At 34.1% G+C, this 71,870-nt stretch overlaps 5 protein-coding genes across 7 annotated transcripts; 4 read left to right on the top strand and 1 right to left on the bottom strand.

Annotated features, from left to right (window-relative positions):
• The first annotated feature begins 4,662 nt into the window (after window positions 1–4,662).
• Window positions 4,663–5,362, top strand: LOC110105389. The gene is made up of 3 exons (XM_020834866.2): window positions 4,663–4,891; window positions 4,981–5,144; window positions 5,219–5,362. Exons 1-3 carry the CDS (start codon window positions 4,729–4,731, stop codon window positions 5,360–5,362), a joined length of 471 nt encoding a protein of 156 aa, XP_020690525.1. The 5' UTR covers window positions 4,663–4,728.
• A 20,720-nt stretch (window positions 5,363–26,082) lies between these two features.
• LOC110105393 (protein PHOTOSYSTEM I ASSEMBLY 2, chloroplastic) lies at window positions 26,083–27,308 on the top strand. Its single transcript, XM_020834874.2, has 4 exons — window positions 26,083–26,327; window positions 26,762–26,821; window positions 26,922–26,968; window positions 27,069–27,308. Exons 1-4 carry the CDS (start codon window positions 26,205–26,207, stop codon window positions 27,154–27,156), a joined length of 318 nt encoding a protein of 105 aa, XP_020690533.1. The 5' UTR covers window positions 26,083–26,204; the 3' UTR covers window positions 27,157–27,308.
• Window positions 27,309–29,659: 2,351 nt separating this feature from the next.
• LOC110105394 (protein MAINTENANCE OF PSII UNDER HIGH LIGHT 1) lies at window positions 29,660–41,128 on the top strand. Its single transcript, XM_020834875.2, has 3 exons — window positions 29,660–29,912; window positions 39,405–39,539; window positions 40,480–41,128. The coding sequence occupies exons 1-3, from the start codon at window positions 29,736–29,738 to the stop codon at window positions 40,921–40,923; spliced, it is 756 nt and encodes a 251-aa protein (XP_020690534.1). The 5' UTR covers window positions 29,660–29,735; the 3' UTR covers window positions 40,924–41,128.
• Window positions 41,129–42,441: 1,313 nt separating this feature from the next.
• On the top strand, window positions 42,442–43,797 carry LOC110105390. The gene is made up of 2 exons (XM_020834868.2): window positions 42,442–42,873; window positions 42,992–43,797. Exons 1-2 carry the CDS (start codon window positions 42,651–42,653, stop codon window positions 43,516–43,518), a joined length of 750 nt encoding a protein of 249 aa, XP_020690527.2. The 5' UTR covers window positions 42,442–42,650; the 3' UTR covers window positions 43,519–43,797.
• Window positions 43,798–47,751: 3,954 nt separating this feature from the next.
• LOC110105391 (uncharacterized protein At4g06598) lies at window positions 47,752–70,726 on the bottom strand. 3 transcript variants are annotated; one of them, XM_020834869.2, is made up of 6 exons: window positions 70,569–70,726; window positions 70,345–70,499; window positions 69,509–70,249; window positions 60,608–60,683; window positions 60,337–60,463; window positions 47,752–48,057 (listed from the first exon to the last, which is right to left on the bottom strand). In XM_020834869.2, the coding sequence occupies exons 3-6, from the start codon at window positions 70,222–70,224 to the stop codon at window positions 47,861–47,863; spliced, it is 1,116 nt and encodes a 371-aa protein (XP_020690528.1). In that variant the 5' UTR covers window positions 70,225–70,249; window positions 70,345–70,499; window positions 70,569–70,726; the 3' UTR covers window positions 47,752–47,860. The 3 variants fall into 3 exon arrangements, with proteins under 3 accessions (XP_020690528.1, XP_020690529.1, XP_028548106.1); XM_020834870.2 differs by having other exon boundaries at window positions 69,509–70,245; XM_028692273.1 differs by having other exon boundaries at window positions 69,509–70,245; window positions 70,345–70,481; window positions 70,569–70,718.
• Window positions 70,727–71,870: the final 1,144 nt, after the last annotated feature.

The raw sequence follows: 71,870 nt of genomic DNA, 5'->3' as shown, positions 1-71,870 counted from the left end.
TTTATTGTTTGCTGGATGGTCCGTGCTGGACGACTTGGACGCTGGAAGCTTCGACGGTGAACTGAGCCCGCCTTTAGCTTGGAACTTTTAGTTCTTAGTTTGTTTTTCATTTGTTTTTTGTTGTTTCTGATTGGAGGGGTATTTTCCTGTACTGTTTCATTTGGTTTTTAATATATATTTTAACTTTTGATAAAAAAAAATCAATATTTTTTTTATTTTGAAAGTGAGAAAATTTAATGGCAAATTCACTCATCATATATGTAATGCTTGAAACTTAAAAAAATGATGGAAACCTAAACTCTCTACCAAGAAATTAAAATGGGATACAAAACTATTTAATTTTCATGTACTATCATAACATATTTTAGGAAAAAATAAAATATTTAAAATTTAAATTAACTATATGAAAAAAACATATTATTCTAATGAAAATTACATTATAAAATATTTATTTTAAAGTTTTTTTTGGAAAATTATTTTAAAGTAAATAACTCTATTTTTTAAGTTTATGAGAGATTAGAATTTGGATAAATTAATAAAATTATTACGTGCGGAGTCCAGATACATTCGGACTCCAATGAGATTTTGTCACGTTATTTATATATGATATGTTGTAATTTCATTGGAGTTCATATATGGAGAAATTATTCTGTGCGGAGTGCGAACGTTGCTATGTCCAGACTCTAATAAAATCGTGACACCTGGATTGTACACTTAGATATTCATTTCTATTCGCATTTAGTTTTTCCCTTCTAGCCCGACCGACCCGGCCCAGAAATTTCATGTTAAAATATTAGGGTTTAGGATTGTCGCTTTTTTTAGATGAAATACTGCGAAAAATTCTGTACACTTTGGCTTATCCTCATTTGAAAATAATCGACCAAGGTGTATTGCTATGTACAGAAAAAAACTATCATCATCGGATTTTCCTCCAAAACATTGTTCATCTTTATCGACTTTTCCTCTTCCAAATCAATCATCATCTTCATCTGTTTTTCCTCTTCTGAATCAGTCTTCTTTTTCATTGGATTTTCCTCGTTTCTTCTTTCTCAACGGCTATGAAAAATTTCTTGCTCTAAAATTTTAAAAAATACGGAATTTTTGAGGTATTTCATTTTAAAAAAGAACGTCAATCCTAAACCCTAATATTTGAACAAGAAATTTATGGATCGGATCAGTCGGGCTGGCAAGAAAAAAAAAACTAAATGCGGGCGACCGGCGGACTTGGGTGCGCGACGGACGCGGGCAGGGCGGGATATAAAAAATCATTCCAAACAAAACCAAAATCTCTATCATCCATTAATAACGCATTGGATATATTGCAAGCATATCCTTTTTCCTGCATTTGAATAAGTTTGTAAGCTTTGAAACTTCAGAGAGCTCATTCTCTCTCATCCCTTCAGTAAATAAATGTGCTCTTAGGGTTAAAATGCTCACATAAAGGAGCTATGCCAAGAGAAAACATGTATTATAGTGATCCCTCAAGAAGAAAATATGTTGATTTATAATTACAAATGATAAAGAGCGTCATATTGTTTGAAATGTGGTACAAATTCTTCTTTGGCAAAGAAAAGTTGTGAGGATAATTAATCTTTGAGAAAAGTGTTAGGAAGTGCGAAAGTGTTCCAAGTACTCTATGGTGAAGAAAGTATTTAACATAGATGAGAGTTTTCAAAAGGAAGGATGAAGTTTTTAATTAGCAATGGGAGGGATGTAATAAACACTTTGTCTTTGAGAGTTAGAATAATTTTCAAGATGATTTTTAATAAAGTCTTAAAATAGGTTTAATTGTTTTTATTTTAGAAATACATTTCAATCCAAAAACTTGATCAACTTTAATTTTATTTTTTTAATTATATATTTTATATGTTAATTTTGTAGGTAGAGCCGTAGAGGTAGACCTAAATAGGCTTGGTTAGAAAATATTAGAAATGATCTTTTTTTGTTAGATTTAAACGAGAATTTGACTTTTAACATGACACAGTGGAGAAAAAGGATTCATGTAGCTGACCCCACGTAGTGGGACAAAGGCTTGATGTTGTTGTTATTGTTATTGTAGTAAAACCTTTGAAATTATTTAAAATCTTAAAATCCTTAGGCTTAGAAATTTTAGCTATTGAATGGGATAAATCTTATGCAATGTCGCCAACTATTGGGATATTGCAAGACCCGTTATAGCATGTGTTTTCAATAAGGATCAAGGATGATGTTATAATTTTATAAAAAGAATGAAGATTATAATCTCTATTATATATCAATAACACATTAGATATAATTGAAAACATATCATTTTTTTTCCTTTCAATCATATTATAAGAGCCTAAATTTTAAATAATGATATAATATATTGTCCCTTCAGTAAATCATGTGTTCATAGGCTCAAAATGCTCATATAAAGGAGCTCAACTAAGGGAAATAACAAATTATTAGGTCATGCAGTGTGGTCGAGATTAAATACAAATAAAGAAGATTAAAGTTGAAAAATGGTCTCAATTTGAGTTTAAGAAGCTCTATATGAGCTTAAGTGAGGCTCACTAAGTTTTTTTATTTCTCTAGAGTAGCCTTAATGAAAAATCTAATCCTACAAACATGAATTATAGGGACTAATTTCCTTAATGAATCTTGGTGATAAGAATAAGAGTAGTAGGGGCATGGTGAACACACTATTTCAAGATGGAAACTTCATAATTTGGTGTCAAATAGACGGCAAATTATTACATCCGGTCACTGGACGTGGAGATAGGTCCGGATATTAATAAAATATTATTTTAAATTAAGCGCGTCAAAAGCGCAGGTAAAGCGCAGATAAAACGCAGTCAAAAGCGTAATCAAAAGCGCAAGTAAAGTGCAGTCAAAGCGCACCTAAAGCACAGTCAAAAGCGTATGTGACGTGAAATGTTTTTATTGGATGTCCGAACCTATTCTACGCGTCCGGTGATCGGATGTAATAATTTGCCCAAATAGACACCATTAGATTTATAAATTTAAGAATAGGCCTTTCAAAAATGTAGTTGTAATTAGAGTTTAAGTGATGAGAAAATTATAATGTCTAATTTGATATACATCTTGGTTCTCCATACTAACTTCAAGAGTAATAAAGCTTTCAAGTTGACATCTTTTCCTATAGAATCCAACAAAAAGCCGTCCCAAACGAAGCCTAAGTCTCATATTCTAAGTAAGATTGAGCAAAAGGATGTTAGCAAAATTTTCAATGTTACTAAGGATACACATGACTTGAACTCGTTGATAATAATATAGACAACAATAATATCAACATAAGTATTTTATTATAGAAGCCGATCATTTTTTGAGAAGCACAAAATAGGAATTTATGAAGAGGAAGAATCATGTGCTTCAAACTTAATAAGATTTTTAAAGATAAAATGATGTGCAGCTTCGTTATTTTAAGCAGTCTTTTAGTACAAAAATTTTTAATTGAAAAAAAATTTTACTAAAAAATTACCTTAGAAAAATAATAATAAAGTTGTTCCAAATAAAATCTTAATCACTTAAAAATTGTGGTTATTATTCGTATTATCAAATATTTTAATTGCATCTTTTTTTAGTAAATTTGTACATGAAGAATCCGATAAATGATGAACATATTTTTTAAGAAATTCAAAAGATAAATTTTAAATCATTTTTTACAACACGAAAAAAATTTGTAATTACATTATTTAAAAAAAAAAGGTTTTATTTTTGTTCAAAATTCATGCCAAATGCATTCGAAGGAAATCACGTGCGCGTGCTTACTCTAATAGAACTTTACAAAACTTTTAAAGACAGTGAATAAAAATGAAATTCCAACTAAAAAAATGCAAAAATGAAAAAGAAAAAAAAAAGTTTTGGGGTATTGTTGAGATTCATGATTGCGATTTATGAAAAAGATAAAGAGTTCTTTCTTTATCGCATAGGCAAAGGTGCATTCCTTCCCCCATTGATGCTGTTTCTCTTTAAAGGAATTTTCTACAAAGACGAGTGTCTTTTTCTTCCTATATTTTCACCGATGTTATGTGTATTGCTTAGAAAGTTTTGTTGTTGTGGTGGTGGTGGTGGCGGTGAAGTATTATTAACGGTGGAGTGTATAATGATTAAGGATATGAACAAATAAGGGTCGAGCTAAATTCTACACTTTTACTTATAAATTTGTCTTCCTGAAAATTAACAATGGTTCCGCCCATGATCATGAGACTATTTAGTTCAATTTTAAATATTTGAGGGAGTAAAATGAACATTTAATAGAGTTGATTATCATTTTGATCATTCATAAAGAGTTAAGAGATCATTTTAATTCTTTTGATTAATAATATTTGATTCTAGCCCTTTTTTTCTTTTTTTGGGAAATTTGAAGTAAATTCCTAATTTCAATGATCCAAAAGAAAGAGTTGTACAAACAGGGGCGGAACCCCCTTATGGTGGAGAAATTATTCTGTACGTAATCCGAACGTGTTCAGATGCTGCTTATTTACTGCTTATTTGTTGCGTATTTTTTTATACAAAATTTTTTTGTGCCAAAAAATAACAAATAAATAATACTCACTAAATACTCACTAAATACACAATAAATACGCAAAAAATACGTAGAAAAAATTAAATACACAAAAAATACGCAACAAATAAGCAGTAAGTACGCAGCATCCGAACGTGTTCGGATTAAGTACACAATAATTTCTCCACCCACGATTTACATTTTACAAGCCTCGCATCTCCAGTTCGGCTAGAAATCCAATGCTCCGCTCTTCTGTAGCTTCTCCTTCCGCACCGTATTCCTTCCTCTCATGCCGCTGGAGCTTCTTGCCGAAGCCCGCAGCTTCCGTTCGTAACTTCTCCGGAACGCTTTCCGACCACTCCTGTTCTCTGAGTTATCTTGCACCTCCTATTTGTGCTACTGGTAGATATTTTTCCTTCCTGTTCTACATTTTCTCCCCCGATTGCGTTCAATCTATTCTCGCTGTTGCCTTCCTGACCTTTACTGATTAGGGTATCGGGCCATCGCCAAAGCTGTCGGGGAAGATGTCGAAGAGGAAAAAGAGGTGGGTGGTTTGAACTTCATAGAAGTGGGCTACATTACTGGCGTGCACGGGCTTAAAGGGGAGTTGCGAGTGAAACCCAATACAGGTTTTCCAGAGCTTAGGTTTTGCAAGGTGCCCGCGTTTCCAATATAACCGTTACTCCATTTCTTATTTTGTTTCTTATCAGTGGATTTATGCTCCTGCAGCCTGGGAGAAGGTGGCTTAAAGCACGAATTTTAGGCAAGGAAACAATTTCTGAAATGGAGCTTACTAGGGGCAGAAGCCATCCAGGACAGAAGTGTTGGATTTTTTTTTTTTGCTTAAAACCCGCATTGGGGCCTACGCGTTAATATAAAAAAACCGGTTACAAAATCCTTAGAAGGATCCTCCAGCTCGCTACTGCTCAAAAGAACTACAAGAAACTGGAAAATAAAACCTAAGAGCCGATGGTTCCTTTTTCTAATAATACAAAAAAGACATAAAGTAAAACTCGGGCTGCAAGTAAACAGCACCCAAAAAAGGAAGAGCTGATTGGTCCAGTTCAGCTCATTCTTCCAGCAAAAAAATTGGAGAAAATTGAAAGCAAAAGGAGAAAAACTAACCCAAAAATCCTTGCGGTCAATGAAGCTACGTGAAGTAATCCTGCAAGGAAATCTCAGAAAAAGCGAATTAAATAAATAGATACGAATTATGCAATTATAACCAAAGAGGTGGTTCGAGTCAGTAATCATAATAATGAAAACAAGATAAAAAACTTCCTGATGGCCGCCAAAATATAAGTAAAAGCCCTGCCAGCTAAAACAATCTCCAGGTGATCCTTCAGAGCAACCATAATGTTATGCATATAAAAACCATAAAAGCTCATAGTATTCGGAGCAGAAACATTAACAAGAGACAGAAAAGGTCCTACCAGCACACAGAAGACCAAATTCACACATCATATATGTAATGCTTGAAACTTAAAAAAAAAATGATGGAAACCTGAACTCCCTACCAAGAAATTAAAATGGGATACATAACTATTTAATTTTCATGTACTATCATAACATATTTTAGGAAAAAATAAAATATTTAAAATTTAAATTAACTATATGAAAAAAAAAACATATTATTCTAATGAAAATTACATTATAAAATATTTATTTTAAAGTTTTTTTTTTTGGAAAATTATTTTAAAGTAAATAACTATATTTTTTAAGTTTATGAGAGATTAGAATTTGGATAAATTAATAAAATTATTACGTGCGGAGTCCAGATACATTCGGATTCCAATGAGATTTTGTCACGTCATTTATATATGATATGTTGTAATCTCATTGGAGTCCAAATATGGAGAAATTATTCTGTGCGGAGTGCGGACGTTGCTGTGTTCGGACTCTAATAAAATCGTGACACCTAGATTGTACACTTAGATATTCATTTCTATTTCGCATTTAATTTTTCCCTTCTAGCCCGACCGACCCGGCCCTGAAATTTCATGTTCAAATATTAGGGTTTAGGATTGGCACTTTTTTTAGATAAAATACTGCGAAAAATTCTGTACACTTTGGCTTATCCTCGTTTGAAAATAATCGATCAAGGTGTATTGCTATGTACATAAAAAAACTATCATCATCGGATTTTCCTCCAAAACATTGTTCATCTTTATCGACTTTTCCTCTTCCAAACCATTCTTCATCTTCATCTATTTTTACTCCTCTAAATCAGTCTTCTTCTTCATTGGATTTTCCTCGTTTCTTTTTTCTCAACAGCTATGAAAAATTTCTTACACTAAAATTTTAAAAAATACGGAATTTTTGAGGTATTTCATTTTAAAAAAGAACTTCAATCCTAAACCCTAATATTTGAACAGAAAATTTATGGATCGGATCAGTCGGGCTGGCAAGAAAAAAAAACTAAATGTGAAATAGAAATGATTATCCTCGTTTATAATCGAGGTGTCGTAATTTTATTAGAGTCAAAATAAAGTATTACTTCTAGACTCCACACAAAATAATTTCTCTTAAATATGAGCTATATACAAAACTCCACACGTAATAATTTCTAAATATTTGGCAGCATGTGAGCTGATGTATAAACATTTAAATGAAGTAATCAATAAAGGAGCCTGGTGGCACTTTTTATTTCTATAGCATACCCTATTCTGAAAATTATTCCATTTATTCTAATTTCTAATGAAGTGACTTGGGTGGAATGGAATAAAGCAGAGGGACAAAATTTATGACAGATATTTTGTCATATTTGCTACTAAGACGATTCTCTTAAAGTTATCATGCACAATATATAAAATTAAAATCTAATATTTGATTAAAACTTATAATAAATATTAATATATTTTATAGTTATATTAAAAAGCAAATTATAAAATATTAAAGTTATTTAAATTAATTTTTGAAGATATTTAAATTCATAATCTTTTATTTGAAAATAAAAGACAAAAAAAATTGAATACTTATTAAAGGCAAAATAAAAAATTTAAAAAATATGTGCATTGAGGATATGTTTGGAATAACTTTCTAGCTTCTATATTTTTCAGACAGTAATTATAATTTTTTTGGCTTACCGTTTCATTTAGTTTTATCATCTATTTTTAGAAATTTCACTATCCCTACAACAACTTCATAATCACTTTTTAAATGCAGCCGTCACAAATAAATCCTAAGTATAGAACACTCGTACTATTGGTATAAAAATCATATAGACAATTAAAGTTTTTATAAACACATGACTAATATTATTAAAAAAATTTTGATCATAACATATAAGACCAGATTTCATAATCATTTGATTTTTTTAGATAAGTGCAATATATAAGAAAAATCAAAATTTATATCATATTTTTAAAATTTATTTTATTCCAAAATTAAAATTTTAATCATAATAATGTAAGTTAAATTTTATTAATATTATTGTTGCGTCTTGAAAAATTTGCGACGGTAAAGATATAAAATTTAGCATCCTAACTTTATACGAAAATCCAGCACATAAACAAAAAAAACAGAGGTTGCAACATTCATATGAAACATCATAATTTTGAGGTATGAGAGAGTTTAAAGACTAAGGAGAAAGATGAGTGAAAGATCTGTACAAATTCTCCATTATTTTCAAGTTGTTTATATTACTCCTAACCATTATTATTATTATTATTATTATTATTTGATGATAATTCTGTTATCATGTTATTATTAGAAGATAATAATAATATTAAGCTACTTAAATTATAACATATTAAAATATGTTATATTTAATATTAATACTTGCAAACCTGAAAGAAATATGCCATATTTAAACTGAATTTTGCTTTTCCTTAACAACCATAAATGAGGTCCATTTTCATATTTTAAAATTTATCATTTTGATCCACTCATCAAATTCAAATTCAGCCAAAAATTAATTAAAAAAAATTAGCAATCATAATTTCAAATTTAATTAAAATATCTCTTCACATAATGCCTAAAGTTTGAGGAGATCATCATCATAATATGTGAGACTGATCGGTGATTCTCTCATCTTTATTTATTGAGAATGGCATGATTACAATAGAAGAAATCTCATCATGCTTCTCTTATAAATAATCCATATCTTTATCATCCTTCATTACATGGAAAAATTATTAGGTGCGGAGTGCAGACGGGGTGAGAACCGTCTGCACAGACACAGAGTACCGAGCGGTACCCAGCGGTACCGAGTGGTACCGAACGGTACCGAACACTGTTTTATACTAGTGTGCAGACGGTTCTCCCGTCCGCACTTCGTACCTAATAATTTCTCCATTACATGACAGCTATAATTTTTTTGGTACTGAAGATCGAGAGACCTTTCGTTGGATTTGCGGCTTGTCTATCATCTCGCCCACTATGACTACTGCACTTGAAATATTCCACCAAGAACTTCTATTTTTTTATAATTTATAGAATCTAAGCTTTGCTTGGTTTATTTCTGAGTAATGAAGGAAGGCATGCCAATCTGAAAATGTCAAACAAGCATCTTCTGTTTTTTGCAATTTTAGGATTGTAATATGAGAAGGAGCATGAAATGATTTTGGGAGAATTTAAAGATAAAATATTTGTATTGTATATAATTATATTAGATTTTTTTAAACTTTAAGCCGGACCTGAGTCAGCCCAAAAAACTGTTAGTTTTCTGTGGAATATGAATATACGGATTTTATTTTGGAAAAAATATATGAATATATGATTGTGTTGATCAATCAGGTTGTACTATCGACTCAAATATCAATTAAATCGATCGAGCTTGTCAGGGGGTTACAAAGGGGCAATATTCCCCCTGCTTGCTCCCGATTCTTTTTTTTTTTTTCATTTCACATACAAGCATCATAGTGCTATATGCTAAGCGCTACAACATTCCAAGTTTGGCCGGGAGACAGAGACCACAACATTGCATTATAAGCTGCAGGCATTGGGAGTTGGACTAATCAATTTTCTTTCTATTCTTCGTGCTTTCTTGAAGAGTTGCGTCCCAGCTTGATAAGATAAAAGTATGTCTCTTTGTCAATTTTAAGAGAAGAAGTGTGAGAGAAGTAAAGAGAAATAAGAGAGTGTGAGAAGTGAAATCAGTATAATTTCTCTCCATTTTCATAATGAATTTCTTAGTGTGATGAAGCCCGTGATTTTTTTCCAGTTTCAAGTATTTTTCACAATAAATTCTTATGTACTCTCGTTTTTTATTATTATTTTTTCTTGTATGTTTTTGTTTAGGGTTTTATACTTCCCCAACAAAAACTATCAAAGATTTGATGAAATAGGGTAGATTGATAAAAAAAAAAAGTTTTTACTGTAGAAGAATTGCATATATGTGGTATGATTTGTAACTAATTGAAAATTCTAATGAGTGGTTTAATATCTAATATGAGTGGATGAATGGTGCTCTTCAAAATTTGATATTGATCGCTCAGAAAATATTGTGATAAATGAACGACAAATGTCATAGTGTAATAAAAAGTTAAACCGAGATGTAAAAAAAAAAGATAGTGGGTGAAAAAATGCACTTGAATGTGCACTCACTGAATTGAAATTTCTCTTTAGTATTGATTAATGATTAATGTGACTTTCTATTTGATGGTGTTAATCTTTTTTGAGTTTTTAAGTAAGTTTTGACTTCGTTTGAGACAGATTTCTTATTGCTTCTTAAAGCAGCTTTGTAATACAAAATTTTTATTTTTTTTATTAAAAAATAGCTTTAAGAAGCAATAAAAAAATCATCTTAAATGAAGTCTTAATCATAAACTTAATCACATGTATATGCTAAGCTTGTTCAAATTTAGCTTAGAAAATAGCTTTTGAGATTAAGCTCAATTAGATAAGATGATAAATTTGAACTAATTTCAATTTCAATTATGATAAGCTCAAAAATTAATGCTTAATATATTTAAAATTATTAGTAATTAATTAAGGAGCTTAATTATAAACGTATAAAAATAGTCTTGCATTTTATTCCAATTATGTCTCTCTCTCAATTTCTCAATATCTATATGATAACTAATTTTTAGAAGTCAGACTTAGCTCAATGATTATACTCAATTTTAATAATATATAAATTTTAAAATTTATATTTTTAAATAATAATTAGTTTTTTTTATTATTTTAAATACTTTATGAGTGGAAAAAAATCAAAATATCCTTTATATAAACTAAAGAAAACAAATAAAATGAAATGCATATGACTTATTCTTTTGAACAAAAAATAGTTTTTCTTTCACTAAAAAAATTTAAAATAAATACATTTCAAAATAAAACTTATTCTTGTTTTAAGACTTTAAAAAATAATTATATCTCTTATTTTGATTTAATAATATGTATCTGAATGTGATCATAAATGTTAACTTATAACTTAAAATTTTTAAAACATTTTTTTAACTTAAAATTTTTAAAACATGTTTCAATAGAATTAATCGTCTGTTTTAAACAATTTAATGTGCTTAAAAAGCATAAAAATTATTTCATAATAAAAAAAATAAAGCCTAATACATCACATAAAAATAAAATTCAAAGCTACAATCTCTTAACAAAATATTAATAAATCACATGAACAAAGTAATAGAAAAAAAAAAATTAAAGAAAAGCTTACAGACACTTTATTTAACAAGCCCATTTGATTGAAAAAATGGCAGCTCATTAGTGCCTCATTGAATGGCTCCAATCAATAAAAGCCATGGTTTCTTTTCCTCCTAATGATGAAGCTCAAGTAGGAGGGGGGGATCAAACACCATTAGAAATTGTTCCCCTTAGTGAGCTTTTTCTTTCTTCTTTCTGTAGAATGACATGACAAAACCATGGCTTCTCTTCAACTTGATAGAACCCTTCTTATGCTGATAAATGCTAAAAGTTCTATAGATGATGTGACTGCAATGCTCAAGTGCAAAGCTGAGTCATGATCTAAATATGTAGGCGACGCCATTTTTAACATCCCTAGCTACAACAATCATCACCCTCCATTTGCCCAGCTAGCTACAACTATCATCGCTAGTTGGAGAGAATTTGACAACTACCATGGCACCAAAATAATGCTTACTTTTTAACCCAGGCTTAGTTTGGACGGCTTTCTTATTGCTTCATAAAATAATTTTTTAGTACACAATCATTAAAAAATTATTTTAAGAAGCAATAAAAAAACAGTCCCAAACGAAGCCAATATCAGTTACAAAATTTAATTTTTGTGTGAGAAAAGGTGAGAAGAGCTAATAAAAAAAATTATATACTTAATAACATGCATATTACATGTAGTTATTATAGATTTTTTCTATGAACGGTGGTTACGACCAATTCCCTTTTTTATTGCACCACTATTGTAGCTAGCACTCAAAAGCTTATTTTAAGTTTTGTTATATGAGGAAATATTTATGATGATAGCTAAAAAATTTATTATTATAAATTAAAGAAAAAATTTATATGATGAGATCAATTAAAAGAAGCTTAAGTACACCTCAAGAAAACTAATAAACAAATATGAACAAATTTTTAAAACTCTATTATAGGAAAAATTATTACGTGCTCTCATCGGATTCCATCCAGAGATGAATCAGAATGCGTCATGTCATTAATTATTATGTACTGATGTTGTGTACCCGAGTGACGTAGCGCATCCTGATTCATATCTGGACAGTCTGGTGATCGCACGTAATAATTTCTCTTGTGATAGAGGCCTAAACACCGACCACCTGGCCAGGACACACCAGACTTAAAATTATATTTTATAAACTTTCATTAAAATTAATGAATATTCAACGGTCCACTAAGATGAAACCACTCATGATTAACAGTACTATCTTTACAAGATGAAGAATAACTCGAGCGATATGATCCTAAGTACAAAAGCTTTGATGTTAAATGTATAATATAATAAATTTTCAAATCATTATGCAAATCCCCTACTTGCCTTTCTTTTTTAGCCTTTTTAGTAAGAGTGGGAAATGCACTTAAACAATGATAAGCGGCGATGAATAAAATAATTAAAGCCTGCATTGTGCATACAATAGTCCATCAATTGCAATGGCTTTCCCAAAGTAATTCATATTAAACTTCTACATATGGTTAGTTAGTTGACCTAAATCTTCAGAAAATATAAAAAAGTATTCTCATTTTTTTTTAAAACGGAGGTATCTACTCGCTGCCACTCTAAAGTGAGCATTTGACAGCGTACTTAATTCATCTACGGAACCTAACGAGGCCATCCATCGACATCGAGCCCACACTTGATTTGCCCCACTGAAGAGCCGAGGCCATAGTATAGAGAGGTTTTGAACCCGAGATGGAGGATTCTCAACCGTGCTCGCCCACCAACCACCCTAAGCCTCGGTGGTGCATTCTCATGTTTGGAGCCGTTCAAATTTTTTATGTAACTAGCTCCGTTTTTGAAATTATTTGTAAATATCTTATTATATACGGACTTTACAGTTAATAAAATTTTTAAATATATAAAATTAACATATATTTTGAGCCAATAATGAGTTGTAAATGATGGAATAAAGTTATATTTGTGTTTGATTTATTAAAAAAATGAGCTCAAACTATTCTATATACATATTTTTTGACAGCCCTAGAGACATTTAGATCTACCAAAGTTATATTACAGGTGAATATAGTAAGTCTGTAGGAATCTAAAGAGAGGAATGATATATAACCTGAGTTGTTGTCCTGACTTGGCCCCTGACACAAACAAAATTAGAGGGGACCAGAGAGTAAAGAATGGAGAGAGGAGTGATTAGTGAGATCTTCTCCATAGTGAGAGTCATCATATTCATGAACTTCACTGGACCATAAAGAACAATGGCTCTTTTTGCTCGTGCATTAGTCTTTTCACCTCTGTTATGCACTATTCCTTCTGCTCATACATGGCCAGCGTTTTATTTCTATAATCTTGGCAACCATTCTCTCTCTAAGTATCTATATATCTATCTCTCTACGGAATTCTGAAGCCTTCATTGGCTCTCTCTCTCTCTTTCTCTCTTTCTTTTCCCGTTGAAGGACAAAAACCGGCACTGGTGGGATGAATGATAGGGAGAGACAGAAGCATGTGTGATGGTGGGGATCGAAGTATTAAAAGAAAAAGCTCTCAAACAGCAATTAGATACAAAAACTGTAGGAAGAGACAAGAATATCTGAATCCTTAGCAATTTAGCATGCGGGTATCGTTGGGTAAGTATTCACCACTATGAAAGCCACTAGTTGTAGAAATAATCAGATGAAAATTAACACAAAGCAGGATAAAAAGGTTCCATTCGCATACAACTTTGGACGCAAATTATTAAAAAAAAAAAAAAACAATTTCAAGTTTGCAAGATAAACAGTGTTAGTTCTGTGTGAAATCTGATTGTGTTTTTCGCACCCGGATTTTTTTTTTTCTCTTTGTACCATGGCCCGGAGATGTGCACCCGAGCGTCTGCAGGTACCGTGTACTCGAGCACCTTGGACTAGATTCAGCTTTGCAACGCTTCTAGTTTGAGCATCGCAGCAAGGCAGACTGGACAGTTTTATTTTCTTATTTTTTTCAAGGGTGACGTCCCTTAGTGTTATTAACTTTAATTTCTCTTGTATTTTATGAGTGAAAATGATGTAAGAGAGAAGAGAATCAAGGAAAGAGCGAGAGAGAAGAAAGATGCATACTTATTTCTTCCCATTTTCATAGTGAATTTTTTTGTGTGGGGTGGCTCCATGATTTTTTCCCAATTTCATTTTTTCCATGTTAAAAATCCTAGTATCTTTTACTTTCCGCTGCTTTTATTTTGTTATTTATTTCATCATGTGATTTTACTTCAATCCCCAACAAATAGAATAGCTGATAATCAGCCAGCAGAAAACCTTTTTAAATGGTGCAAGAATGCTCAAACTTTCTGATCAGCAGAGTAGCAGACTACAACTTAAAGTGATTTGCTTACTAATCTTTCATGGATCAATAGAATCCATATCATCAAAGGAAGGTATTAACCTTAGAAGAAAGGTCACTGAACTATGGAAATCTTTGTTGGTGATTATGTAATGAGTCATCAACAGTATCCATATCATCAAAGAAACTGCACTCTATTTTTTTCACTTGTTTCTTATAATTTAGGAGTGTTAAAACGGGTCAACGGATCTAATTCAGCTTTCACCCAAAATTGATTTGACCCAACAAACTTAACCTTTTCTATAAACGGATCAAAAATTTGAACTCAAACCTATTCTGCTAGCAACTTGAATCTGACTGAATTATCCATTTTAATTTAAAAATATACATTTTTATTCATTTATTAATGATTTATTTTTGATTAGTTGATAAAAAATAAGAAGATTTTATAAATACATTAAGAAAAATAATAAACATATTATTTTTGGGTCAAAATAGTGTCGGAGGTTCAACTCAAACCCAATATATTTAATAAATGGTCAAAAACTTGACCTGAACTTAGCTCATTTACTAAACAGGTTAATTTAAACTCAAATTTGTCGGAGGTTAATAGATGATTTATTAACACCCGTATCTTATATACCTTAAAATTAGTTTATATCATAATTTTGAAACACAGAAAATCTTAAAATTATTTCTAATTGGAATTAAGGTTTCGATAATTAGGATGACTTTTTTACTATTTTTTAAAGCAGCTTTTTAGTACCAAATTAATTTATTTAACTAAAAAATTATTTTAAAAAGTAATAAAATAGCCATCCCAAAAGAATTTTTTTTAATTTAATGGTTCGTTGAGGTGGCCTAACTTCTTTTTAAAATTTGAAAACAGTCCTCATTTATATGAAGAATATACAAATGAAATCATAACCTTGCCTGTATTGTACGACTTTGATTTCGTTTGGGACGACTTTATTATTATTTTTTAAATTAATTTTTAGTACACAATTTTTTTAACTAAAAATTTTGTTCCAAAAAAAAGTCTCCCATACGAAGCCTTTATCAGCATATGAGCCGACTTACATGAAGCAGCGGGCAATTCTATACAAGGATAAGAGTACGAATATATATATATATATATATAACGTAAAAAATAAAAAAATATAACTCCGATTAAAATCTCTAAACCTGGCGTCCGCTGGTCTGTTGCCATGGGGGCATTCAGTCACACGGCCTGTTGCCCGAAGAATTATTCTATGCATAGTGCGGAGGGCGCCCGGAGATCAATAAAAATATGCCACGTCACTTCATTGGTGGGTATCCAGCTCGATACCCTCACTCGATAGTCGATACCGTTGAGTACCCAGTACTTAATTTGACCGTTCTCTCGTTCGATCTCCGTACATAATAAAAGCTCCGCCCCATGCTCTCTCTGGTCCCATGATCCCATCCCCCCCTTCCTCTTCACGCTCTTTGCAAGAAAGGAGGAAATTCTGCAGCATCCTTGCACCTTCCTTGCCGATAAGGAAAAAACTAAATAAAACTCATTTAAGTTGCTTTTCCCCCAAAATATGCTGAGAGAAGGAAATGCTATATCTCTTAATTATAGGAAAATTTGAAACAATAATTTTGGAAATAATGAATTACAATGCAACAGGCACATAAAAATAATAGACTAATTGTTTTGGCGACACAAATTAAACATATTGATTTTGGAATAATTAGTTTACTGCAGAATTCAAGAAAGATATAAAATAAGAGATAGACAATGTAATAAGAGAAACTGTCATGACTTAGAAAAAAAAAATTGTCAAGACAACTTCAAAGTTCTTGATTTGCATTGAGAATAGAGCTATATTAATATAAATCCAAAGACTTTGAAATCTTTCATGAAACAAAATACATCATCATAACCTTACATGATTTTCCCCCATAAAATTTTCAGCTTTGTATGATCTTTCAAGTACATCGTTAGATGAACGATTGATTAATAGTGATACTTATTAAAGGCTATCTTCCTAACTCTAAAATGAAACTTCTTGTTGTGTTGGAATATTCGTGATGAAAGATAAAGGATTTAGTGGCATTAGTATTGTTGACTATTATTGATACTATAACTGATGATGTAATAGATTGAGATAAGATGAATTATAGAATAATAAATTGATACAAATAATTAGTGTAAACATTAATGCATATATTTTTGTATATGATTTATAGCATTTTTTTTTTTATCTTGCATTTGATTTCAGCTGTAAGATTTTAGTTACTTGTTGGGTTATTTGCTCATTACGTAATTTTACATATTTTCAGAAAAGTATAAAGATCCTATGATATGAGGCTCTGAACAAGACAAAAATGCAATAATATTTCTTTCTAATGTTCATTAATAAGCTCTAGTTTAATGATTAAAATGAAAGACGGCTTTAATTCTTTCAATATAGATCTTGGAATTTGACAAAATATTATCATAGCAATATTAATTAAAGGAGTTGAAATATAACTAGAGCTTATGAGAGAAATAAAAATGTATATTTTTTATTTATAATTAGTTGATTTGAGTTTATTTTTTGTAGCATGCTCTCTCTCTCTCTTCGAATGATATAGAAATATCGAGGATAATATTTTTCAAAGATAGAGATTATAATAACTCAAATATGTGAAATAATTGATAGAAAGGTCGCATACCTCTCTGTACTCGGTTGCTGTGACGGTGTCCTTCGTAGGTCCACATTTATTTCAAACAATCTCCTTTCACTTATTTGTTTGATTCAAAACAAGAATGTGATATGATGATGAAAATTATTTTTATTAGAATATTACTTTATGCTGAGCTGGAAATTCCAAAAACAGCCTTTACATGTATTTACATTTGTATCCAATTATCTCTTATATAAAGCTCGGCTCTGCCTTCAGAATAGGCAGAACGAAATATTTCCCTTTCTCCGTATATTTCTTCCCTTTCTTGTTTTCTACATGGTATCAGAGCAGAGAACGCCGATGAGCGAGAGCCGGAGGTGGAAGCCGCAATAGAGTATAAGCCATTCTTACATGCCCTTGAAGTAAAATTTGATGAGTCTTGAGAGAAGATTATAAGAAATAGAAGGTAAATGTAAAATTTGAGAGAGTAGCAGCTTACGAGACGGGGTTGGTAAAATTTGAGAGAGTAGCAGCTTACGAGACGGGGTTGGAAGAATGCCCGTGCTTGAGTGGGCAATGTGTATCGTTCTTCCATCCCCTATAGTGACCGTGTCTAATCCCTGGTAGGTGGTGGCAGTCGTAAGATTATCAGCTTCGTTTGTCATGTGCGAAGAAGCACCTGAGTCAAGAAACCACTGATCAGATGCCGTTGATTCAGTGTTGGCTAGCAGAGCGTTATTGTTTCTTGATTGCGGTGGTTGCGAATTGTAGTTTGTGTTTAGCCAGTGCCAACACACGTCCTCCGAAAGCCCGCGTTTATGACAAATCTAGCACGAGACATTAGATTGTTGATTCAATCTAATGTTCGGATTGGCATTTTGGGAAGGACGTCCGGAGCCGCGGCGACCGCAACCACGGCACGTATACAGCGCCGTTTGTACATCTGTTTGAGAAGAAACGCGAGTGGCATCATTCTGAACATGGATTTCTTCACTCATTAGCAGTGCATAAAGAGTATCAAGACTTATCGGATTTAACATGGTTCTGATCGACGTTTTGAACGGTTGATACTGAGGTGGAAGACCATTCAAGATGTAAAAAATGGTGTCTTCAGCGTCCACGGTGCAGCCGGCGGAGGCGATTTGATCCACGATTTTCTTGATTTCGGTTAGGTATTGGGTCATAGAGAGATTTTTCATGGAGAAGTTGTGCAGCTCATTCTTGATCTGGATTACCTTAGATCGGCTTGAGGATTGAAACATAAGTTCAAGAACATTCCAGATTTCTGAGGTGAGATCTAGATGGATGATATAGGGAAGAACGGAAGCCGATATAGTCGAGTAGATCGCGACAGCTAGATTGCGATCGGTAATGTGAGATTGAGGTGAAGTGGGAGCCGATTCCAGATACTGTTGGAAGCCGTTTGCACGGAAGAGCTTCAAGATTTGGCTTCTCCAAATAGGATAGTTGTCTGTAGACAACTGATTTGGAACAAGCGTTTTCAGAATCGAGACCACAAATTTGAGGGATGGAGAGATTACGGGTTGATCGTCGAGATGCCCTTGAGTTATGCCGGATTGAGAGAGAGGAAGGAGATTGTCCGCCATGGAAGAAGGTCTCAGGAGTGCAGGCTGTCTGATACCATGATCCGCTTCCCGCTCATGCTCAAGATCTGAAAAGACTCCTCAGATATCTTAAAGGAACACTGGATTTCGGATTACCCATCTCCAAATCCAATCTCAGCCTTCAAACCTTTTCCGATGCCGACTGGGCGGGAGATCCGGCTACCCGACGCTCCACATCGGGTTACTGTACATTCCTCGGAGACACCTTGATTTCTTGGACAGTAAAGAAACAAACTACAGTCACCCGATCTTCAACTGAGGCAGAATACTGAGCATTGGCAACAGCTACGACAGACACCGTGTGGATCAAGAGGCTCCTGCATGACTTCCAGATTGTGCATGATAAGCGTATAAATCTGTTGTGCGACAACACATCTGCAATAGCACTTGCTCTAAATCCTGTGTTTCACGCTAGAACGAAACACATTGAAATAGATCATCGGTTTGTTCGCAGTCATATTCAAGACAATCACATTAAACTTCTTCCTATAAGCACTCTTGATCAAACAGCCGACATTCTTACTAAGCCGTTATCTACGCCTCGTTTCAAATTACTTCGCAGCAAGCTTACCATATCTCAGATAGGCTAAGCTTGAGGGGGGCTATTAGAATATTACTTTATGCTGAGCTGGAAATTCCAAAAACAGCCTTCACATGTATTTACATTTGTATCCAATTATCTCTTATATAAAGCTCTGCTCTGCCTTCAGAAGAGGCAGAACGGAATATTTCCCTTTCTCCGTATATTTCTTCCCTTTCTTGTTTTCTACAATTTTCTTAAATAGAACAAGCTTGCAAGTCCATAAAAAACAGATGAAGGAAACATCTCGCCCAACTGATTTCATTTCCTCCAAAAGACGATCTTTGTCAACCTCTCAATGTCAACTTATGAGTAGGACTACATCATCTTCTCAATTGACACCAAGCTCTCAACATACACAAAAAAATAATATTTAATTGTTTATTGAAGAACTAACTCATTACCTCACTGAGAGCACGACCGATGCGAGAAAGATGTTTCAGAACAGAGCACGTTGGAAGAAAACGCGAGGAGAGGAGTTCGCGCTGGAAGAAATGTGAGGAGAAAGAAGAGAGTTCGAGGCAAGATGAATTTCACTTAGAGAGAGACGATGTTCCGGAATACAGCATGCGAGAAGAGAGGCTTCAGCAGGAAGAAGACGTGTGAGCTTTACGAGAGACGTGGTATGTATGTAAATCCCCTTATATTTCTTTTTGGAGACACGACGTAAATCAACAAAGAAAATTCCATCTGTATCTCATGAAGCCACTCATCCTATCACCCCATTAAAATAAGCATTAACTGATCCAATAGAATTCAATATAGAGAACAATGCCAAGTAAACATTTATAGAGGTCAGAGCAGACTAAACTCACACAAACACCAATTCTGGAAGAAAACCATAATATGAAACATAGAGGATTTTGCTTAGATAGTAGAAAATTTAGTGCCAACACATTCACATAATAACATCCAACTCAAAATCAAAACAATTCTTTCATAAAACTTTAAGAAATCTGAAACTAAGCTCTTCACTCATGTCCCAAAGATAGGAAAGGCAAGATTTTTTTTTTTTGAAAATATAAATCTGTACAAAAATCTCAATAAGTTCCAATTTCGCTTCAGAGCAAACTCTTAAGAAGTATTAATTCTCTGGACAATTCTTCAGACAAGAAATCCATCCCATAGGAAATTTGCCTTTGAGGGAATGAAACATAAGCTCAACTTCTTATTTCAAATTTAATAACTATCCATCTTCTCTCAATAAGATGAATATAAGCCCTTTCTCATTCTCAAATTCTCAAGCAAGAAATTAATTCCACGAGAAATCTATAACAATGTAAAATCATCCTGCCGCTTCAGGTCATCTCAAGAATATATAGATAAAAGCCCTTCTCTACTTAGCAGATAAAAAAAAAAATCAATAAGCTTACTCACATTTCTTACCAAGCCGAGAATGGAAAAACATATGGGGATGTAGGTTTAGAAGGAGATGGAAAGAAAGATGAAGAAGAAAAATGATAAGATGAAGGAAGAAGGAGAAGGAGAAGAAAAAGGGGAAGAGTTTACCTGCTCCAAGGAAGAAGGAGGCGTCGGGTTCAGCCTAGGCACGCGAAGCCGAGAATAGAGGAGGCGTCGGGTGCAGCTCTGAAGGTCGGACGGGCTTGGAGGTGTCGGGCTCGATCTCTAGGCGATGGAAAGGGAGCGGGAAGCAGGGGCTGCGGCTTAGCTGGGGTCGTGCGAATGGAGGAATCGGGGAGCTGCCGTCGGGTTCGGTCCTGGACCGTGCGAAGCCGGGAGGGAAAGAGCTTCGGCTCCTCCTGCGTTTTGCGAACCCAGGACTAGAGAAGGAAGGGAGAGGGCGGCTGCTTCGAATGCCAGAGAGAGACCGAGAGTGAGAGGGAGATATCTGGGGTTGGGGTCTTTGGCTTCGGCCTGGCTTCATGCGAGTCTCCCAGAGACGGGGAGAGGAGGGCGAATGTGTGGAGGCGAGAGCCAGAGCCCGAGCGGCTTGCTGCTAGGGTTTTTAGTCAATGACAAACTTCGGGCTTTAAGGCCAATACCGACCGTGGATTGCATTTCCTGATCTAGTACTAAGTTCAAATGGGTTTAGAAAGTCAATGAAATCTTCATTGGGATTAGTCTGAGCCAATTTAGCAAGAATCAAGTTCAAATCAAACCCAATTCGACTCAACTCGAGTCAATTTAAGTTCGACTCGACTTGACCAAAATTAGTTCAATAAAATAATACAAAATTAAATCAAACTAAAATTAATGTTGATTCAAATCGAATGAGGCCCGACGAGGCTCGATCAATTCAATCAAGCGCGTCCGATGGCAAATCGGGAGAAAAACGAGGTCAACAGGTTTTACTTCCCCAACATTGTTTAATTCATTTTATATTTTTTTAATTTGCTTTTTTTCCTAAAAGCATTTTCTTATGGCCATTTTTTAGGAACGAGCGCAATTGATCTGAAATTAAGCAAAAACAGCGTTTAGGGATTAAATTTAAAAAGAAGCAAATATGCCAAACGGAATGGCGCATTCAAAGAATGCGCCGAACATAATGGCGCATTCTTTGAATGCGCCGAACTGGTTAGCGCATTCCTTGAATGCGCGGTTTAGTACAGCGTATTATTCATATTACGCGGTTATATTCGGCGCATTCTGCATTATAACGCCTTCCCTTATCTCCCCGCTATCTCTTATCGCCCAGTTGTCGCCATTGCAGAGATTTCCGGATTTCTTTGTCCTAAAGCCCGACCAGATCCGTCCATTGCGCGCTGTCTTGGTGGGGAAATAATTGAGGCATTTAATTTTGTGTGGTTGGGCAGACGAGCGCATCGGCTATAAATAACGCTTGAGTTGAGGAGGGAAGGCACACCTTATTTCATCTGAAGTTCTCCGTTTTTTAGCTGAAGTGCAGGTACTTTTAATTTATCTTTAGTTTGATTTGTTTATTTTTTGTAAGTAAAGTAGATCCATTAAGTATTGTTGAGTTTGTATAATGTGAATGTTTAAATTTTTTTCATTTTTAAGACGTTGTACTATTTAGGCTAATGTAATTTCTTATTTGTACATGCATGTTTGAAGATGTTGCAAATAAGTTATCTTGTTTAATACTTGTTGATGTTAAAGAAATAGTGTGGCTTTAATTTTTGTAGAATATCGTATCTAGTGGGCTATAAATTTTTCTTTGAAGAAGTTGCAAAAAGTTTGAATAAAGTAATGGGCTGTAAATCTACCGTATCAACATTGGCCGGACTTTGAACACCCAAAGAAACTTATATGGAACAATGATATAATTAATTTCTTAGTTGTTCTCCCATAAGAGATAATATCCGATGCTTAGTAGTTCACTTTATTTAATTGTTTTAATGACTTAAGCTGTATAGAATCTGGGGGTCAAAATGCTAGTTCATTGCAGATGGGTATAGATCAGGTAGCTGAATTGTCTGCCCGAGTTCAACAATCAGTTTATATCGACTACACTACCTTCGATACATCCACTGAGGCAGAGCAACAAAGGAGAGAACGTGCAGACACTTCTCATGGCCAGCAGCACACTAGACGATCTGTTTCAGATGCTCCTTCCACATCGATGGGAACTAGGCACCGACGGAATGTGGTGCCGGACCCGCATCGGCATTCCGTTCATACACCATCCATGGCCTACGATTACATGGGAGCAGGTACTTCAGCACCACATTGGAGCCCGCACGTTGAACAGTATACTCAACCAGGACAAATTTATTATGACACACAATACAGCCAAACCAGTGGGCAATCATTATTTCCAATGGTCATTCCACAATGGATGTCATCAGTAGGAATACCTTCATCCCCAACGCAGCAGGACATGATATTAACGGGTGGTATTCCTGCTGAACCAGGCACACAACTTTCGCAGCAACGCGCCGAGGTAGAGCAGGAGGAGACTGAGGTATCAGAGGAGCCACAATTACAGAGGAGAAGACGCAGGCCACCTAACAGATTTACTCCAGGGAGTGGGGCATTACCTAGGCATCGTTAGAATGAGATTTGAGATGTGTTGTTGGGCTGATCTTTGGTAAATGAGTAAATGTTATAGAAATTTAATTCATAATATGTAATGTGCTTATTAAATTGCCTGCCTATTCAGATGCAGTAGTTACAAGATTTTTTCCTCTATCGATTTAATTTTATGCTGCATTACATTGTGATAAATAATAAAGAAAATTTTTACATTACTCAAGGTCTTCTGCGAATTCTTTATGTCAGATTCATTATTCAAGGATGTACTCCAACAACTTAGATGAAAGCAGCAGTACTGAAATCAAACAATGGATTACAGAGGGTACCATACGGGTGCGTGGAAGCTTATCTTATGGTGTCGATGAGGACCTTGAAGCTAGGGTAGCATCAAATGAGCTATTCAGGTGTATTATCCATACTTGGGATGAAGAAGAATATTTCTTATTGTGGCACTTACACGAAGATACGATGAAGGAGAAGGAATATAGGGGTAACCATGCACGTCGAGAGTTGGGCTGGAAATGTATACAAGAAGGCTTTCCAATTTTTAAGCACCACCTAGTGGGAATAGATTTCCTAAAAGGTCGATTTCTAGAACTTGGTCGTACTAAAGAAGGTGACATTGAACCCGGTTTGGGAAGGTCTATGATGGATATAGACAATTGTATTTTATACTCAAACTGGAACCCTCTACATGATAAGCACATATTAGAGTCATTTAAACAGTTAACGCAGAGTACTAAACATGCTAAACCAAAGGAATTTCTCAATGGAGAAGATTGGCAGCAAATATAACAACAATTTCAGATCGACTTCAAGTGTTGTCCTACACAAACACAACTGCAAACATGTCTACGATATCTATTAAATAAAATGAAGTAGTGCGTTCAAAAAAATTAATATAATAAGTTCAGCACCACTCCTATTACCATGATTCGAAAATGTACTTTTTGGTGTTAAACAATCTTCAAAAATGTACTTCTTCTTGTTATGTTCATGCTTAATATCTATGAATTTTGTTAGTACTCAACTTATAATTTCTTTGGTTAATTGGACTCTTGCTCTTCAAATCATTATTTCCAAAAAAATTATTTCATATTAATTTTCTACTGAGTACTCAAATTGCATTTGATAAATATTCAGTATATCATGTCATCCGCACCAAGGACATCCTCAATCAAGCGCTCACCATCACGGGATTTCCTACATATTATTCCAAGAAAAAAGTTAATCTATAATGGTACTATTCGATTGGCAAACTCTATCTCATATCCCATGGATGATTTCTTGGAGGAGAAAGCAAGAGCGAATGAAATTTTTCGCTGTTGTTTACATGAATGGTCTTGGTATGAGGACGATAATTTATGGGACGTATATCATGAAGTTATCAAAAGTCGTTATCCAATGTATGTTGATGGAGAAACAATTACTGATATGGGTTGGAAATTTGTACGACAAAAATTTAGGGATCATAATGGTCATTTTGCACCTATAAGTATTCTTAGAACAAGAATTGGTGAAATCGCACGATCAAAAGATGGTTCTGTCGTGGTAAATGTTGAGAATCCGATAGCTGATGTGCAACATTGCATCCTTTACAAAAGTTGGCATACAAATCAAGATGCATTTCTATCAGAAAAATATCAAGAGCTGAATATTACAGATGGTAAAAAAAATAAAGAGTTCTTAAATGGCAAAGATTGGCAAATGATCCAAAAGCAGTTCACAGAAAAAATTCTTATGTTGTCCAACTTTAACCCAGCTGCAAGCACGTATGCGCATAGTATTGAGCCAGATGTAATACTATTTTTTTCGAAATTGCTTTCGATCAACATTTTATGTATTAACAACTAATTTTTCCGATATTGCATAACATTGAGCCTGATGTAATAGGGAATGGTTGTTTTAAAAAAAATGCTCATCTTTTTTAATTCATTACAAAGAAAATTGGGTTCTAATGATTGTGTTGTAATTTAACATTTCTTAAAAACATTAAAATATTAAAATTAATAATTAATAAAAATTACTATTTTAATAAATACTTAAAATAAATTATTACATTAACATTTAATTATAATAATTTATCAAATTTATAATTAAATAAAATAAAATATTAAATTTATAATTATTTAAAATAAGCTATAAAATTACTAACCATGATTTTTTTCCTAAAAGTTTTAAATCAGCCGGAAAGTCGAAGGAAAATCCGTCGAAAAAACGCCGGAAAACCTACTTACACCCATTTGTGGCTTTGATATGTTTTGCTTTGTTTATTTGTAAGATAAAGATGCAAGGGTGAAGGGAAGCAAGTAGAGAGAGAGAAAAGATATATGTATTATTTCTCTAAAATTTTCATAATAAATTCTTGATATGGTGTGGCTCCATAATTTTTTCCAAGTTTTAGATTTTTCCACTTTAAATCCTAGTTTTTTTTTCGCATTATTTTCTATTTCTTTTTTTTTTTCATTGCATGGTTTTACTTCGCAAACATTTTTTAACTAATTTTACATTTTTTTTTAATTTGCTTTTTTCTTTCATAAAAGCATTTTCTTATGCCATGGTTTCTTTAAAGCATTTAGGGCATTTACAACCGACAAACTCATTTTTCACTCCAAAATACAGTAATACGTCAAAATGCAGTAATTTGTCTCCAACCGAACTCCATTTTCTAAGACCAAAAACATAATATTTATAGTATATTCTTTCACATACTTCATTTTATATAATTTTTGAATAAAAAAAAACAAATGGCCAAAATACAGTAATACGTCAAAATGCGACGTCAATATTGCTGACGCACTGTTCACATGCGATGAAATAACGTCAAAATTGCCGCTCGGTAGGGACGACGAAAGAACGACAAACGGGTGTTTGCAGTTCCATTAAAAATGCCCTTAATCAGGTTAATTATTTCCAGCCAACAAAATGCACGGCTCGGATTTCTTTCATTATCCGTATATCCAGCTTCTTCTCTTTGGCCTCAGCTCGTCATTCATCTCTCTCTCTCTCTCTCACTCTCTCTCACACACACGCACGCATATAGAAGAGAAGTAGATGGCCATGGTTTATTCGCTTACAAGAGCACCCTATCCCTGCAAGCTCTCTTCCTCGGAGTTACTTGGCACAAAAAAGGGGAGGATACATGCATCCAAATCAGGATCTTCAGCCATTAGTCAGGTAAGCAGCCAGTTTTTCCATGGAATATTAAGTAACCATTTGCATGCACATTTTAGTCTTTCTGCCTATTTTTCATAAGAAAATATAAATCAATTGACTAGTCCCAAAAAGATTCAGATGTGATGTAGAACAAGGAACTCTTCATAAAACATAATCAGAAAGAAGAAAGAATGGAGCGACAGTTCACAAAACTTTCTTGCAATTGCCTGTATATCTATTGTGAACTGCCCTTACAAAAGAATATAATATATTTTTAACTCTACAGATCAGTAATTTTTTCTGTTTTTGTTTGTAAGTTGTAACATTTACTGATCAAATAACTACGGCTGTCAATTTAGCTCGATTTTTCCAAACATTCTTGCAAGAGTGGATAATTAGCTCGAATTCAGTCCAGCTGATTAAAGAAGTTATAATATAATTATGGATGTCTGCAGACTTCTAAAGGTTGCAGGACTTGCCGTGGTCGTGGAGCAATTGAGTGTCCTGGCTGCAAGGTTATTCTTTAACTAGCTCTGTTATCCCCATTCCTTCATTAAAATGTAATTAACAAAACAAATTAGATTTCTTTGTATTGTAACATTTCATTGCATGCAGGGAACTGGAAAGAACAAGAAAAATGGCAATATTTTTGAAAGATGGAAGTAAGTTTCTTCAGCCATTAATTAGCAAATTCTACTAGAGTTCTCTTTACTCTTTGGGATTTTGTGATGTTCTCATGATGGTTATTTTTTGGGCTTCCAGGTGCTATGATTGCCAAGGGTTTGGCTTGAAGAGCTGCCCCAATTGTGGCAGTGGAGGCCTTACGCCTGAACAACGAGGGGAAAGATAGAAATTTTATGTATTAGATCTTTGTAACGTATTGTGATTGTAGTGAATGCCTGTGATCACTGCTAAGATATGAAATATTTTGTGAGCTCAGTGAAGGCCCATGTTAGTGATTCTAATTTGATTTCCTATTTGTTTGCTGAGATGCATCTTATACTTTGATTTTGCCCTAAAATAGCTTGTGATTAATTTTGGTATTTCAACAAGGTATGCTGTGACAGAAGCTCTTTATTTAGGCTTCATTTGGGACGGTTTTCTTCCTGATTCTTAAAGCAGCTTTTCAGTACTAAAAAGCCACTATAAAAATAGTAAAAAAGCCGTCCCAAGTGAAGCCTTAGTAAGGTTAAGGTGGGGTTGTGACTTTTGTACTTCATACATAGTGAATCATACTAATCTTGAGGTTTTAACGTACATCTATTATTCTAATTAGCAACCCTAATGATACTGATCTCAAAGCCGTTGGCATACATTTGTTTAAGTCAATACTAACCTTGGGGCCTAATCATACTTTAATCCCTTAATCATCCTTAGAGCATGATAGTTCAACATATAATCCAAATAGTGAGATGGTTTAATTTTTCATCCTTTGATCAGTGGCAGGGTCAAAATACTCTCAATCAAGAGTCATTTTGGTCTGGAGCAAAATTGATATGTGACATGAATTAATTATCCACCGCACATTTTGCTTATGTATCAATGTATATTTCATATTAATATTAGTGGGACCACCAAAAATTCAAATTAAATGATTTAGATTTAATTGAGTAATATTGATGTAGGAAAATAATGAAGTCATTGAGAAGATACTATTGAAGAGGGAAAGATCCAATGAGCCTAAATCTTCATCCCCAATGCAAAAAAGACCAATATGAAACCATATATATTACCCTACTTTAATAAAACATTCATTAAAACCTCACATCTTCTAAGGAAATACATAGATAAGTTAAGGGCTTGATAAGATGATGTAACAATTATCTTTCCCACCTGAAGTTCTCACACTTGTTTGCTAAGAACAATCTATTGAGTTAGTCTACCTATTAAAATAGTTCAAGTCCTTATGTGAACCAACTAAATCCAATGAGCCTATATGATATGGACATTTTTTTTACTCATATCTATCTTCCTTACTAATAGATCAAGAGCTCCAAAAACAAAAGGATATATTCTTATTTGCTTATAATTTCATGTACCTATAACGGTTTTAGAGGAGAAAAAAGGTACACAATATAGTGCTTATAAGATTTAAAAAAATAAAAAAGCTCTTCGCATTGTTTAGAATTTTTTTTTTATATCAACTACTTGCTCCATGTCAAAACAATCAGTCCTTGTAATTCATGTTTGTCTTGATGAGAGCCTTGCCTTATGCTTCATCACATCTAGAGGAGACTTATATGGGTCCTAAGATTCTCTCTTTTATTGGTATGGTAACTTGAGAGAGCCTTATAATCTCATTCTTTCTTGCTTAGTTACTTTTTCTCTTCACTTAACCACATGTGAACTACTTGAAACAAAGCCCTCTTTCATGCTATGTCTTTCTCATAACTCCTCATATTTCATATCTTTAAGAGTTCATAAAATGAATTATCACATGAGTTAGCTCAATATTGTTGAATTAAATTTAAACTTAAAGTCAATCAATTAATCAAAACTCAAACTCAAAATAAGCATGATAAAGACTAAGATTTTGTTTGGGATAGCTTTCTTGTTGCTTTCTAAAATGACTTTTCAAAAAGATTTTGTACAAAAAAGTTATTTTAAAAATCAATAAAAAGCTATCCCAAACGGAGGAGTCTAAAGCTAATTTAAATGAGATTTTTTTTGCGAGCTTACCTAAGAAATTATTGCACTAATATTTTCTTATTGTTCTTAATTCTAGCTGATATTAGTATTCTAGATGATATTAGTATTAACATGATATTAATATTAATTTAATATTGATAATATTAAGCACAAAATTATTCTAGAGTAATAATTTTTTTTTAATTTATTAAATTAAAATTAATAATTTTTTAATAATGTTCAGCACTAATTTTTATTGTTTAAAATTTACAATGTCAACACTAACTAATGTTAAAGAATATTACAAAATATTAATTTTAGCTCTCAAAATTTTTTTTTCCAAGCAAATAAGAAAATATGCGCTCTGTGATATTTTTCCATGCTTGTTGCAAAACTAGCAAGACGTGGCTCATTTGCATTCCACCGAAAAACCAGCCAAGAAGATGGATATTATTACCCCTGATTTTGCTCAACTAGAAGCAAGGCAATAAAATTTAAAAAATATTTATTTATAAAAGTAATATAATTATTTTTTCATTATAAAACTGTTTAAATAAATTTCGAATAATACAGTTAGTTATAACTCATGTATTTATTTTATTTTATTCTTATTAATTTAATATTGATTTATCTAAATATATAAAATTATTATTTTCCTAACTGATATATATAATAAGAAATTTTAGGTAATTTTATCAAAATAATAAAACAATTTCATAAACAATATTTTACAGACGGCGGTAGAGAGAAAGGAGAAGTTTTTATCCTTTATCGTCCTGTTCAGAAAGATTCAGCTCCGCCATGGCCTGCGCTTCGCAGTCGTTGATATCTGCGAGCAGCTGCGCGTTCTCATCTCAGAGGATTCTCTCAAAGCCTGGATGGCCCAAGAGAAAGACGGCAAGCCTCTTCTCTGTGAACGCTTCGTCCAGTACCGAAGAATCGGATTGCAACGTCGATGAGTGTGCCCCTGATAAGGAGGTATGCGCACTATCAACCCTCTCTCTCTCTCTCTCTCTCTCTTTTCAATGTATCTTATTTTAGCTTCTGGTTGCTTGTACTGATCTTTTTCATTTGGGATTGTTTCCCCAATCTTCTTTTAGGTCCACTCATGTTAAATTTCTTTTTTTTTTTTAATATTCTTGTTAGAAAGATTTCTTGTGTTTATTCCTAATTATAGTGTGAGTATCCTTTTGTGAATTCCTGCTACTCTTAGGGCTTGTTTGGTTGCAAGTTTTGGCCATAATTTAGGCTAAATATTGTTAAATGGTTTTTTGAGCTACATGAATCCTACTAACATCTTAAATTTTTATTTTCCTAGCGTTTTATTTCGGATTTAGTAAGGTCATGGGAAGTAGGATTTAGGAGATTTATACCACTTCTTCTCACATTGTCTATTCTATCTTTCATTTAATACTAAAATTTGAAAATATCTGTGAAGCAATTTACTAGGATTTAACATCGGAAATGCCAGATAGTTTTTTGGATTTAACACCTCCAGTATTTCCTGAATCTGGATTTATAAAATTTACTGAATCTTACTCGGATTAAATCCTACTTGTAGCTAAACATGCCCTAAATGTGGAACTTTACGCCTTGTAAGAGAAGGATATTATATAAGTATTAACATGCTGCTAATAACATATTTGAACTGCACACTTCTTATGGCTTATGCCACCGGTTTTAATCTTCTGCTCTGCTCTTTCATTGTTCTATCCAACAGTAACTTTTTAGATCCTAATTCTCTTATTTTGATTTTTCAGGGGAATTTACATACATGCCACTAAATTCTTTGGTATATATAACACCAATATCTTTATATTTATGTATATAACATCTTAATATCTAAATCATATAAAAAAATACCACTAACATTAATTTATCAAAATTGAAATATAGTTTTTCATGCATATATATATATATATATATATATATATATATTATGTGTGTGTGTGTGTGTTAGACCGGTCCACGCAGGACCAGCCCAGGCGCGCGCAGCGGAAGTGTTTTGTCTGGGCGGAGGCTGCTCGCCTTGCGGGAGCGTTTTAGGAAGAAATTTTGAGGAAGATTAGGAGATAATTTGAATGTAGGGACTATTTAAAGATTTCCTTTTGATTTGTATGCATTAAATAGTTGATTTTCCTAGGGTTTGATCATCTTGAATTTGGCTGAAAATTTGAGATCTCTTAGATTTAGGTTTTCTTTGGGCTATTGGCGTTGCCAGAGATTTGGGAGAGATCGATCTTCCTCTCGAATTGAGGATCAATTGTATCTTGGTTTCAAGTATTTCCTATCAAATTGGTATCAGAGCATCGATTTGGGACCTTAGGCGGCTGAAATCTTGATTTTTCAGCGAGCTTTTGGTTTCCAGAAGTGAGTTACTGAGATCCGTTGGGAAGAATGATGGCCAAAAAGAAGGTAGAAGTCTTGGAAGGCGAAATCGGACAATTGAAATCCGATTTGGAGGGAAGATTCTTCGACTTTCAAAATCAAATCACCTCCAACAATAAAACTTGGAGGAGAAGTTCACCGTGATTGAAGAAATGATGAAGAAATTACTTGAAATGAAGACCAATACGGCGACATCGGAAGTAAGAGAGACCACCGACGGCCATGACATGGGAGGAAATCCAAACCCGTTGCGGGGGAGGAGTAATTTGGAGGTGGAGATCCTGGAGGAGGAGAACGACATGCCCTCTCTAGAACCGCTTTCTAGAAGAGAGATGAGTAGAGGATACGACAAACGGGAGGTTGATTTTGTCGGAAGAAGAGAAGAATTTCATCGTCCATGTGCTGAATTTGAGAGAATCCAGCGTGGAGGTGCTGATTTTAAAGGGAGAAGGGAGGAATTTCATCGCCGAGGTGTTGAATTCGAAAGAGTTCAGAGTCGAGGGGCTGATTTTGAAGGAAGAAGGGAGGAACTTCGTCGTCGAGGTGCTGAATTTGAAGGAATTCAGCATCGAGGTGATGATTTTGAAGGGAGAAGAGGAGAATATGAAGAAGGGTTCGGGTATAATCGTCGGAGGGAAGATCGTGACAGTTGGGGAGCACCTCATCTTCGAGGGATGGGAGGTTATGGAGGATTCAGGGGACACGGGGGAGACCCATGGGTGAGGAAGCTGAAAATGCCCGTCTTTGAGGGCGAAGACGGCCATGGCTGGATCTACAAGGTGGAGCGTTACTTCGCTGTCAACAGGCTGACAAAGGAAGAGAAGCTGACGGCGGCGGGATTGTGCTTGGAAGGAAATGCTTTATAACGGTATCAGTAGCGTGACAGGAGGGTGCCCATCCGGAGCTGGAGAGTACAAAGATTGCTTATTAGAGCGTTTACAAACCGATGAGGGAGGAGATTTCTATGAGCAATTCTTTGCCTTGACTCAGGAGAGGACTGTGGCAAATTACCGGGACAGGTTTGAGTACTTGGCTAGCAGATTAGATCACATTTCGGGGTCCGCCAGAAGAGAATTTCATGAAGGGGCTTAAACCTGAGATAAGAACAACGGTCAAGGTGTTGGAGCCGAGGAACCTAGGGAAGGCTATGGAGCTGGCGCAGTTGGTGGAAGATCAGAAGAAGTCAGAAAGAGGGGCTCGAGGAAACTATTCAGGGGGATCTTATGGGACGACGACCACTCTTCTAGCACCCAAGCGGCCTGCTTCATGCAACATTAATAAGACCACCAGGGAGAAGCCAGTAGGAGGGAGTGAGGAAAATTTCAAGAGGATGACAGAGAAGGAGATGCAGGATAAGAGGACAAAGGGGTTGCGCTTTAGATGTGATGAGAAGTACATGCCGGGGCATAGGTGCAAGGACCGAACTCTTCAGGTTCTCATTGTCTGTGAAGACAAGGAAGATGAGGAGGGAGGTGGGAGCAGATCTGAAGAGGGGAAGCTGCACCTGGATGTGGCAGAAGTCTCTCTGAACTCTGTAGTGGGATTCACTCCGAGTCACACTATGAAAGAAAAAGGAGAGATCTCTGTTTAAAATTGCGCAATAAGAGGCGCGCCTTGAGGCTGCGTAATTTGACCAAAAAAAGCCTCGAGGCTTACGCAATTCCTCACATGACAGAGGCGTACGCCTCACCTGGTCTGAGGCGCGCCTCATAGGGGCAATTGCGCAATTCTGGGTGAGGCGTACGCCTCATAGAAATGGCCCCACCTACTTAAAATGAATCCTCTTCTTCCCTTCATCCCGCACGGGTTCCCTGTTTTCCGAAAATTTCCTTCTCTGTTCGCGAAACAGACGGCATACCGCACCGTCGGCTTCCCTTCCCGCCGCCTCTCCAGCCGGCGCCGCCTCTCTCCGGCGAAGTTGAAGTGTCTGGCCTCCCTCTAGGAGTACTCCACAAAAGATTCCCTTGAATACCCATTTAGTGATGGGATATGATTGCATTTTATATGTTCTTTGTACTTTGGGAGTTTTGTTAAATTAATATTTTGTGATTTTGTACATTGGGACATGATTTTATTGCATCTATTTTCTTACTTTTCACTATTTTATTATATCATTTAGATGTTTTTATTATAAGATAGAATATTGCTATTATTTACCTGCTAAAATCCTTAATTTCTCATTTACGCAATTCTGTGTCCGTGAGGCTTTCGCCTCAGACCGCCTCGAGGCTTACGCCTCGCCTCACGGACGAAAACCGCCTCGAGGATTAATTACGCAATTTTAAACCTTGGAAGAGATAGCTGGCCGTGAGGTGGTGGTGCTAATTAATAGCGGGGCTACCCATAATTTCATTTCCACTCAGGTTGTCAACCAACTAGGAGTGAAATTGGTGGACACCGGTTGTTATGGGGTGATGATGGGTATAGGGAAGGTGGAGAAAGGCCAGGGAATCTATAAAGGAGCGGTGTTGACCATACAGGGGATTCAAGTAAGGGGGGACTTTCTTTCATTAGAGTTAGGAAGCACTGATGTCATCCTGGGGATGAAGTGGTTGCAAACCTTGGGGGAAACTAAGGACAATTGGGGAGCACTCACGATGGAATTAATAATGGATGGGAGAAGGATGGTCATAAGGGGAGATGCAGGGCTATCAAAAGCCATCACATCACTTAAGACCATGGTTAGGGACGTACAAGAGGTGGGGGAAGATTATCTGGTGGAACTACACAGGCTGGATGCGATCAGATTGGAATAGGGAGGGAATGTTTCTCTTTCAGTGCAGCCCTTGGTTCAGTAATACATTAAGGATTTTCAGTCCCCTCAAGGATGGCCACCTCCACCGGAACACGAGAATATCTCCACCTTGAGGACAAGGTGGATTTTCGGGAGGGGAGTATTGTCAGACTGATCCAGCCGGTCCACGCAGGACCAGCCCAAACGCGTGCAGCGGAAGTTTTCAGCCTGGGCGGAGGTCGTGCGAGCCGCTCGCCTTGCAGGAGCGTTTTATGAAGAAATTTTGAGGAAGATTAGGAGGGAATTTGAATGTAGGGACTGTTTAGGGATTTCGTTTTGATTTGTATGCATTAAATAGTTGATTTTCCTAGGATTTGATCAACTTGAATTTGGCTGAAAATTTGAGATCTCTTAGATTTAGGTTTTCTTTGGGCTCTTGGCGTTGCCAGAGATTTGGAGAGATCGATCCTCCTCTTGAATTGAGGATCAATTGTATCTTGATATTTTATTCATCTACTAGTGAAATACAAGTCTTGACTTGAGTTTTCTCTCTAGTTTTTGTTGTTTTCCTGTGATCACCTGCTGTCCACCGCTGTAAACAGCAGTTGTTCTTGCTGTTTTACTTCAGATTTGGCTAGGAACTACTTGAAATCAAGTATTTCCTATCAACCCACAAAACTTTATTCAAGTTTCCTATAGTTTTTTGAGATCTTTTCTCCCATTTTGATGGAAAGTGTGGTCTTGACCGGTAATGCTCTTTTGCAATGCTTGTTATTCAAGATTATTTTGAAGGTATCCAGTATTTATGCTGCCTGGACCTCTGAAAAGGAAACCATGATGTCGATGAAGTACTAGGATTTTAGTTTTAGCCACAAATTGAAGAGGATGAAGTGATAGATTCTGAGTTATTAAATAATTAAAATTATGTAATTTATAAATTAAATTATTAAATTTCTGTTCAATTGAATATATGTTGATGTGTGTTAGTTACTGATTCATTATCATTTATATGCTTTCTTATAATAAATATTTAAAATGAGGAGCTTTGATGTTTTTTTTTTTTTGTAGATGGCATAATTTTAGTTGATGAGACATGAAAATATGCTAAAAGTTAACATGGGAGAAAATGTTTAGATGATAAAAAGCTTAGGATTGGTAAAACAAAAATTGAGGGCATGATATATAATTTTAGTGGCTGTAAGAGTAAGAGTAACAGTGATTAGTTAGTTTGATTAGAAGATAAAATGATACATAGTTCATATATGTTTAAGTATCTTTCATATATTATTATATCTATAGGACCAATCTTCCTCTTGATAAGATCCGCTCAAGATATGGATAAATTTCCCATTTTAATATGGTTGTAAATGAGCTGAGAAATATGACCTTGTTCAAGCTCGTTCATTTATTTTTTTATTTATTTCACATAATAGAGCTTTAATCAAATATAACTGATTATAAGTTTGATGCTATTAGTTAAACACTCAAATTTGACTCATGAATCCAAATTGACACCCGAAAATGACCTAACATGAAATTGAACCAAAATGTTCATTTTCGATTATATTTTACTATATTTTGATTTGGTTCGGGTCATACTTATCGACAACAAATGGTGCGACTTAGCGCAAAGTTTCCTATGGAGCCATAGCACATAACACATAGTGCGACACATGCTATATTAAACATGATGCATAATATTATATATTTATTATTAAAAATATGTATAAATATGAAGTATTATGATAGGAAATACTTGATTCCAAGTATTTCCTAATCACTTTAGTCAAAGATCTCACAGCAAAACTGCTGTCCACAGCAGGAAATCAGCCAAACAGTGGGAAAAACACGAGAAAAATGATAGAAACACGAAGTAAGAACTTGTATTTTACTAGAAGATGAAAGGAAAATAGCAAAGATACAAGGATCCTCTATTCGAGAGGAGGATCGCACTCTCCCAAGTCTCTAGAATACGATCTAGAGCCCAAATCAACAAGAAGAACAAGAGAAAACTTCAAAACAATCACATAACCCTAAACCACCCCATTACTCCCTACTTAATGCATACAATTCAAAATAGACACAAAATGACCTAATTGCCCTCACTTCCCTTCGTTTTGGCTCCAAGAAACCATTTGAAATTCAAAGGGGCCCCACCTCTAGCCTCCTTGCGACTTCCGCTCCTTTCTCCGCCCGCCTCCTTCGGTAGACGCGAACCGGCCCGCTGGATTGGGCCGGCTGGACCGGTCCAGGGAGGACCGGTCTAACATATTAATATGAAGTATTAAGAGTATTAAAAACATGTACAACAAATTGTTGATAAAAGCGTGCATTAGATATGCAGATAAATACATAGCTGAAGGATCATGAAGAATCATGGGTTGTCTGGAAGTAACATTAATGAAAATATTTCTTAAAGATTTACCTAAAATAAGTTTAACACCTCATGTAGCACTCAACATGAATCCATGATGATGATGATGATTATATTTGGTGCAATCTTATTCATATGCATTTTTGGTACATTATCAAATATTCTCTAAATTAGTGCTCAAGCTATATCATAATCACTTATTATTGTTAATTATAGTTAATTATTTTGTCATAAACTAGTATGTTCCCTCATTATTAGAATTATAAAAATGGCTCGATGGTTGGTTCGGTGTGTTATACTCCTATTCAACTAGTTGAGCCCTCACTTACTCCTAGCTAGGGCTGTAAACAAGCTTGAGTGAGCTTACTTCATATTTATACTCATCTTGTTACAATTTTCATTTATTTGAAATTGGCTCATGTTTGAAATTGTTTGTGAGCATCGTGTTCATGTTCGGCTTATTTGAATTTGAGTCAAAATCTAGCTAAATGCTAGCTGACTTTAAACAAATAACAATTTAAACATGATAGAATCATTCTATTTGTCTACTATATATGGGAAAATTTTGAGTCAAGATATACTAAATAATTTTTTGTTCATGAAAGTCTTTAAGACCCTTGGATTCACTTTGAGATGAATGCAATATAATTTACTTATATATTTCAATCATTTCAAAACAAATCCAAGGTTTTTCAAAGTTTATCACAATGATTTTTTTTTCTCAGGATATCCTGATACACAAATTTTTCTTTCTTTATTTATTGATTTGTTTTTTAGTCAATAATGAGCTAAACACAATTGGACAAGGCTCTATTTGTATTCAACTCATTAAGAAAATGAGCTTAAAATAATTATTCAATATCAACTTGCTTATCTGATGAATGAACTGCACATAAACTTTTTATCAAGCTGAATGCACGTTTTTTGAAATTGATAAGCTTTTTTGATATGCCTACTTACTCCAACTCAATGTTCATTGTTTGGCTAATGATGATGATTGCTGAAGATCTTATTAATATGCATCATTGGCAGCATGAACAATTATCAAATATTCTCTTAGTGCCCAATTTGTATCATTTTCACTTATTAATTGCAAATTATAGTGTACTATTTACTTATGAACTATGATGCACGGACACAGACACGGTGAAATGACACGACACGGACACGGGACATGGCTTTTTTTTTAAATATAGGACACGGATACGGCGTGGACACGACAATACATTTTTTTTAAATAGTGTATATATATTAATGTAATATCATATTAAAAATGACAAACAATAATAAAAGAATGATATGATAGCTTGTCTAACTTATAATATAAAATATTTAGTACAAAATATCTAATACAACCACAAAAATATAAGCAAATAATCACTTACTACAACATCAAGCATTCAAGCTTCAACTACTAGGATTAGCTTTAGAGGTTTGTTTTTGGTCTTCAATATCATCATCATTGAATATCACTAATTTCAACTCTGGTTCAACAAGAGAAAGATTTGTAATTGTACAAAAAGAGAGGAGATGAAAATACCTTCATTGCCAATGAAATGAAAACGAGAATATTCGATGAATGGGTATTAAATGTAGACGTTGATTTGGTGTTGTGGATAGGAAATAAGAAATTTATTTTAAATCTCGCCAAACATAAGAAATTATATATTTTTTAAAAAAATTATAAAATATTTAAAATACACATGTCGGACACGCGTGTCCAATTAGTTTTTAATATATATATTTTTTAATCAGACACGTTTTCGGTGTGTTCGACACGTGTCGGAGGAGTGTCGGACGAGTGTCGTGTCGGACACGGTGTCGGACACTGCACGCCTCTTTGAGGAGAAGTGTCGGTGCATCATAGCTTATGAACCAATCTAAGCCATCATTGTTGAAGCTATTAAAATAGCTTATTGTTTATGTTGGTGTGTTTAGCTCCAGTTTTACTTTTTTTAAACTCGTTTATTTAACAACATTTACACTAATATGGTCTTGTTTGATTTGTCCAACTTGATATAATTTAATTAGTATGTTTGTGTGCGTTAATGTATATATATATGTGGTGACATGTTTATTTTTTAATTCATATGAACTTTAGAACAATTTATATTCTACTCGAAAGAAAGTGAGCCAAACTCAAACAAAAAATTTCAATTCATTTGCTTAACAAACCGAGCCAAACAATACTTGAGCTTGCTCAAGCTTGGCTCGTTTATATCATTCTCACTTCATATGTTGCAGTATCATTCTCACTTCTTATGGTTCTTTGTTTGCTATGCAACTTAAATTCTGACTAAATGGCAGGAAACTAATCACACCCTTGTTATAATTTAATTAGTAACATTTCTTTTAAGTATTGTAATAAGTTCATATTTTTGTTTTATTTCTGGCCCAGTAATGGAACTATTGTCAAGCTTTATTAGCAGTTGATTTAATAATTGTGATCCATTATTGTATATACTGTTTTAATCACCAATCATTTTAGCTAATTAGTGTTTTGATTAGTGATCTAATTATTTGCTTATGGTAAATCGTTTAACTGACAAAAAATTATTATTTATTTTTTACCAACCATCTTATCATTTAATTCGTCTATATGCAAAAAAACTTTTTCAGAAAATCTTTAACATACTCCAAAGTTTAATATAAATGATTTGAAAATACTTGGCATTTCAAAAAATTTCAGTCCATCAAGCAATCACCACTTGGTGCATAATATGCTTTCCGGGTTAAAATAGCAAATATGGTAGCGTGCCAATTGCGCAAGAACAAACAAATTTGAATTATTTTCTGCCGTTGAAAACAGTGTATGAGATTCCAAACATGGAGAGTGTTTCTGGCCTCTATTCTCAGAGGTTGATAATTGTTGCAGTTGTTTTCTCCTTGTTTTCTGATAAAGAACTTTTATCTGGCTCAATCATGTAGCAGGGTTGCCCCCGACCTCCTTACTAATGAAAGATTTTTATTTCAGGTTGGAAAGGTGAGCATGGAATGGTTGGCTGGAGATAGAACTAAGGTTGTTGGAACTTTTCCTCCTCGGAAAAAAGGTTGGACTGGATATGTAGAGAAAGATACTGCTGGGCAGACAAACATTTACTCCATTGAGGTTGTGATTTGAACTGTTAAAGCTACGTTGTTTGCTGTTGAGTACATGTGAATTCATTTCTTCCCACATTGAAGCCTTAGGCTTTGTTTGGGACGGCTTTTTTGCTGCTTCTTAAAGCAGTTTTTTAATAAAAAAAATTAATTTTTATACTATAAAGATGCTTTAAGAAACTGTCAAAAAACCGTCCCAAATGAAATCTTAAACTATTCAAACGAACACAAAAGGAAATTTATATACTAAAATGTAAAATAAATCCTTGGTTATCAGAGTGAGGTTGCCATTTTTCATGAATGCATCATCTTTCTCAAAATGCTTGAGGATATCGTGCATGCCTATGCCTAGATTTTTCTTGACATGTATTCATCTATAAGATCCAAAGTGTGAGATTTGTTAGCAAACTTAGTTCCTTAAGGGCTTTGCTCGTACATAGAGAAAATGATGGAATTTGTTAGTTTAATCACTTTGTTAGGTTTAGATACAAATCAATGTGGATTTGAAGCTACACAAACCCGTCAGAAATTCATTTTCACGCTGAAAATGAGCAAAAACAAATCATCACATTCTTTCTACAAGCAACCAAAGGGACCCTTAGATGCAACCAATCCTTTTGTTTGACCAATAAAAGCAAATATGTAGTAAGTAGACTCTTTCAGATAAAATTTAAAGAATATTAACCAAAATATTTTTGTGAGTAAGATTTTACCCCACGTAGTGGGATAAAGGCTTGATGTTGTTGTTGTTGTTGTAACTTTAGTCTGATTTAGAATGAAGGGTGATAATTATTATCTCGTAAAACCCCATGAATTAGTTTTGGACCACTTCATTTATTAGAAGGGAATGCTACGACGGCCCACATAATCTACGATGCTAATGAATTTTGTAATCGTTTGTTGATCTGCTTGATAAACCTGATAATCTTTACTGGTTCTCCATTCCTCAGCCATCGGTGTATGTGGCAGAAAGTGCAATAAGCTCAGGCAATGCAGGTACATCAGCGGATGGCGCAGAGAACATAGCAGCAATCACTGCAGGTGTAGCTCTCATCTCTATCGCAGCAGCATCGTCCGTGCTTATTCAAGTCTACAAGAATGAACCACCAGTTCAGAGAGTGGATTACAATGGCCCTCCTTTGAGTTACTACATCAACAAATTCAAACCAGCTGCTACAGTGGAAGCTTTAGTCCCGCCTGCACCTGAAACCTCTCCATCCGTTCAAGCCTCAGTTCTTCCTGAATCTGCTTCCTCAACAGTCCAAGCTTCAATGGCTTCAGAATCCGAGATTTTGTCAGAACTGCAGTCTCAAGACAATGCAAATTTGGTTCCTGAAGTTCAGATGGAAGTGAAGGAGACTGTGGAAGCTTCTACTGGAAGCAATGCATCTTAGGTGATGACTTGCCGGGTATCATCCTGGCTTTCATGGATTTTGCATACATTTAAATGTATTTTCAGGTGTAATCTATAGCACACATTATGCAGTGATATGATTAAATTTGGGCTTCTTGTATACAAAAAATCATTTGCCTTCTTTTGTTTTTTTCTTTTTGCTGTTGTTTCCAAAGATAAAGTTGATCTGAAAGTTCTAATATCAATCCTCATGGCTCATCCCCACCCAAATTAGGGAAATCTCATGGCGTATTCTTGTGTTCATCGTTTTATGTAAAGAATTGCAGAGTTTTCTACATGTTTGCCTCTGTTGTATACTGTTACATATTGATTGATGGGCAAATTGTATCCTACAGTTCAGATGAAGTCAGAATGTGATGAGCAGACAGATGGTCAGTTGGATACTTGGATGTCTCTACCACGAGAAATTATTTTGTGCGTACTCCGCACGTAGAGGATCGTCTGTATGTTGCGTATGGACTATGTATGAACTGAGTATGAACTGCGTATTTGTAGATATGCAGCAAACATTCACTAAATATTCAATAATTACTCACAACTAATGATTGGCTTAGTATTTGCTGCATATATACAAATACGCAGTCCATACATCATCCGGACTATCCTCTTCATTCGGAGTTCGCACAGAATAATTTCTCCTCTACCACAGTTTCTTTCATATCTCATTATGAATCTGTTGTAATATTCAATAATCTGCTATATAAGACACATGTACCTCCATAAAACAAAGTTGAAAAAAAAAAACGATTATGAGAGCATAATTTATCCAAGTTGGAAAATTTTGAATAATTCATATTTATTTTCATTGGAAGCATCACATGAATAATTAATCTTAGTTTATTATTATTTTTTATTTGTTAGTTTATTCTTTATTTTTTTTATTTTGAAGACATGTCAATGATCAGAACTAAGAAGTTATTTCTTTGCATAAATGTTATATTTTATTTTTAAATTTATATTAATTTACTTGATTGTCATAATTTCAATGAAATCTGTCCTTATTTATTTATGAGTACAAGTTGGGTATATTATTCTTTCAATGAAATTATAAGTGTGAATTTTAAGGAAAGTCATCTTTTTATATCTGTGTGAGGCTTGATTTTTCCTCTTTGATAAATTAATTTCATTTTTATTTATTTTTATATGATCTGTTATTGGACAGTTTAGTGTTCTTGATTTTGATTAGAAAGTGATAATTAAGAAATATAATTTTGTGTAAATTGAATTTTTAAATTCTTGTTGAAATTATCTATTATTTATGATCATTTCATCATCAATTGAACTTGAAATCTACTATTTTTTATTTTCACTTAGAAAAATAAATTCCTTATAAAATTTATAACTTGGATTAATAGGAAATCTAATCGTGAGTACTCATCCTGCAAGAATTTAACAAGTTCATTTCTTTGTTTTTGTGTTTCCTGTTTGAGCAGAACAGGCATTCCGAACAACCATGTCCAATAAGTTGTTGGCAAATATTGGATAAGGTATCATGTTCATGGATAAGGTGCATGGTAGCCACGAAATGGATTAATTATTGTGCTACGATCATCGTCTGGAGATCAATCATAATGTGTCACATTAACCTATGCTCAATACCGAGGTTCGGTACTGCTAGGTACCGCAATTTGATAACATGACGTATTCTGATTGATTTCCAGATCACATTCTACAATGGGTCTCCGCCCAGAATAATTTCTCCTGAAAATGCATGGAGAAACAATAACACCGATCTTCTGTTTTGAATCATTCAGACTCATTATGGCTTGCATGGTCGCTTATCCTCCCACTTCTAGGTGGCGAAGGACCACCAGATGCTTCTTTGATTGGACCAAAAACCGCAGTGCAGAACAGCAGAAACCACAGCCTAAGTACCATGAGATCAGTCTCCCTTTCCCTCATTCTCTGCTCGCTAAAACTCACCTCAGAGGTAATCGCGGTTGGAAAGTGCTTATTGCTCTGCCTCTTTCTTTCTTTCTTTCTCCAGTGTCCAAGCTTGAAACTGTTTCATGGTGCATATTGGTTCTATATTTGTTGGTTTTTTTCAGGAAGGGAGCTCAAGTGCTGCTATTTAGCCTCCTCAGATGGCTTCAGTGCTAAAGACTTCCACAACCACTGTGATTTCAAAGGTCCTTGCGTGGTGATGGGCTACACTGACAAGAACTTCAAGTTCGGCGCATTCAGTCCTGAAGGATACCGAAGCACAGATGATTATTACGACACATTTGATGCTTTTTTGTTTTACTGGAAAGAAGATGAAGATGGGGGTGATGAGCCAATAGTTCTGTCCAAAGTCGGTGGCAGTGGCGCTGCGCTATTCGATTATGCGAGGGGAGGTCCTCAGTTTGGAGCCGATGGACTCCTGATTGGTCCGCCTATGGCACCGGTGATGGGAGGGTTCGCCGGACCTGATACCAACTCCGGCGTCGGAGATCTTCGGCAGGCGAAGTCGAGATTGGGTTTGTCTTATGCGAGGAGGGAGGATGGGAAAGAATCTCTATTTGGGGATGAGTCGAGGGCAAGTCTGGTTGAGGTGCAGGTGTTTTGTAGCCCACAGATAGCGAAGTTATACTAGCCAGGCTATTGGTGAGGGAGTACTGCTTATTCATACGAGCTATTTCTTACAGGAAATGTACTGAAAATTGTAGAAAGAACCTGAGTTAATTGGGAAAATTATTAGGTGCGGACATCGGATATAGAGATACATCCGGACATCCACTTAAAATTTGACATGTGGAGTGCATTTTGATTGTGCTTTTTTGTGCGCTTTATCTACGCTTTGCTTGTACTTTAGTTGCGATTTGACTGCTTTTTTATTATGCTTTTTACTGCATTTTACATGTGCTTTAGTTGCACTTTAATTGTGCTTCGGCTGCTATTTTGTTGGGCTATTTTACTGTGTTTTACTGTACTTTATCTGCTCTTTTGATGAGCTTGGCTTAAAGTTCCGCGAATACATTAATTATATAAAGTAAAAAATAAATACAACGTCCCACCACGTGTCAAATTTTAAGTGGATGACCGGACATATCTCTACGTCCGGTGTCTTCACCTAATAATTTTCCGAGTTGATTGGGAGAGTTTCATTATTCATAGCAAATATCACAATAAAAATCAAAAGAATTTCTGTTACAAATGGCTTGATTTCTTTGATAGCAAACGGCAAAAATCATCTGAGAATCAAAAGACACATTTTCCTAAAGAATGGAGAAATTTTAGAAGAAGACAACTTGAGCATTTCTTTGAAAAAGAATAATGTTAGAAAGATGTTTTTTTAAGGATCTTATAAATCTTTATAAACATATTCACAGAGATTGATGAAAATTAATTTAATATGTTGATAGAGCATAACATATAATTTTTAATTTTTATTGATATGATGGCCAAGCTATTTCATGTGAGTAAATTATAATAAAGAAGAGTGCTGAAAAAAAACTTAAAATTCAAGATTAAAAAAAATAATCATGTAAAGAAGCACGATAGATCAATTATACTTTAGAAAAACGCTTATGAAACTTACGAGATATAAAGATGTCTGAGATCAAAAGACACTCTCTATAGATACTGGACTTCGGCTACTGCTTCTTAAAACAGCTTTTTAATACATAAATTTTAATTTTTATACTAAAAAATTATTTTAAGAAATAATAACAAAACCGTCCCGAACGAAGCCTAAAATACCACAAATAATCACAACTATGGCTCATTAGAAATATAATAAAGGAGAAGTTAATTAGATTTGATCTTAATTTTGAGTTAAAAGATGATCAAATCAAATACAAAGAGTGCAACAATTTTGATTTATCCTAAGAGAACGCTCTGCCGTTTTGGGAGCAATATATATATATAAGAGGACCTCCAAAAGCATCCATTTAAAAGTTATCATCATACTAAAAAATTATTACATAGAAAAAATTCATGGATAATTATTATCTTTAACTTGACACTAGAGGACATATTTATAACTCTTTAGGTATTTATACTCAAGATTTTAAAATTGCATTTCACCTAATGATAAGCATGGATGAAATATTTTGAATACATATTGTGGAGCCCCTTTGCTTGAAACAACTTTCTTACTACTTAAAATAGTTATACAAAAATTTTAATTTTTGTATTAAAAAAACAGTTTTAAGAAGTAGCAAGAAAGCCGTCCCAAACAAAGCATAAAACTCGTGCGACAAAGAGGATCCAGATGCTTTAAGGCGCATCTTCAAAAGACAAGTCAATAGAAAATGATACAATAGAAGTTAACATTAACACTAACATCTGTCAGAATACAGTGACAACAGAGGCCAGGAGTTAACCCCCCCCCCAAAAAAAAATTCTCCAAAAATATGGCACGTCTAGATTGGATGTCCGGACGTCCGGTGACCGGACGTAATAATTCGCCTGTTGGTGAGGGAGTTCTGCTTGATTCATATGTAGTTCTTACAGGAAATGTACTGAAAATTGTAGAAAGAACCTGAGTTAATTGGAAAAATTATTAGGTGCGGACACCGGACATAGAGATACGTCCAGACATCCACTTAAAATTTGATATGTGGAGTGCATTTTAGTTGAACTTTTTCGTGTGCGCTTTAACTGCACTTTAGTTGCGCTTTGACAGTTTTTTTATTGTGTTTTATTAATGCACTTTACTTGCGCTTTAGTTGCTCTTTAATTGCGCTTTGGCTGCTATTTTGTTGAGCTATTTTACTGCATTGTTATTGTATTTTATATTCACTTTACTTGCACTTATACTGTGCTTTTGATGCGCTTGGCTTAAAGTTCCGCAGACACATTAAATATATAAAGTAAAAAATAAATACAACATGTCCCTCCACATGTCAAATTTTAAGTGGATGATCAAACGTATCTTACATCAGATGTCTTCACCTAATAATTTTCCGAGTTAATTTGGAGAGTTTCATTATTCATAGCAAATATCACAATAAAACTCAAAAGAACAGTTACAAATGGCTTGATTTCTTTGATGGCAAACGGCAAATATCATCTGAGAATCAAAAGACACATTTTTCTAAAGAATTAGAGAAATTTTAGAAGAAGACAACTTGAGCATTTCTTTGGATATAGGGTAAAAGGATAATGTTACAAAGAAGTTTTTTTTAGGATCTCATAAATCTTTATATACATATTGACAGAGATTGATGAAAATTAATTTTATATGTTGATAGAGCATAACATATAACTTTTATATGTTGATATAATGGCCTCAAGCAAAATTTATCCTCAATTCATTTAAAAGTTAGACTACTTCATGTGAGTAAATAATAATAAAGGAGAGTGGTGAAAAAAACTTCAAATTCAAGATTTTAAAAAAAATCATGTAAATAACTATGATAAATCAATTATACTTTAGAAAAATGCTTATGGAGCTTACGAACTACAAAGTTGACAAACTCAAACATGTTTGAGATCAAAAAACACTTTTAGTATAGACATTTGACTAAGGCTTCATTTGAGACCGCTTTCTTACTGCTTCTTTAATCAATTTTTAGTAAATAATTTTAATTTTTATAGTAAAAAACTAACCCAAAAAAACCTAAGAGACCACAAATTATCTCAACCATGACTCATTAGAAATATAATAAAGGACAAGATAATTAGATTTGATCTTAATTTGGAGTTAAAGATTATCATATCAAATACAAAGAGTGCAACAGTATTGATTTATCCTAAAAAAAAGCTTTGCAATTTTGGGATTTGGATCCTTTTAAAAGTTATCATCATATATAATTATATTAAATAGAAAAATTTCATGGATAATTATTATCTTTACCTTGACACTAAAGGACACTTTACATATATTTCTAACTCTTTAGGTAATTATGCTCAAGATTTTAAAATTGCATTTCACTTAATTAAAAAAATGTAAGCTTTTTGGGTCTTTTTGAACTACCGGAGCATTTTTGGTGTTATTAGCCTTGTTTGCCTTTTAGAGGGAAGCTGACATGCAACGGTGTAACAAACTTTTCCTCACAGAAGTTGAATCCTTTATGCCCTCAAGGCGAACCGAGAATAATTCATGGCATGAACGTCCGGTACATCGGAGCTATAATTGCCTGAAAAATAAATTCATTGGTGCGAACGCGATATTGGGGGCTCCATGTGGTGGTCGTTATGCTCTCGAGGGCATGCCCTAAGAAAAAGCACGGTCTGTATTTCGAAGCTGGATATGCCATGAGAAAAAAACTCGTTGGCACGCAAGAGAGAATAGGTGGAGGAGCTTTTGGCACAGATAGCATGGATAAAATATTTTGAATGCATATTGTGGAGGAGCTTTGCTTGCAACAACTTTTGGACTACTTAAAATAGATTTTTTTTACTAAAAAACTTGCTTTAAATAGTAAGAAAGCCGTCCCAAACGAAGCCTAAAACTCGTGCTACAAAGAGGATCCAGATGCTTAAAGGCGCATCTTCAAAAGACAAGTCAATAGAAAATGATACAATAGAAGTTAACATTAACACTTAACATCTGTCAGAATACAGTGACAACAGAGGCCAGGAGTTAAAAACCAAGACGAAGTGAAAAAACTAACAACACCTCCTACAAGTCGAGAATTGACAAGTGGGCGTGGGAGGAATATGATCGCAAGGGCACAAAGTGATACAATGAGCATAGGGAGAACAAAAGTTGAAAGAAAAATGTGACAGAAGAAAGACCCTGAAGTAATTCACCTTGTATTCTGTAGAAACCATCCAGATCACTTCAAGGGCGTGCGTGGTATCTGAAACCCACACTGGTGATAGATTGAAGAACTCCACTGCTTTAAGGCTTCATTTGAGACGGCTTTCTTTCTGCTTCTTAAATCAGTTTTTTCGTACAACTAAAAAGCTGTTTTAAGAAGAAGAAAGAAAGCCGTACCAAACGAAACCTAAGTCATCCCTTACATCCATGTGAGGTAAGGTGGCAATTAAATGCGGAGGCCGGTGACTGGGTCTCTTCCGGAGTTGCCCTCTGTGTGTTTTATTGAGAGATTAGAGAACTGAGAATCGATGTCTCTGCTGTTACTTCGACGGTGCGAAGGAACCTCCTGGGGCAGCTTCTGCTGCTGCTGCTGAAACAGTGATCGCAAGCGAGCAATTTCTCTCTCCAGCATGTCTTGTTGGACTGTATCATGCCAAGCAAACAAGGAATGCCATAAACAGCAATGTTAGATTGACCTCGTATAGAATATGTGTATATATGCCCTTCTAACTTGCAGTAGAAACAAAAGCGATATAGAAGATTCTAAGATTTTGTTTGGGAGGGAGGACGGCTTTTTTATTGTTTCTTAATTTTTATACTAGAAAGCTGCTTTAAGAAGCAGTAAGAAAACCGTTCCTAATGAAGCCTAAGTAGACTTTTTTGGGAGATGTCTTGCGAAAAAGGAAAAAGGGCACCTTTCAAAGTATTGCGGCTCATGCAGAATGAAAGATTAGTTGATTCAGGATCACGAAAGTGATAATGTTTAGCTCAAAAGCCACTTTAACAGGCAAGATGATATACTGTTACAGTGAGAGTGAAAAAAAGGAAAATTCTTTTTAGCACATAATAATTGAGATGTGTCTGGTATTCCTACTTTGCCTTACATTTCCTCCGTACGTGAACCATAAAGCACATCAAATTGTGCCGAGTTTCCACGAGTCAACTCAAAGTTATTCATTGTTTTCCACGAGTCAACTCTATTTTTTTGGGTAAAAGTCAACTCTAATTTTTTTCAAGGACAATTATCTGGTCTCTTTCATCATTAATGAAACATAATAATATAATATTCATGAAAGGTAAGATAATCTTTAACTCATTTTTGTATCATTAAATATCATGATTTTTTTTCCATCTTTATATAGTAAGAATTTTACAACTTATTTTATATTTATTCAATTTATGAATTTACAATAGAATGCTTTGAAGTTTGCAAATGTATAATTTATAATGACATGTTAAAAGCATGTTTGTATCCTATCTTTTCAATGATGACCCGTCTCGTATCGTGTCATATCAACACATCATAGTATAATCCACTCTTCGAATATGGAGATCCTTCATATTTAACCTAATTTTACGCTAACACCCCTCAAGCTTCAGCATATAAGCTAAAATATTAGTTAGTTCTAGCTTGTTGCATAAACCATAAAAAGATAGAGGACCTAAAGCATTGCTGAAAATATTAGCTGCTTATACTGAACAAAAAAACACAAAGGATAAAAATCTTCTTGAAAAGCACACAGTCCCAAATGAAATGATAATCAAGTTGAATATATTTGATTCGGTCATGAAATACAAGGTTGTTGGCAATATGTATAGTAATATGATTCCTGCAGTTTAGCATGCCAATTGAGTAACCGAGAAACAAAACTCTTTTAAAAGAGTCTTTGCCCATATCATTTCACATGATGATTAGATAATAGTTCTATATTCGCCCACAATATTGAATCTGGCCATAATAGTTTGTTTCTTACTTTTTTGATCAATTGGGTTATAACTATTATCTAAAAAAAAAAGAAATTTAACACTAACTTCATGTAGAAAATAGAATCAAAATAATCATAAATATTAAATAGTACTTCAAAGTTTAGGTGCTTAGTCTTAATATCTGGTAATCCTTTACAAGGAGACTTCTTGATATGCTAGATAACTCATGGAACAATCTTCCAATGTTTTTGTTTGAAGTTTACATGCACTAATTAATAACTCCAACCATGAATGAGATGTTAGGGCTTGTAATGTACAACAACAACAACAACAACATTAAGCCTTTGTCCCACTACGTGGGGTCGGAGGGCTTGTAATGTAATAATCCAAAATTTAAAAAAAAAATTAACTTGAAAATATGAAAAATTGTGAACTGTAGTACTGTTGCACAAACCTATCGAGTGTTGCATCCTTTGTTCTACAGTAACCAGGATTTCTACATGCAGCGCTACAGAGCAATAGTCTGTAGCGCCATGCTGCCATATACATGATATTTTAATATATATATCGATCTAAATATCCCTCACCACCTCAACAAAACCCCAATTGTAGATGGCTTGCCGAGGAATAAAAGAGAGGAAGAGAGAAAGGGGAGTGAGCAGGAGAAAGAAAGCAGGGGATAACCTTAATCCTAGTGGGAAACTTTTTCATCGCCCCAATTGCAAAAAGTTCCCTGATCATGGTGGGTTATCTTAATCCTAACTCTGTTTTTGATGGTTTTGAGTTTTGTTTATTTTTCTTCTAAATTTGATAAAACAGCAATAGGTATATATATAATTAACATGTGGTGTCAACCCCATGACTATTGAGACCAATTCTTAAGGGATTAACCACATAATTGATGATATTGACCGGTGAATGATGAGATTGATTCTTGTTGGTTTGACACCAGGACTGATGACTGATTCTCGGGGGATTAACAACATGATTGATGAGACAGATATAGATATAAGATACATGATATAAGATATGCATTGCTATATATTTATGTATATATAATACATGGCATAACATGCATAGCAATATTCATATTGATAGACATGACAAAGCATAAAACTTTGATGTAGATACTACAACAACAACAACAATAACATCAAGCCTTTATCCCACTACGTGGGGTCGGCTACATGAATCCTTTTTCTCCATTGTGTCTTGTTAAAAGTCAAATTCTCGTTTAAATCTAATAAAGAAAGGTCATTCCAAATATTTTCTAACCAAGTCTTTTTAGGTCTACCCCTACCTTTCTTAACATAAATCAAATCTAATACCTCTACTCTCCTAACCGGGACGTCATCACAAGGCCGCCGTTTTATGTGACCAAAACCATCTAAGGCGACTTTCTCTAATCTTATCTTCTACTGGAGCTACTCCAACCTTTTCACGTATATGCTCATTCGTATCCTATCTCTAAGGGTAAAGCCACTCAACCACCTGAGCATTTTCATCTCTGTCAAACTTAACTTAGTATTATGCTTCTCTTTTAATGGCCAACATTCGGCACCATAAAGCATTGCAGGCCTCACTACCATCATATAGAATTTTCCCTTAAGTTTGAGGCTTCCATTTCTATCACATACCAAGCCCGATGCATTCCTCCACTTCAACCATCCAACTTGAATTCATCGCTTGCAATTAATAATCCCCATCTATTTCACCATCACTCTGAACAATATGATCAGCAGATATCTAAAATGTGTACTCTTATTAATGACTTGTCGCTCCAAAGTCAGCAATCCCCTCACTAGGTCTATTACTTACTAAAATTACACTCCATATGTTCCGTTTTAGATCTACTCAGCGGAAACCTTAAACTGCTAGGTTGAACCTCCATATATTCAAGTTTTACTTTTCAACACTCCCTCTCTAGTCTTTATCAAACAAGAAGAAATATCATCAGCAAAATAGCATACACCAAGGTACAATCCCTCTTGACGAATGTTCAGCTGAGAACATTCCATGCTAAAGAAAAAAAATATGGGCTTAAGGCTGATCCATTGATTGTACCAACTGAAATAAATAAATTACTTAGCCATCCACCTTGCTGTTTGAAACAAGTAATAGCTTCCATGCATACATATCTTTTAATGATTTGAATATAAGCATTATTGACTCCTTTCTTTTCAGAAATCAGTCTCCATGCACTTCTCTTGGAACTTTATCATATGTTTTTCTAAATCAATTAAAATATCATATGTAGATCCTCTTTATTCTTCTCTAATAATTTTCTCCATCAAAACCTCTTAATAAATGTATGGCTTCCATAGTCCGAACCTACACCGGCCAATGAATCCAAATTGATTTGCCGAAACATAGTATCACGCCGACAAGCTATGCTCCATAACTCGCTCCCATAGTTTTAAAGTTGCATGACACATTAACTTATACCTCATAATCGACATCTATGGTGCAATCACCTTTATTCTTAAAAATAGGAATTAACTACACTCATTCTCACACTCATTGACATCTTTGTTAGTCTTCAAATAGTATTAAAAAGTTTAAGTAAGCTATGATAATTCCTTCATCTCCTAAGCAATTCCAACACATCTAGTTGGAAATATCATCGGTCAACAGCTTTTCCACGCCTTCATTTCTTTAAAGCCCTCTAACTTCAGTTGTTACCTAATACGCCGCGACAAAAACAAGAAATATTTATTTTCATTTAGGGTGCTAAGGCACTATAGTCATCTGTATTTTCACAAATCTTCATTAAAAAAGTTTAGCAATAATATCTCATCCACCTTGTGAATATTCATACTCTAAGAAAAGTATTTTTTTGATCTTCATCCCTTGAATACACTAACACTTGAACTAAATCCTTACTACTGACTATTCTCTTTGTCTAAGGCTAACTTATTACATATACTTTCTCCCTCTTTAGTTACTAATCTTATTATATAGAATCACTAAAAGCTAATTGTCTTTGCATCGCATATTGCTTGTCTTAGCAATCCTTACGAGGCCACTTTATAGATTTCTCAATTATCATAATTTTATAAATTAACCAATTTTTATAATAAAAACTTCTTATTTTTAATCTTTTCTTGCCACATTCTAGATTCACACTCCAACTATTTTACTATTAGAAATTTTTCCCTTTGATAAATACTCCAAGGACATCTTTTGCAATATTCTTAATATCACTATCCACTTTTCCGCACATAATAATTTAGGCATCATCATGCACAGTAAAATCTTGGAAGATCTAAAATTTATTCTCAAAATATTTTTGTTAATTATCTTTAAATGCCCCATCTATTCGCTAAACAAAATAATTTTATTTTATTTTTTATTTTATGCCCCTTTATTCTTAGAAGTCCAAAACTAATAATGAGTGTTGTGTAACATATAATTTCAACTCGAAATACTTTACAATCTTTGCTATAATCGATTTTATGTTTTTAAATAAGAAAATAGTCAATCTGGGTTTGTACTATATCCATTTTTATAAGTGATGAGTATGCTCATTCCTTTTCTTAATAAGGTCATTAGCAATTGAAAAATCATAAGCTAAACAAAAATCCAATATGGTCTTGCCACCTTCATTCGTCGTTCTAAATCCATGGCCACCATGAATGCTTTTAAAAATCATCTACCTCTCTACCAACGTGTCCATTTAAATCTCCTCCAATAAAAACTCTTTTTTCAAGAGGTATATTTTGTATTAATTCTTCTAAGTCATTCCAAAAATTTAATTTAGAACTCATATCCAAACCTACTTGAGGAGCATAAGCACTTATAATATTAACAATCTTATCATCAACAACAATCTTTAAAGCTATAATTCTATCTCAAATCCTATTAATTTTTATAATATTATCCTTTAAACTCTTATCTATAATAACACCTACACCATTTCTAGTACGACTCCTGCCCAAATACCAAAGTTTAAATCCTAAACTATCAATTTCCTTAGTCTTCTCTCCAACCCATTTAGTTTCCTAAATGCACAAAATATTTAACTTCCCATGAATCATAATATATATTAATTCCATTAATTTTCCTGTAAGGGAATATTCCAAGTTCATATCCTAATTTTAGTTTCATGGACTAGCTTCTTTGCCCACATCCATCCTTGATGTGAGAACCCTTGCCTATTTAACACTGCACCCGGGCGCCGATGCAGCGGCCCTTGCACACTTGTCACTGTATTCAAGCCATACAGCGTGTCGCTTCCAGAGGACGCCCTAGCATTAACACAATTTCTTAAAGGAATCATGTCATTATTGTTTGACAAGTTTTAAGCTGGCTATCGACTACCTAAAACAACCCTCCACTTTTCTCATCCAGGACTTGGGACCTGGCAATGACAGTGTTATAAAACTTTGATGTAGATATGCATTGATAATTGATCTTGGGGTTATCTTTCAAATCAGATCTTGGGGCGTCACATGTAACAACCACAAAAATCAATTTTTGAGAAATCCCTGATATTGAGATGAATTATCAAGGAACTCTTCATTATTTCCATGAGGAAAAAAAAAGAGAAGAAAAAAGAACGGAAAAAAAGGAACACTTCATTATTAGAAGTAATAAGTATACATAAGAGTATTATAGCTTTGTTTGCAACTAAGAAGACTAATTTCTTCAAGATGATCAATATCATATTTCCTCCGAGTGAAAAACCTTTTTACCATAATTAAATTAACCTCCAACAAAGTACTTGGGCCACCTAACATTTTAGGCACAAAATACTTTTACCCATAGTATTTTACATCATAGATATATTTATAAGCAATCACAATAAGTTGTCAACAACATAAACAACTAATATGACAAAGCCTAAAGGTTTATATCAGATGAATATGAAGTGATATGTAGTGCTCTCTCAGAGAGCAATCTCAATAATAACTTTATAGAACTTTCAAAACAAACTTGGCGGTAATGTTTAAGCCCATAAATAGCCTTCATGAGTAGACATGAGATTCTCCTCTCGATCAACGTACCTAGATGATAGCTCCATATAAATTGTCCCATTCAGATTGCCGTGTTAATTTGTAGAATAGTAAATCCTTAATTGATGGCCATTGACAAGAGAATTGGGCAAATTCTAGTCGAGCAATTAATGAGGTCTCAAAATAATATATTCCATAGAATTATGTGAAGCCTTCTTTGGTAGCCAATTGAGCTTTTAATCCCTCGATCGAGCCATTAGAATAAAATTTAATAGTGAACACCCAATAACATGCAATTATTTTAGCACCAGAAGGAACAACCAAATCAAGTACGATGGCTAAGTAGAGTCAGCATTTGAGCATTCATAGCTTGTTTCCACAATGATTGGATAGCTTTTTTACTTACATTTATCATTTGCCCTATCAAAAGGTAAAAGTTAAAGTATTGCTCATTCCATTAACTCGTATATGTTATTTGATCATCTATCTCTTTCTTTTGTACTTTTTTCTTGTCTGTATTGTAGCTCTCTTATTAATACATAAGAGGGCAAGCAAAATATGAAAGAAAAGAAAAATGATCAAACGATGTATAAGAGTTGATGGGATGAGCAATACTTTAACTTTTATCTTTTCATAGGACAAATGATAAATGCTGATAAAAAACCTAACCAATAAGTGGATGCTCAATCAAATTTGACATATAGGTGGAAGTGTTGTTGGGAAGGAGGTCAATCACGTCGAGAGTGTAGACCTCTAGAGAGGCGTAAGTATATAAGCTTCTAGAATATGAGAAAAAGGAGGTAAAAGTGTTATAGATGGGGGAGGAAGAAAAGAAAAAACATAGTCTCATGAAAAGTTACATAGGCCAAATTGTATAAAAGTCGGATTAGAGGATCATGAAGCCTATGACATTTCTAATTGCAGGAAAGCTTGAGAAATACACAACTAATAACATGAGGTGAGAGTTTTTGATGTGAGCAAAAAACATGAACAAAGACGATGCAAACAAATATTAAGAGTGTAAGGGGAAACGCAATTTCATTGAGATAAAAGGTGGAGGTGGGTGAAAGATAATTAATGAAAGAGGATGGATATGGTTGATGAAACTCATGAAAGCAAGTAGTTAAAAAACAAAATCCCCTCAAAATCGATGGCCTTTTTTTCTTTCAACAACAATATTATGTTGAGATGTCCACAGACAAAAAAATTGATGGATAATGTAAATGGTATAATAGAAGATGCAACATTGAGTTTTGATAAATTCTAAAGCATTATTAGTGTATAAAGCTCTGATTAAAGTGAAATATATATATATATATATTAAGTCTAAAAATTGTGAAGGAACTCTGACTGATATTTGATTAAAAACAAGTGCCAAGTGAACAATCATCAATAAAAATAAAAAAACAATGTTAAGCCCAATCAAGGATATGAATAGGACTCCAAATGTTCAAATGGACAAACACAAAAGAGGACGATGATTAGTGATAGAACAAAAAGGGCACATGATGTTACTAACCCAATTCAAATGCATGATGATCAATTTGGATAAAGATGAGAAAATAGATACAAAATCTCCCCACCCCTGAAAATAATAATAATAACAACAATAATAAAATTGTGAGGAATATTCATACTACATTAATATCCTTGCAATGCCAAGAAGCTTGAGGTTTTGGCATTTAGCAAAACTATACTTTTGAGATGTGTAGACAAGAATTTTGATAAATAATACCATTGCTATAACAGAAAAATACAACAAAAACAACAAGCTTTTATCCCCCTAAGTGTGGTTAGACTAAATGAATCTTTTTTTTTTTCTATTATGCTTATTAAGAGTCAAATTCTCATTTAAATCTGACAAAAATGATTATTTTTAATATTTTCTAATTAAATCTTTTAGATCTACCTCTATCTTTCTTAATATATGACAGCTCTAATACATTTATTCTCCTAACATGGTCATCAGACGACCAATATTTTATGTGACCAAACCATCTAAAGCGACTCTCTTTAATCTTATTTACAACTGGAGCTACTCCAATCTTTTCACATATATACTTATTTGCATTCTATCTCAAAGTGTAAAGCCACTCATCCACTTAAGCATCCTCATCTCTATAACATTTAACTTATTTTATGGTTCTTTCTTAATGGCCAACATTCTGCAGCATTGTAAAACTCACCATAATAAAAAATGCAAAATTAAAATTTAATAATTGATTAATTTCTAAAGATTATCAATGCATAAAGTATTAATTAAAGTGCAAAAATATACTTTTGTTTCTTGATAAAAAATTTATAAAAAAAAAAGAATCAAGGAGCTCTAACCTTTTTGGACCTAATATTCAATTGTGGAGTTAATGTTGTTAAATGTAAGGGTATTTTGGTTATTTTTAATTAAATACTTATTAAATGTAAATTTCAATTAATTATTATTTTTTGAAAAATTTTATTAAACTTTTCTTTAATAAAATTTTAATAATACTTTTAGTTTTAATTTTAAAAATTTTAGTCATATTTTATAAAATATGATTGATAAAAATATGTATGAATAAGTTGAAAATAACATCTATTTGCATTTGATTACTCTAAATCAATAAATATCATATTTTTATAAAATATGATTAGGAATTTTGATATTAAAACCAAAAGTATTACAAATTTTTTTAGTAAAGAAACCTTTAATAAAAATTTTGAGAAAAATTATATTTAATAATTGTTTAATTAAAAATAACGAAAATACGCTTACATTTAACACCATTTACTCCAACATTGGATGTCATGACCAAAAATGTCTCATTTTAAAGAGTTGAGGAACCAAATTGGTAGTTTGGGACTATTTTTGTCCCTAACAAAGAATTGAGATACTATTTTGATCCTTTTCTCATAAAATTAATAAAATAGTTTAATAAGAATAACAATAGAGCTCAAGTGTTTAAGCAGAATACTAAAGAGAATGAAGATGACGATTAATGGCAACTCTTAATATAAGAAAAGGATAAACACATGATAGTTAAATTTGGATATATAATATATAAGAAAAACATAAACAAAATCGTAAAGTTTGTTGAGAGGAGGATGACCTAGCCAACAATGTTAATGAAATGGAGAAATAGTAGAAGAGGGGGTGGAAGAAGCATAGGTCAACAAGTAGTAGACCCCTATCAACTTTAACGCCTCCAACAACCATATACTTCGAGTTGAAGATCTTAAAAGACACAATGAGAGGTATTAATTTCTAAGGCAAACTAAATAATAGGTTGAACGGAAATTATAGAGCATATAAAACATCTAAGAATGCGAGTTTTTAAAGAATATATAATACCTGTTCAAGAGACAAAAGAGGCTGAATCATCAACAATAATAACAAACTTTCAGAAATAGAAGAAGCCAAACCATCAAAAACAATAACAGATGGAAGAGATGACAAGAATAAGCACATAAATCTAAAATTTAGGACGTACAAGTAGGATAGTTGCAACATATCTATATAAAGAGATTGCATGAGATGTTGAGATAGATTATAGAGATTGTTTGAGCAACCGATCATAGTATTATTAAGAGAGAACAATCGATCCACATTTCAAAGCACCATATGAAGTAGGGATTGTGTAAATATATTGACCATTAGAGGGATAATTGACTTTCTCCCATTAAGGTTTACGAGGCTAATTGATGTGGCTATAATGAGAATAAGTTCAACCATAATGGCATCCTCACTCAAGTATAATTGGTTAGGAGTAGGAAGTTAGGGAGTCTAGAGCATTACGATGCGAAGAACTTGGGGGAAAGCAATCACAATATTATGCATGTTTAAGTTGACTATTAATTGAAATTCATACCTTACAAAGAAGGATGCAAGCCAAAGTAAAAATGGCAACAAGGAATTCTTAGTTTTGATTTTATTAAATAGTAAAATATTCCCTGAGTAAGGAAACTATGAACTCTAACATTTAATATTTATTGGTAAAGTTATTTAAATTTTGTATATTATACATAATTGAGTTTTTTTTTTATTTTAATTACTTGATTGTTGGATTCAATTTAGAGGTGGCACTCCTAAATTAGAAAGATTCACAATCAAAATGTTGGATCTCACAGGCTTGTCACTAGCATGTGAATGAAATTAGAGTGTTTATAATCAAGTTCATACAAAGAAAAGAAATTATTTGACAAGCATAAGGATGAGCTCAATAGTTCACATAATATATAACAAAAGATTAAAAGATAGACATTTGACGAAGAAAATTTTGGAGGACGATGAAGATACCTTGATAATAATGTGCCAAAAGATGATGAATAATTTTTGGAGGATGAAAATGAAGTTTTATATATATATATATATATAAATATTACTCACATTGCTCCTCTAATATCATCATTCATCAATCTATCCTTCCTAATACTAAAATGCATCTAGCTCTTAGAATTCTCATTTTGCGACATCAACTTGGCTATCAATGAAGTTTTATTTATTAACACTTGAATGCATACAATATAAGTCTCCATAATATTCTCTTTAACACCCAATACTTCAAAAAAATAAAATCTCATTTTAATCGCTCAACCTTAACTTCATAAGTAATATCCTTATCTATACTCATATTCTTTTGTTCAAGGGATCCAATATACTTGAACTTAATATTTAGATAATCTTTCAACAATATTGATTATGATAGTTAATAATAAACCAACAAAAATTGTATATCATTAATTGCTCAAGAAAAGCCACCACATCTCTTTGGTCAAATGTAACCTTTGTGAAACAAGGAACACAGCTGATCTCTTCCTCATCAATGGTTTGGTTTGTGACATCAAAACACGTTCATTATCCAGCAGGAGCCAAAGAATTTAAGCGTCCGAATAATAAACTTGAAACCGCCAAGAAATTGCATCAACAGTTGTCCGACAACAACTGAAGAGTAACCAGCAGAATTCTAGTCAGTCATTGCCAAATAAAAGAGTACTCCCAATATCTAAACCGTAGATAAAAGGAGAAAACCTCAAGCTGAAACAAACATCAACAACAAACGACATGCCTTCAGTAAATGGCCAAGCAGTCGGGGTAGGTGGATGCCCTACAGTAGTTTCCCCATAATCAATTAAGAAAAGGGCTGTTAAGTTGTTCACACACACGCACACACATATAAATATATGTATATATATGTATGTTCATTGGCCAAGCTAAATGCATTTATATGTCATTTAATGTATAGTTTGTCCTAGACTACGGCATGTACTGACAATTATTTGATCTGACCCAGATCAAACTTCATTCTGGATTCGATTCCAGAACCAAAAAACAACCTGAACTTCATTGAAAGTTTACAACAACAACATCAAGCTTTTGTCCCACTACGTGGGACCGGCTATATGAATTCTTTTTCGCCATTGTGTCATGTTAAAAGTCTAATTCGCATTTAAATATAATAAAGAAAGATCATTTTTAATATTTTCTAACCAAGCTTTTTTAGGTCTACATCTACCTTTCTTAACATAAGACAAATCTAATTCCTCAACTTTCCTAACCGGGTCATCTGAAGGCCTCCGTTTGATGTGACCAATCCATCTAAGGCGACAAACAAAAAACATATGCTGATTTAACACCTCCATGAAAAATGTCATGATGGTGTATATGGTGATAATCCAATTAGTGCAGACGAATGCATAATTTTTCCCAAGGGAGCCTATTAATATATGATAGGATATGGGTATACCGAGATAAGATCTGGAAATAGTGAAAATAAGATGATGGTACCACATGTCTAGATGGCCCGGTTGATATCTATTTGATTACCATCGATTTTGGCATTTTCTTTTCTTTTGATAACATTAGTCTTGCCATAGAGGGCCAAAGCACAACTTTAAGTTAAATTTTGGGGAAAAAAAAAGCCCAAAGAATCCCGCTAGTGTAATATTATCAAAATTTGTGAGTATTTCTATACATTCACCATCTCAATTAAAATAGAAAATTACATAATAATAAGAAACTGACAGTCAATGAACAATAAAATAGTAGGACAAGTGGCATGCTTACGGCATTTTACAAGATGCTCCTGAGCCAGACTGTCCAGTCGTTGCTTCAAAGCTTTATTCTCTAAGTTTAACATAAGATTCTGCTGATCTAAAAATTCCAGTTCGGCTGAAACTTCCATCTGTTCTGCCTATAGGAGTGAAACCCAAAAAAAGTTGTGATTTCAAGCTTTCCAAGGGTTCAAGGATAAAGACTACCCGCTTTAAATTTCTATTGGAATTTCTACAAAAGAAGGTATCATATTCTAATCTTTTAAGGATATGCCAGGAGTTACCTGTAATGCCTGTACACTTCTCTCTAGGTCAGCGATGTATTGAAGTTTTCGCACCCGGGAACGTTGAGCAAATTGCCTGCATCAAAGGAAAGTTTAGAGCCTAAAAATAAGGGAATATGGAGGGCTTTAGATCACGAAAGCAATATATAAACAAGAATGGTTCATCTTCTACCAATATTCAAATAAGAAATAGAAAGAAAAATGCCAAAGAAGAATATAGATAGGCATGTATAGTTATCATTGAAACACAACAAAAACGAACACATTCATTCTATCCTGAACTACTTTTTCAATTCAAACGGCTTGGTGGTGAAGGCACAGAATCTTCATGAAGATTCAGTACAAGGAATGAAACTTAAGAGACAGTATTCGTTCTCCCCTCCGTCAGGAAGAAATGAATGAATTAACTCGATCTGATTTTAGTAGTTAATTTGTTCCAGGCTTTGTTTCTATAGCATTCTTACTCACCTAATGATCATTCATATCTAAGGACAGATTCAGGATATCATCAACATTTGCCTAATACCAATGATATGGCCTGATTTTCTAATCTTCCATTTACTCAAGTGTTGCATCAGTTATTGACATTACTTTTTGCGTCCTTGTGCACTTCTGGTTTATCTTTGGGTCCCTCACTTTCTCCCTTGTTCAGCATAAATTCCAGTAAATCAAAGGTTCTATGTACCCACCACATAACTCGAGCTTTGTTATCAGTGCTTCTGATTAATTAATTCAGTTTTCTATCGGTTGGTAAGTTAGGCCTCGTTTGATTAGGCTTTTTTTCTCCGTTTCCGTTTGAATACGCCGAAATCAATCAGTATTTACTGTTTGGAATCAAAGCTTAACAATAATTCCTTTTTAATAAACATTATTTTTTCGGCGGTTACAAAATTCTTTTCGTAACTGCTTCTTCGGTCACAAAACGGAGTTTTGGAAGCGAATTATGTCTTTTATAATAAAATCTCAAAAGCAGAACTTCTAAACAAACAATTTAAAATTACTTTCAAGTATTAATAAGCACTTTTAAAAATATTAGTCAAACATATCTCATTATTAAAACTCCATTTTATTGAACGGCTTTTTCTCAACCTCCTTTTCTAAAACTCCTTTTTATGTAAGCATAAACCGAATCAAACGAAGCCTTAATTTGCATTAATGAAAATAAAAAACATCTCGTGTTAAATTTTACACCAGAAACAAGTGTACACACCCTTTTCCAGCTTGTAAGCTAAGAGGGTAACTGAAGCATCACCGAGTGACTGAGTGCACTGGGTTCCTAGCCCGAAATATATATTATTGAATCAATTATGACTATATAGTTGCTCGGTCAAGATATCAGTCATTATTCAATGCGAGCTATGAAAATGAGAGCACATTACTATAGATGTTAAAAACTCAAGGCATTTTAATAGGCAGATCAGACAGCAAATAATGCATTTCCGATTACTTCATCTTTATTGAAGAATTTATGTTCTTAGTTTGAGGCTTCTATTAAAAGTTAGCAATCATTAGGGAAAATGACTAAAATGATCCCATGACAATTTGTATGTGTTGGGGGTGAGAGGGAGGGGGCATTTTAGTCCCATTCTTTAAATAGGAGCTAAATATATTGCAATAAAAAAATGGAAATTAAAATTAAAGTTAATGGATGTAATTAAATATAATGGTATTTTAGAAATTTACATGTTGAAATTTTTCTTAATTTTAATTTGCTATTTACCTTATTTTCTCGTGTAAATTAGTTGACTTCGCATATAGTAGGAGAGAATTAAGATCATACAGTTTGCAAAGCAATATGACTTTTTTGTAATAAATAATTTTATTTAACATCTTTTATCTTGACTTCATTATAACAAACATATTGACTTTTTTTTCGGATAATTAAAATTTTAAACTTATATAATTTTATTAAAATAATATTTTTAGAAAGAAATATGCATTTCAATTGTTCAATTTTTTCATCAATATAATAATTTAAGAAAACAAAGTCAAAATTAAAAAAATTATTAAAAAAACTTGCTACGTATACTATTAACAAGTAACCTTAATAATAATATTAACAAGTGCATATTGCTAAACTATTCTCATTTTTAATATCATCCATTATTTTTAAACCCAATTTCCATTACTTTTAATCGTGATACTATTTTACTTCCTATTTAAGTAGTCCAGTGAAAAAACCGGATCTTTTATGTAATAGAGGACTAAAATGACCCCACACAACTAGTTGAATGGCCATTTTGCTCCTTTTCTCGCAATCATTATTATTGTGTGTGTGGGGCCATAGGGAGAGGAATTCATATGGCTTTTCTTTAGGATTTGGGTCTTAAGGCCCTATACTATTTTCTTTTCATGACATCTAGTGCACTAACACATTTCCAAGCATGTCAAAAGTAGATTTCTATGTCTTAAATGGGCATATTTGCAAGATAGATCAAGAGTTTCAAAATATTTAACCACTTTATATCAACCCTCTCAAGAAGTGCTTTAGCATACTTTTCAAAATGAGTCTAGACGATTAAGGCTATGGCACACTCATAGGTGACACAACATAGCCGCAAGTTGCCACAAGACAACAATTTGGCCAAATGTGAGCCCAGCATGGCTTACATTAGGTTTGATCAATCATATATCACTTCAACCACCATGTAACAGTCTATGAAAGGTCCATAACCCCCTTGAGCTTTTTGCATATCTTAAACATAGTTTAGGCAAATATAATTACAATCTAGCCAGTATATTAATTAATGCCTAGAACTGTTTGTCCATAGGTTCTATGAGCTTTTTTGAACCTTAAGGTCACAATTGAGAGCAGGTAAGGTAGACTTTGCTGGATCACCATCAAATATACCATAACTCTATCTACGGCGACCAATTCATTTGCCTAAGTTCAAGTAGATAAATTTTATGCTATAGTGGTTGGCCTTATTTCAACATGTTTCATTCAAGTCCTTGTCTGCAACAAAAGATGCACATGCTTGGATGTCAATAAAAATTTCGACAATGGTTTTGTATGGCACCCACAATGTGACAACATTTTGACTTGAGCGCACAGTTGTCACAAATTAGGACAAAATCCCACATAGCCATCATAAAGAAGGTGTTTATTAATACATGTTAGACTCCCACCCATGCCCAAAAAGGTAAATATTAGTGGTATTACCAAATGGAGCACCAATGCAAGTTTGGGCATCATTAACCATACCAAGAAAGGCTAGTATAGGTGATAGATGGCCTAACTTCTGTCAGGGTCATTAGCTGAATGAACTCTCAATTAAAGGTATTAAGATAATGACTAAGGGATCTCCACCTTGATGCCCAAAAAATAGGTAAAGGTGATGCCATCGACGTAAGCTCAATAAGAACCAAAAGATCCTTGTGCATCGAGAACCAACAATCTAATGAAATATAACAAGTGAGAAGCCTATTATTCCTTGCCTTCTACCCAAGAGATAATTTGTTGTATCAACTTCACTAAACCGAGCTTTAAAGTACTTTTCCTCCTAGCTCCCTAAACTCTTCAAGAGGGAGATACTTATAGAGTGAGAGGGGCCTCCCAATTGCTCCACTTAAGAAATGGAACTAAACCCCACAAGAAATAGGAAAGCGTTGCTTTGGGAATTCAAGACGTCTTGGAGGAAAATGCAAGCAAAACATGCAATATGATCTGTGGAGATCATGTCTTTCCGTAACCTAACTATAACTTGATATTCATTACAATTTGAAAACCATAATTATTGTTTGAACATAATTACTATTTTTGGTGTCATAAGTTAAAGTTGTTTGCTTGCTACATTCACATGTATTGACTTAGCAGGACTCTATGGATCATAACTATGATTCTTTGGTTTATAATTATGATTTTTATAAGGGAACAAACAAAATGATTGTGATATAAATAAGTTCATAGCCTTTGTAGTTGAACAACAAGCTTATAGTAGAAAGTAACTCAAGAATACTATTGATAAGAGAATCTCTAGTGTTAATCTCTGTAACGCCGGCCCAAGAGGGGCCGGCTAGACCGGTCCAACCAGGACCGGTCCGGTCTGGTCCGGTTCTACAACCGGCGGCCCAGGCACCAGGCGGAACCAGACAGAGGGGGGGCGGAACTCATGGTGGGCCCATGCATGAGTGAAAATTAGTATTGGAGGGAAATTTTGAATGGGAATGGCTGTTTTGGTATTATGTATTTCTCCTTTATGATTAATTAGGTGCTTAGGGGGGAATTAAGGGGATTATCTTGAATTTGAATTGTAATTTGAGATCTAGGGTTTGTCCTTGGGCTCTAGGCTACGGCTAGAGATTTGGAGGGCTGTTTCTTCCCCTCAAATTGGAGAAACCTGTATCTTTCTTTGCTTTCTCGTTATTTGATTGGATAGAAGGAGTTTGCTTGTCTTTCCTCTCCAACAATTTGATTTTCTGCTTGGTTTACTACTGGTTCCTTCTTAAAAACAGCAGATTTCCTGCTGTTTTCCCCCAATTTGGCTTTAGGTTTGCTTGCGAACTCAAGTATTATCTTAGGGTTACTTGCGAACTCAAGTATTTCCTATCAGTTTCCAAAGCAATCACTTAACTAAATTGAACGCTGTAAAAACAAAACATTAAAATGATTGTATGTTAAAACTAATATCTATATAAGGATAAATGATTATATTAGAAAGACAATTAATTTAGCATTTATTAAAGATAAAGATGTAAAAAATAGATAGGGTGGTTTAGCATGTACTATAAAAGACAAACAAAAGGAACAATGCGGCATGTCAATAGAATTAATGTGAGACAAATGTAAAAAAGAAGGAAAGATGAAAGGTAAAATAACAAAGTGGAGCAAAAGAACTTAAAAAAAAAAGTTAACATCATATATACACTCAAAAGGAGTGAGTGGATAAGACAGATTCATAAAGTTAAACCTAAGTTATTGGGATAAGACTAATGATGTAATAATAAGTGTTATAAAAGTGTTAAGAGCTCCCAAGATGATATGGTTTCCCAACACATAAGCCACTAAGCACTTGCCCAAGTGAACTAAGGAGGTAAAAAAATTATTCTATTACTTATAAACCAGTTGAAAATGAATTTTTTGGTAAGATTATGAAGTTATAATCATCATATTAAAGTAAGCAAGAAAATTTTATGAATTTTCAAATTCTCTAGTGTTCCATACTCATAATTCTAGTTGAATAGACCATCTTTAACATCTAATCTAATCTTCACTACTATCTATTACATCTTCACCATTAATATTCTATCTTTCAAGGATGAATTTCAATCCTTCTATCTACTAGCACTCACTTTCTTCATTCTCAAGAACTATTATTTTAGAACTTTGCTTCCTTGTATTTATATTTATCAAACTTGTTTCAAAGTGCACATCCTAATATATCATATTCTTGAGGCTTTCTTCCCAAACCGCCAACCCATTTTGATATCCCTAAATATGACCTTTTTCACATCCCTAAATTCATCATCTTTATTATTACTCTCGTCTCAATTATTTAGTCATCTTTATGAATCCCCACTCAAATTTATTTCTTTTGTCATATGAGGTGTCATATCTATTTTTCACAAATGCTTTTGCACAAGTTCTAGACATTTTTCCTTTGGTCAACCCACTTTCCTCCACTAATGCTTGCACATTAATTTTATTAATATGTATAATTGATGAATCTTTTGCCCAACATTCTAACCACCAAAAACCATTTTCTATTAATATTCACCCATCATCCCTCCAACAATCAATTCTTAGCTTTACCAATCATTTGTGCCACAATTGGTTGTCAATAACTTGTTATTGCCCAATGCTATGATCCATAAAACACAAATAGTAAAATTGTACTTTTATAGAACCTTCATTTGAAATAACTACAATATTCCCCCACAAAAAAATTTCCATACAATTCCCCTCTAAACCAAAATTTATAATTATATTATTATCTGTATACATATTCTTTGTATAATTAGTTTACGAAACTTAAACCTATCACATCTAAGTATTCACCTAATACTCTAATAATATTGGCTATAAATTATTAAGACCCATTGAAAAAAAAAAGAATAAAATAAGTCCAAAATTCAAATATCATAGTAAGTACAAAGGGCATCCTATTTTTCACTAAAATATAGGAATTAACATCAATTTACAGAACATTTTTCACAGGATTTCCCTAAAGTTAGCCCAGCATAAAATTTGAACCAATCTATTCCTAGCTTGGGATAACCTGTAATAAAGTGTTTGACACAAAAAATTGTTTTAGCTTGACCAACATAGGAAAAGATGAGAACTCGTTAAAAAACAATGGAGAAATCCTACTAAATGGTATCAAATAGACTAAATCAATCAACCAAGCAGAAAGTTACTCTTAAAGGAAGATCAAATAAGTTTTACGGCATCGGCGAATTCCAATGATCGTTGAAGGCTCTTCAATTACCATATGAACAAAATAAAACATCCTTTTGAATGTCATCCAGACATCCACACAACTAGCCTAGCAAGCCCTCTATTTATACCACATAATCATGCTACAATAAGTGGATTCTTTTTTGGCAAAACTACTGAATAAATAAGTGAAAAGCTTATTATGTATATGAAAGATTTGAAATAAAATTATCTCTTATCAATTAGTGAATCTTGATAAATTTGTATGATGTTATTTTTATTTCTTGCAAATAACCCCCTCGTCATACTCATCCTATCAGCTTCTCTTATCATAAGTGAATCATAATATATTAACATTTGGTGCTCTTGCAAAGAAATTTGTCCAAAAGAGAGTCACAAAAATGGGAGTCATGCTCAACAAAGGGAAACCCATAAGTCTTAAGATCATCATGAAGAAGTTGCTAATAAAGAAGAAGATCACTAACATGTAGTTGACGACCAACACAAAGAAGACAACACTATAATGAATTAAGCCTCAAACTTGATAAGTTGCAGAAATAGGCCATAGCAGTATTCAATGACTACATGGTGCTAGGAGTCAAAACATGATCGTTGTCTCTCAAAGACGGAAACTGATGGTGTCGAGCCAATTCGACAGCTAAGGAAAGCTTGGCATGTAATAGTGGTTCACTCCTTTACTTCAACAGAGGAAGTGCTCTAAGGAGATTAAAAGTATAATTTAATTAACTTATTCTCCTAAATCTAGATCACGAGGTCAAATCATCATTAGCCCTAACAGTCATATTTGTGGCTAAACAACCACCAATAAAGAATAAGGTGCCCCGACTCCTAATCTACAAAGGAGTCACTGACTTAAGGATACATTAGTAAATTTAGGGATATGCAGGCTATTAACTCAGTGTCTTAGATGCCATCATATGCAGTTTCTTCTTGGCTACACTTGCTAGACCAATACCACATTAGTTTTTGAAGCTATTGCACAAGGACATAAAAATCATCATGAATTCTAAGTACCTATTGGCCTTAAGTTTCTCAAGCACTTAAAAGTAGTGGAAGAGTGGCCAAAACTCGTTTTGTTTGGAGAAAGACTTTGATGCCCATTTTAATATTAAAAAGCTAGAGGTACCATAGCAAGTAAAAATATGGTAGACTTCCACAGATTTTAGGACTCAAAGAAGACAAATTCAAGTTTATAATCAATAAAAATCACCCTCAACATTATAGTCAACTAGCTAGCCAATGCAAAAAAGCTAATGAAGATATTCAAATAGATATATCGACCTCCCAAGTCAGTAACTGCCAACTCAAAAAAGTTTATAAAAAAAAAAAAACAAAGTTTAATCCTCTATCAAAGAGTTATGATGACAACCAAGGACAAACTATTGCTAATGTTTCCTCCACAATCAACCATTTTTTTCTCCTCAACGACTTTTAACCTCATCTAATATATCAGCTTCTTTCTATACATCATAAAGGCTATTTCAAATGGCCAAAAATGATGAAATTGACTCTTAAGATACATGATATATTGGAAAATTGATTATGAATAAAAACACTCTTAGACATATGGGTACAATACTAGTGGTACTAGAGAGTGTCACAAACTTGAAGGCATAACTTTTAAAATGTCATAAGGAGATTATAAATTGTTTGTCACTCGACCAATAAAATTTACAATTGTGTATACTCCTATTTAAAGAGTATAAGGACCCAATTAATAATAGAATATGTGTACATCAATAGTATAAGGAAAAATCTTGTCAACCAATGATTATGGCCCACCAGAAATCTAGTACAGCGTGACCAAAGCAATGGTAGGTGAGCACCTGATTGATGAGCCAGACCAATGCATCCACTAGGGACACACCTACATCGGCATGGTGAGCACTGCTCAAGTAAATAGACAAATAGCATCGTGGACCGTGCATAAAATTTATAATATAGTTTCAAAAAATGCAAAAAAGGATGAAGAGATTGGGCTTTCGGAAAAAAGAAGAGAAGGAAAAAATTTATTTTCACAGTTAAGAAGAATATAGAATTCAACTACTAATTTATGGTTGTAGAATTGATATATTAATAACAAATCCGGCCTTTCTAATGGAATCTTCTCAACAATTCGAAGGGCAGTCAACCAAAGCTTTATGAAAAGAAGTACATTGTTTTCTTCCGAGGGTTAAGGAGACAAGATCATCAAAATTATTCTCTACTCACTTGTTGTGGCACGTTTTCATTCCCAAGCTATTGCTATATAGACAAGATTAATGCTAGTATTCAATGCACAAGACCAAAAAACAAAGTGATGATATAATTGACAAAAAAAAGATTAAATGATGCTAAGCGTGATATTTTTCTTACCTAGTTCAAGTTTCATCATGAATGAATCTGTGAGTAGACTAGCAAAAACTAGAAAAATCACAACATTCAAAAAAAAAAACAAAAAACAAAAAACAAGAAAACATATATAACAAGACAAAAATAAGATGTCTGCATGGTCTAGTGCTTACTGTTTAACCCGCTTTGCATCAAACTCTGACTGAGAATTCTTAAACTGAGAAGTATCCTTCTTTTCCAAGAAGTTTTTTGAATCTTTAGGAGAATCTTCTTGCTCCAGCTTCTCAACAGCACAAGGCGCTACTACCTCAGGTTCCTTTGATGTCCCACCAAATGATCCTGAATGCAGATTTTTTTCATTTGCAATGGGAACACTCTTCGAATAGTTCCCCACGTTAAGTGCTGACTCCCAAACTCTATTCTGCTGTCTATCAAACAAATTTCTACTAAACAAATTCCCCTCCAAATAATGATGCTGGATATCTTTAAGTTGATCAAATTCATGTGAACCCCAGGAAGGCATAGAAGTTATAGTCTTCCCCCTGCATTCCCCCTGAGTTAAATTGTCCATATTTGAATATGCATTATCCAAGTAGGCGAAGGAATCACTTGATGACCGGCGATGACCACCTCTCCTTGCTGGAGCTGGAGTCTCAGGCTCATTAAGCAAATCATCAAGCCAAGAAGGCTGCTCCTCAATGATAAAGCTCTCAGAAGAGGTGCGCTGATGGCACCTATTGCCCTCTCTAAGCTTAGGTGCCCGTCTTGATCCAACCGACCCATAGTCTGCATAAGCCGGAGCAGCAATGCTAGGAAAAGGGGATTTTGGGGGAAGGAATGATTGTTTTCCAGTGTTTCGCGATGTGGAAGCCACTTTCATGTTCTCCATTGATTCCAATCCACCCCAAACCTGGCTAAAATCCAGTCCCCGCATGAAAAACATCACAAAGCTACGATTTTTTTCTATATAAAACCAAACCGAAATAATAAAAGAAAAGAGAGAACTCACCGTAGATCGGGATCAAAAAGCAAATGCGGGTAGAATGCAAAAGGTTACACACTTTGAAGTTACCAACGTACAAATAAGAAAATTGCTGATGCAATTATCGATATCTAAATAGCACAGATCCGGCAACAATTGGAACCCTAACAATGATGCAAACCCTACATGGAGGGCGTAAGAAAAGCTGCAAATTGGAAAAAAAATGGAGGTCAGAGACCGAATAAGCGTACCGTGTGGCACTTCCTCCTCTCCCCAATTCGATGCCCAGGGATGAAACCCTAAAAAAAAAAATCCTTAGCGCCTAGCAGAGCAGCGCAAGGATCCTTGTAGGGGTGGAGAGGAGATGGGAGGACAGTACGTGTAGAGTGTAAAGAAAGAGATAAATATATATCCTCCAAAAACTCGTGAGAATATCGCCACGCGCTTTGTCGCCGTTTTATTAAATAAAAGGGTCTATGATATTTGATAATATATTACTACTTCTCTAGGCACATGTGAGAGATTGTAGCCGTTGATGTGTTCATGCAGAAGAGATCGAACGGTGAGTACGAAGTAGAGACTATTTGTTAGGAAGGACTTGTGATTCAAGAATTGATGCCATCGACCTCAACAGAAATTACAGCCGGATCTGATACGACAGGTTTCTGTGTTCCAATGGGCAGGTTGGGATTAATTTGCGGGGTTGAATTGGGCCAGATTTCCATCTTTTGCCTGTAAGTGAACTGGCAAAGAAATATTGTTTGTTGATCATAAAACTCTCTCCCCCCCCCCCCCCCCCCCCCCCAAAAAAAAAAAAACCCCTCCTCCCCCGAAAATAAACAAAAAATCTTCAATTTTTCTTTTTCTATGAGGTATGGGGTGCCCATACCCACACTTACTCACTTATCCACTCATATCCAATGGGCATGAGTGGGTATGGGTATGACCATGACCTCGTGGGTGGGTATTCAACATCATAGGACAAATTAATTTACATTACTAATTATCATATGTATGCAATATATTACAGTAATTCTTACTACGCAGTGCGCAACACTGAACCGCGTCATGACCAGGATAAATTTTGATATGTGGCTTGAAAGTTTGCAGTCCGAGAAAATGACAAAAAACTCAAGGCCATTAATTCGTGGCAGACTGCATTCAAAAAGCGTGAAAATTGGGTGGGTGTGCGTGGGTATGACATCCCAAAAGTCATCATAGGTGGGCATGGGTGGGCAAAGCCTAGCGCAGAGTGTGTGTACCCAATGGGTACCCAACCAGGACCCCGTATAGGGCATTGTTGAGCATGCAGCTCATTATGATCTTTTGATTGAAAGTTTTGATTATCAAATTAAAAAAATTAGTTTTATATGTGATGTATATAAATTTGTCTTAATTAACTTAAAATTTTCAAAAAAAAAAAATTTTTTTGATTGAACATAGGGATGCAAACGAGTCGAGTTTGAGTTAGGTGTTCAAGTTGATGATTAACTGTCAAATATCGAGCTCGTCCCACTATAAACGAGCTCAAGCAAGCTCACGATCCTCGGCTA

This window comes from Dendrobium catenatum, unplaced genomic scaffold, assembly GCF_001605985.2.
Source record: "Dendrobium catenatum unplaced genomic scaffold, ASM160598v2 original_scaffold_156526, whole genome shotgun sequence".
Classification (NCBI taxonomy): Eukaryota; Viridiplantae; Streptophyta; class Magnoliopsida; order Asparagales; family Orchidaceae; genus Dendrobium; species Dendrobium catenatum.
Note: the sequence above shows the minus strand (reverse complement) of the source record. Positions and strands in the feature narration are given on the sequence as shown.

Coding starts and splice junctions, on each gene's coding strand:
- LOC110105389 (XM_020834866.2), top strand. CDS start 4,729: ATGCTCCGCTCTTCTGTAGCTTCTCCTTCCGCACCGTATTCCTTCCTC. Junction 4,892..4,980: donor ACCTCCTATTTGTGCTACTG/GTAGATATTTTT, acceptor TTTACTGATTAG/GGTATCGGGCCATCGCCAAA. Junction 5,145..5,218: donor CAGAGCTTAGGTTTTGCAAG/GTGCCCGCGTTT, acceptor ATGCTCCTGCAG/CCTGGGAGAAGGTGGCTTAA.
- LOC110105393 (XM_020834874.2), top strand. CDS start 26,205: ATGGCCATGGTTTATTCGCTTACAAGAGCACCCTATCCCTGCAAGCTC. Junction 26,822..26,921: donor TTGAGTGTCCTGGCTGCAAG/GTTATTCTTTAA, acceptor CATTGCATGCAG/GGAACTGGAAAGAACAAGAA. Junction 26,969..27,068: donor AATATTTTTGAAAGATGGAA/GTAAGTTTCTTC, acceptor TTGGGCTTCCAG/GTGCTATGATTGCCAAGGGT.
- LOC110105394 (XM_020834875.2), top strand. CDS start 29,736: ATGGCCTGCGCTTCGCAGTCGTTGATATCTGCGAGCAGCTGCGCGTTC. Junction 29,913..39,404: donor AGTGTGCCCCTGATAAGGAG/GTATGCGCACTA, acceptor TTTTTATTTCAG/GTTGGAAAGGTGAGCATGGA. Junction 39,540..40,479: donor CAAACATTTACTCCATTGAG/GTTGTGATTTGA, acceptor TCCATTCCTCAG/CCATCGGTGTATGTGGCAGA.
- LOC110105390 (XM_020834868.2), top strand. CDS start 42,651: ATGCATGGAGAAACAATAACACCGATCTTCTGTTTTGAATCATTCAGA. Junction 42,874..42,991: donor CGCTAAAACTCACCTCAGAG/GTAATCGCGGTT, acceptor GGTTTTTTTCAG/GAAGGGAGCTCAAGTGCTGC.
- LOC110105391 (XM_020834869.2), bottom strand. CDS start 70,224: ATGGAGAACATGAAAGTGGCTTCCACATCGCGAAACACTGGAAAACAA. Junction 60,684..69,508: donor GATGCAAAGCGGGTTAAACA/GTAAGCACTAGA, acceptor CCTTTGATGCAG/GCAATTTGCTCAACGTTCCC. Junction 60,464..60,607: donor GAAGTGTACAGGCATTACAG/GTAACTCCTGGC, acceptor TCACTCCTATAG/GCAGAACAGATGGAAGTTTC.